At 36.1% G+C, this 72089-nt stretch overlaps 1 protein-coding gene across 3 annotated transcripts; it reads left to right on the top strand.

Annotated features, from left to right (window-relative positions):
* Nucleotides 1–16053: 16053 nt before the first annotated feature.
* Nucleotides 16054–69634, top strand: LOC132561907 (substance-P receptor-like). Of its 3 annotated transcripts, XM_060226619.1 has the most exons (6): nucleotides 16054–16151; nucleotides 39895–39948; nucleotides 50565–51567; nucleotides 52351–52474; nucleotides 64771–64818; nucleotides 66272–69634. In XM_060226619.1, the coding sequence occupies exons 3-6, from the start codon at nucleotides 50620–50622 to the stop codon at nucleotides 67243–67245; spliced, it is 2094 nt and encodes a 697-aa protein (XP_060082602.1). In that variant the 5' UTR covers nucleotides 16054–16151; nucleotides 39895–39948; nucleotides 50565–50619; the 3' UTR covers nucleotides 67246–69634. The 3 variants fall into 3 exon arrangements, with proteins under 3 accessions (XP_060082602.1, XP_060082605.1, XP_060082603.1); XM_060226622.1 differs by lacking the exon at nucleotides 64771–64818; XM_060226620.1 differs by lacking the exons at nucleotides 16054–16151; nucleotides 39895–39948 and adding an exon at nucleotides 42449–42644.
* Nucleotides 69635–72089: the final 2455 nt, after the last annotated feature.

Raw genomic sequence — 72089 nt, 5'->3', positions numbered from 1 at the left:
AACTTCGATGTCAACTAGACAACGTCACGGTATCAAAACTCCGGTGATTTTTAACCTTACACAAAAGAAAGAGGTGGTGTCAGATTGTAGGTATTTTTTTTTTTTTTTTTAATCATCCTTATCAAAAATCTGCATAATATCTGTAACATCAATTGTCTCTTGTCTCTGTGTGAGACAGAGGGAACATAGATCTTTTAATTTGGAAATATCTTCTTCGGTTTAACCAAATTAAACATTGTCACGTCCTTTTTGGACAGCGCAGTCCCCTTGTAATATAGCACTAGTTTGGTCATAACTTTAAGGTTGCGTACACCGTGTAACTGAACTACAACGTACATTAAAGTAGCTTTGGCCGGAAAACATGTTTTTGTAAAAGACATACTACATGTGGTAAGTAGTATGAAAATATTAATATTCTTATCTGACTGTAGTCTACATGAGACTGGCGATTGCCCTACATAACAAACACCAGCTGAATACACAGGTCGGCGTTAAGTTATAACTTAACACAACAAGTAGAGGAGTTGGGGTTAGGTCTTGTGTCAGAAACTTATCTTAATCAAAACACAATCAAGTGTGTGGTAGATTTATCGTTACGTGTCATGTATATCGATATTTGTTTACAGTTTGTAAATCAATACTTCTAAAACATACTTATGTTGTTTTAATGATAAGAATGGCGCTGGATGAAAAGAGGTCGACTGTGAGAATGGTACAAGAAAAAAAATTGTCTAACTTTAGTGGGGGTGCTTTTTATGGCATTTTATACAGTTTCTTAGCATTTGAAACTATTTTTAATATGTACGGGTATGGCATGGTGTAACTAGAAATGTGTTCTGTTGATGATTCATTTTTGTGGTTTTACCAACAGTTCAAAGATGATGATGATGATGATGATGATGATGATGATGATGATGATGATGATGATGATGATGATGATGATGATGATTGCAGTACATACTTGTTAAGGATGATGATGATGATGATGATGATGATGATGATGATGATGATGATGATGATGTTTTAAGGATGATGACATGATGATGATGATGATGATGATGATGATGATGATGATGATGATGATGATGATGATGCAGTACATACTTGTTAAGGATGATGATGATGATGATGATGATGATGATGATGATGATGATGATGATGATGATGATGATGATGATGATTGCAGTACATACTTGATGATGATGATGATGATTGCAGTACATACTTGTTAAGGATGATGATGATGATGATGATGATGATGATGATGATGATGATGATGATGATGATGATGATGATGATGATGATTGCAGTACATACTGATTAATGATGACACATATAATGAATGACCTGAAAATATCTGGATTTTCTACAGAATTCACGAGACGGGCTTCTGTTTTCTTCATTTTTTCTACAGAAGACAACAGATGGACCATTGACTATATATATTACAGTCCATATCTTGCAGTTTTTAAAATATTTTAATTTTCAGCGCTGCGATTTCCCTCGACACATTGTCGTTTGTTTTCTTGAATGATTTTGTATCGATGTTCCGGTATAATGCTACTTCGTAATGTATTAATATTTATATCATTCACAAGGTAGGGTTTATCCTGGCTCAGTCGGTAGTACGTCGGTATGTACTCCGTTCGACGATGGTGGTATCTGCGCTGGAGGGAACTGTACACATGGTCAAGGGGGTTAACCTCATAGGCTGTGAATGGCATGCGACGTGCCTTCCATATGTTGTTCAATGTGATCGCCATTAGCTACATTGAACTTTAAGGCTTAATTACCTGCTTTAAAATAACACTAACTGTTCAAAGGTCGATACCTCTAACAAACAAAAAAAACCCCAAATAAACAATACTTAATGTTAATAGTCTCAGAAATACTGTTTTTACGACAGTCAGAAGTGTTTGTTTTTTTCTGCAGCTTTGTTCAATGCAACAGCGCGTGTAAAATCAAAGTGTTTTTGGCACTGTATTTGATGTCTTGTACCCCTCCCCTGTTTATGATGGGTTATGAAACTGTATTTAATATCTTGTCACACACACCCTTGTTTATGATGGTATTGAAACTGCTTTTGATGTCCTGTCACACCCCCATCCCCCACCCACCCTTGTTTATGATGGGTTATGAAGCTGCATTTGATGTCCTGTCCCCCTCCCTTTCTCGTTCTCTTCAGACGAGCATTCCCATTTCGGGAAAACCAAATGACGTAATCGAGAGGACTTGACATGAGCTGTTTGTGTTAAGATGACATTGTCTGGGTCAAACTATCTGACTTGAGTGTATGGCCATCCTAACTAGCATTGATAACGTTAACTTGTCTCAATTAGCTGCCTGTCAATTGATTGCTCTCATCATAGGCTCTCTTATTGCCGAACGGATTTTTTTTTTCTATTTTAAATTTCTTCTTTCTCTTAGGGCTCTTTCTCCAACAAAAGTTTTAACATTGTTCTTATTCCTTAATCATAACAAACAGTAATTTCGGTCTTGTAAAATCGTCTTTCCGAAACTAAATCAAAGTATTAGATTTTTTAAACATTTAAAGAATTTTTTTAAGAAAATTTGAAATTTATTCGATGTTTTCATTCTTGAGATATAGATTATTTATTATAATATTGGACAGCGTTTTGGGGCCCGAGCCGAGACCAGGTACGAAGTACACCCTTAATCGGCGGTTGTTGTGGAAGAAAGTTAGCATCTTGATGTTAATATGGAATTTTCTACAATGTACAACAAACGACAACAGCAAATGCATTCTGTGTGCCTGTGGATACGGTCTTGATTGCTACATACCGTCAGAAGCGTAGATTTTAGGATTTCGGCATAGTTATTTACTTGTAACCAGACAGCCAATTTTCTACAGATGTTTCCGAATTCGTAAGGTCATAACTTGAATAATACTTGTAGTTTCGTTTTCAAACACTCGTTGGAAAGATGAAATATTTCCCGTAGAGAAAATAAGGCCTTAATTAGATTTGCGGCCCCTAAAAATATCAAAACACATAACTTTAAAAAAGTATGTTCAGTGTTCCATTCTCGGAAGTTAAAACTCATGTCACTATAACACATATATATGGACCGTAGACTGGGAATTCGAGCAAGTCCTTGTTTCATAGATAAATCAAGAAAAAAATGTTCTGACTTCAAATGACGTTAAGAATATTTATGGTCTAAGCATTTAAGAAAAGATATTGTTTAGAAAAGGGTGATAACTCATTTGAAACTTTACCCGCATACTCTGAAGTGAGAGCAATTTCAATCTTCATCTGCAGTTCAGGATTATTGATTCGCCCTCTAAAGCTATCGACCTTGGATTGTTTTCTCTTCTGACGCCTCCATCGTTGATATTTGTTAATGACGTGTACTCCCCACGATATCACCCCCATTGATAGCCTATAAAGGGATTCTACTCACCCAGGCCGTAATGGCCAACAGGAGACAGCTCGTTTGGTATTGACCTCAAGCGTTTGTAAAAAGATACTGCTTACTTCGCCCTTGACTCAAATAATCTATAAATGGAGATAACTCACTTGACCCAAAACAGAGATGAACATATTATGTAATGTATTTCGTCGTCATGAAGGGTGTATACTTTAAAAAACAACAACTAAAAGTTAGCATGTTTAAAACTATTTAGAATTTATGTTTCTGTCCTGATCGACCACAAACTAGACGTGAACTCTTAACCTTATCTAAAATTAAACAAAATATTTCCGCAACAAATGTTTAATGTCGAAACGGTTTTCATATTCTTTGTGACATTAGAATAACATTTTTGCTTCTTTTTTTTTTCTAATTTCACAGTTATCTAAAAATAAATAATAATCTTAAGCTATACAAACGTACACTTAATGCTTAAAGAAAGCTAACAAGGCTTTGTGTACCTATCCAAGACAGGAATGTTTCTTCGGAAACCTCTTATGTGTCGACATTTGCTAAATTACGGACTTAAGTAGGGCTGTAAGCTGCCCTCTTTATCATTAACAGTGCCATGGGTTACGAGAAGTTTTATGTGACAAAGAAAGATGGAATGGATATTTTTGCAAATGAATACTTGTACAATCATATGTGTTAATTAAGTATCCCCCGGAAACACATACGTCATTGGAAGTTATGAAATAAGAATGCAGAAATAACTTTACTTCATTTTCTGAGAGTCGCGGGATAATCTTAGGTCTAGTAATTTACACAGTAGGGATTTTCTTTTGATATTTTGATTGGAACATTTAAAAAAGGGTCAAAAGTGAAATAAAAACATTTTACAGCGGTCCTAACTCGTATTGTGTCACAAAGTTTGTCTGATCGTCTGTACATGTGTCATAAAATTTATGAAATTTAACACGTGAACTGTTGGACAGAAGATCTGAGCTGGAGTTAAACTGGGAACATTTCTTTGAGACAATTCTAGGCTCCACGTGCCCGGATATTAAAAAGTGTCTAAGGTAGGTGGTGCAATCATTTGGATTGATTGACTGGAATATATATCTAATTTCTCTTGAAAAGTAGTCCCATTTATTTATTTTTTTTTTCGAATAGAACTTTTTTTTATTAATTTTTTTCTTAGTGAAAGATTTAAAAATCTTGTGTATCGAAGTTTACGTGGAAGGTTCACTATATCGTGTTATAGTGTAACAAAGCGGCAACAGTCAAATACTTGTTATATTGTACCGATCATGCGCAACAGGTCATGTATTTCAAAGGGTTGATGTATAACTAACTGTATGGTGTATTCTGGTGTTGAGGTAATTAGACACTAAATATCACATTTATCACGACTGAGAAAAGTGAGACAGTTAAGAAATATCACGTTCTTTGAACGATAAATATTTATACTTTATTGTGTGTTACTCGTGGCACTGAAATAATTGATGTCACAAAGACCAGTGCAATTGATGTATATGATGAGCATGTGTTTCCCAAAGGTAATCTGACTACTTAAAGTGTTTCGTTTTATCTTTTAGATATCTCACGTGTTTTGCAAAGAAATACAGTAACCATACACTAGATCTGTATTTTCAGTAGGAAAGTTAATCACTCTCCAATCAGTAACTAAAATGACCATTTAAACCCCCGAGGTTCTTGTCCGCTTCTTACAATAGTAGATTTTATTATGCACGTGCATCGATTTCGGAATTTGACGAGGCTATTTAAGATGCTGCGTGAGGTTTGTCCGTGAATAGCCTCTCATTGATGAAGTGTCCGTCAGAAATGAATTTGTGGTGACCATCGACTTGACCCTTTCGTTACAATGGACATTGGTATTAAGGATCACGCATACAGCCAATTTACCAACGGCAAGGGAAAGCATCTATAGCGATAATATTTAGAACTTTGGCAATCATTTTCGTTACTAGATGGCCATTCATATGCTAAGCCATTCGTCAACAATTTATTGAAATCGATATATCGTACCGTGTCGCATCCGACTATGACTGGCCAATGTGGCCGAAATGATATGTAGCAAGTACCTAAGAATGATTGACCGCGTTTGAAATGGTCGAAATGACTTCGCGAGACTGATAACGATGATAGGTGATTATTTAATATAGTGTTGACGATGCAATTATTGATACGTCAATCACAAGCGGAAGTAGATTATACACCAAACAATAGCCGAAAGTGACCACGGCTACGTTATCATGACTGATTTCAACCTGATGATATCAGCTTCAGTAGCAAAAATTAAAATTAAAAAAAAAAGTTTATGTTCCCGTCATTGAATATATATTAGCAAACTGTTTACAAAAAATAGATATCGATTACTTTTAGTGAAATTATTCTCGCTGTTGCGAGAAAGATTAGCCTCTAACCAAACACGTTGGGTAGCAAAAGGTTGAAACTGATCTTAAAGTTAGGTAGGTATACATATGGTGCAGTTGAATGTCTGTTATCTATCACACAGGAATTCCAACCGGCTTGATTATCTCTTCAATAGAGGGTTTAATATATAGATCTGCACAATATCACCTCACCAGACTGCGTGTTACAACACATATTGCAAATTCACATTGCACTTGATACCATATGGTGTATTGCACGCACCCAGTTTCTATATCCAGCTGTTCTAAAAACTCAAGAAGTTGGATAAATCTTAATTGAATTTCAGTTGTTTCTGGTGCTCATCATTTTGACAATTATATCTAATGGTATATTGGAACGTGAATTTCTGCTGGCAGGTGATTATAAAGTTTGAAGTACACTGCAAATAAATAGTAGCATTTCGTGCAATGTAAATGATGTCTTATCTTGAATTTGAGACAAATTACGGAATACCTAAAAAAAAACACGTAAACTTTGATTTGATATATCTCTATTAATATATCAACTTTCGGTTCACACCCGGAACATCTCATGCAATGATTGAGAGAATTTTTCTCGTATACTGATATCAGAAACAGAGAACAAAAACACGTGATCGCTAACTTTGGAAGTTTAGTATTATTATCTATTACAAATTGTGAAGAATCCCCAAACATATTAAAACAAACTAGGATAATGTCTGTAAGGAACAATATTAATATATTACAACTTACTAGAAATATACACTGATGACTAATATACATTGTTTGTAACATATTCTACCCTGCACTTTTGAGATACAGCTGGTTTTTTTCAGAGAGCAAGAGGTTTTTTCTGTGTTCTCTTTTGATACCACACGCTATAACAGAGTTATAATAGGAATTATTGGGTAGATTTGAGGGACTGCAAATGGACAAACTCTAGTGACTAAAAATTCGTTATCGCATCTTGTAGAGTAATTTTGAGTGCTGCTGTGTTTTGTTTGGTAACCGCCATTAATGTTCAACATGTTCAGATTTGCAGTTCACTTTTTCCTTCTTTTTTTCGCAGGTTATAAAATCAAAAATCTAAGAATATATTAATGATGGATTTCCCTTGCAGGAAGAAACAAATCTTTGTCACGTCTGATAAATGTTCGAAACCATCGACAAGAAAATGTAACATTCCTTCGTTCGGTTTACAGGAATAGATTCTTTTTAATTTCATGCACAAAAGAAGGTCACACAAATGCATGTACAAGTGGCTTTGTAACTGGTGTTATTTTTAACATTGTCTGTTTACATCAGCACTTGAATATATTATATAAGATGGCATCACAGACATATTCCTCTCGAGAAAATCACGTGTGCCATGTAAACGAAAGTTGTAATAATGCCTGTATATTCATACTAAGTGGTTCAAAGATTAGACTAAAATGTTAAGATTTGGATGGTAGCGACCCCAAGTGTTAAGTCGTCTTTCCGAACTGTTGTCTTTTTGTAGCAGAGGCAGTGTTCGTTGTCCGTCGATTCCCGCCCTCTAGTCAGTCAGTCGGTCAGTGAATTAATTGAGTGAGGTAGCCACCAGCCACGACAAGGAGATACCATCATTGGTTGTCCACAGAGCTAAAACCCAATAAACAATCCTTCCTGTCTGATGGAATAGATAATGATAAAGATAAAGATATATAATTACATCATTTGAGCTTACTGTACTCCAGCATGTAGCTTTTGTGAACTCATCATACCATACGGGCTTTCCAATGCCCAGGTTAGTGAACTGATTTCGATTTTTTCGTAAGTTTGCTCCCTTTTTATTATGTCGATGTGCAGTGTTCCGTGGAAGTTTAAATTGGTCGCCAGGGATTCGAAACCTTCCGACAGTAGCATTATGTATCTGAGAATAAAAAGTACATCTTGGAATATGGTAAAAATATCACAATTGGAAGCCGTCACCCAACACGGAAAAACAAATAAACATTTGACTCCTACATAATTGGAAGCAGACTCCCATCAAGATGAAGCGTCCGGAAGCCATAACTCGATCTGAAGAAGTGTTTGGACATTTGCCTCTTTCACAAATGGAAGTAGTCACTCAACATGAAAAAACCTTTGAACATTTGACTCTTTCACAATTGGAAGCCTTCGCTCATCCTGAAAAAAGTATTTGAAAATTTGGTTCCTTCACAATCGTAAACCGACATCTTCCATGAAAAAGGAACTGGAAGCAGTCACTCGACCTGGACAAGCGTTTGAACATTTGCCTCTTTCACAATTGAAAACCGTCACCAACATGATGAAACATTTGAATACTTGACTCCTTCACAATTGGAAGTCGTCAGTCCTCACCTTCTACCTCTTGTCATATGTGCAGCGATAGTTAAGAAAGCGGTTCTGGTTGAACCCAAACAGACTTCATCACCAATAACGAAACAGTCTTCGACTTAATCACAAGAGAAAATCTACATTCATGGAGATGCTATATCTGATGCCACCATGCTTTGTATATGGACTACACCACTAATTATAATGTGTATCACAAATAGAGTTAAGCGTTTGTCATGAAGAAGCCTTTGCCTCCAGCATAAGCAGACGCCGTTGCTCACGAAGCCTCTGACTTCCCCTCAAGTGAATATCATTATGATTAAGTCGCATTTGAATCCAGCACAAATATAAGATGTCTTCAGTAGTGGTTAAATTACTTCTGACTACAAAAGAAGACGTTATCGCTAATGCTAAATTCGCCTTTGCCTTCAACATAAGTGGATTTCATCCTTTGGTGAGAAGGAAGAGAGCTGATTTATAAGTTATGAGCCTTGTTTTGCAGACGTTAAGCAGGGATGTCCTTTTCCAGCTCTACTATTCCTAGACTAATTAAGGCTGTTTACCCGAATACTGGCGTCATTTGGTCAGTTTATGTCAAAATGTAGCACTCTAAAGTAAACGAGACAAATGACTTGCAAAATGGACAAAATCGCTGAAAGAGCAGTGATTCATTATTTGCATAAGAAAGGTTTTGTTGCACCTATGGATAGTCATACTGATATGGTAGCAACACTAGGTAGTAATACCCCTTCAAATGACACAGTGGGTGGAGGAATTTAAGCGTGGCAGACAGTCTTGGGGAAGGTGCCCGTCCTTGAAGGGTTGCTACTTTCGCAACCTCAGAAATGGTAAGTAAAGTCCATGATATTGTTGTGGCTTAAATGCGAGTTACACAGAGATATATAGCCAGTACAGTTTGGGTTTCACAGGAAAGAGTCCAATGCATTCTCACGGAAGATCTTGCAATAAGAAAGCACTCAGCCCGTTGTGTACCAAGAATGTTGACAGCTGATCAGAGACGCACCAGGCGGACTTTGTCGCGTGCTAATCTAATCCTGATAGAGGCAGATGCTGCTAACTTTCTGTATAGGTTGGTGAGTATGGATCATTTCACCCCAGAGACCAAACAACTGTCCAAACAATGGATGTATTCTGCTTCACCAACGCCAAAGAAGGCAAAAACTGTTCAATCAGCTTCATGGGATGCTGATGGTAGATTATCTGCTAAAAAGGCAAACAATCAATGACACATATTATGCATCACTTCTTATGCAGTTAAAGGAAAATCTTCACCTCAAGCACCACGGAAAACTCAGTAAAGGTGTGTTGTTTCACCGGGACGATGCCCCTGTTCACAAGTCTGTCGTTACAATGGCTGCCTTTAACGATGGTGACTTTTCATTGATTGATCATCCGCCTTTTTCGTCTGATCACGCTTCATCAGACTTTCATCTTTTTACAAAATTGAGAAGGCCATTTCCAACCAACTTTCGGTCAGATAATGAAGAATTTAAAACTACTTCTTTAAAAGTGGCATCGAGACCCTTAAACATCGCTGACAAAAGTGTATAGATACAGAAGTGGATTATGCTGAAAAATAATGCAATATGTCCGCCATAATTCAAGCCCTTAAACATGAGGCTCACAACTTATCTCAGTTAGGTGTATCAGGATGTGACGTTTCAAAAACAAAACGCATCACAAAACCATACTTACTGTATGTCAAGGTGTTGCTCACTCCAATACTTACTGCATGTCAAGGTGTTGATCACTCCCATACTTACTGTATGTCAAGGTGTTGATCACTCCCATACTTACTGCATGTCAAGGTGTTGCTCACTCCCATACTTACTGCATGTCAAGGTGTTGATCACTCCCATACTTACTGCATGTCAAGGTGTTGATCACTCCCATACTCACTGCATGTCAAGGTGTTGATCACTCCCATACTCACTGCATGTCAAGGTGTTGATCACTCCCATACTTACTGCATGTCAAGGTGTTGCTCACTCCCATACTTACTGTATGTCAAGGTGTTGCTCACTCCCATACTTACTGTATGTCAAGGTGTTGCTCACTCCCATACTTACTGTATGTCAAGGTGTTGCTCACTCCCATACTTACTGTATGTCAAGGTGTTGATCACTCCCATACTTACTGCATGTCAAGGTGTTGATCACTCCCATACTTACTGCATGTCAAGGTGTTGATCACTCCCATACTTACTGCATGTCAAGGTGTTGCTCACTCCCATACTTACTGCATGTCAAGGTGTTGATCACTCCCATACTTACTGCATGTCAAGGTGTTGCTCACTCCCATACTTACTGTATGTCAAGGTGTTGCTCACTCCCATACTTACTGTATGTCAAGGTGTTGCTCACTCCCATACTTACTGTATGTCAAGGTGTTGATCACTCCCATACTTACTGTATGTCAAGGTGTTGATCACTCCCATACTTACTGTATGTCAAGGTGTTGATCACTCCCATACTCACTGTATGTCTAGGTGTTGATCACTCCCATACTCACTGTATGTCAAGGTGTTGATCACTCCCATACTTACTGCATGTCAAGGTGTTGCTCACTCCCATACTTACTGCATGTCAAGGTGTTGCTCACTCCCATACTCACTGCATGTCAAGGTGTTGATCACTCCCATACTCACTGCATGTCAAGGTGTTGCTCACTCCCATACTCACTGCGTGTCAAGGTGTTGCTCACTCCCATACTCACTGCGTGTCAAGATGTTGCTCACTCCCATACGTACTGCGTGTCAAGGTGTTGCTCACTCCCATACTTACTGCTCACTCCCATACTTACTGCGTGTCAAGGTGTTGCTCACTCCCATACTTACTGCGTGTCAAGGTGTTGCTCACTCCCATACTTACTGCGTGTCAAGGTGTTGCTCACTCCCATACTTACTGTGTGTCAAGGTGTTGCTCACTCCCATACTTACTGTGTGTCAAGGTGTTGCTCACTCCCATACTTACTGTACGTCAAGGTGTTGCTCACTCCCATACTTACTGTATGTCAAGGTGTTGCTCACTCCCATACTTACTGTGTGTCAAGGTGTTGCTCACTCCCATACTTACTGTGTGTCAAGGTGTTGCTCACTCCCATACTTACTGTGTGTCAAGGTGTTGCTCACTCCCATACTTACTGTGTGTCAAGGTGTTGCTCACTCCCATACTTACTGTGTGTCAAGGTGTTGCTCACTCCCATACTTACTGTGTGTCAAGGTGTTGCTCACTCCCATACTTACTGTACGTAAAGGTGTTGCTCACTCCCATACTTACTGTACGTCAAGGTGTTGCTCACTCCCATACTTACTGTACGTCAAGGTGTTGCTCACTCCCATACTTACTGTATGTCAAGGTGTTGCTCACTCCCATACTTACTGTATGTGTTGCTCACTCCCATACTTACTGCGTGTCAAGGTGTTGCTCACTCCCATACTTACTGTATGTCAAGGTGTTGCTCACTCTAGTCCCAGTCACATATTAACTACATAACTTAGATAGTTCAGGTAAAGGTTACGATATCAGTCGGTATAAGAGGTTACAGCAAATTCCACCAAGTGTTATGTTTTGATAAATTACGGTACTAGGAAAACTGTGATAACCCAAGCGTAATATTCCTAACGCTGTTTGCTTAGTTACAACTCTTTAATAGTTTGGTCGCACGAATATCGCCCGCTCGAGATAAAGCAGTATTGGTGTTTATGACTCGTGAAATAAAAAATGATGTTCAGTTATAATGGTATAGTTTATGTTCATTGGAAGAATAAAAATTGAAATGTAAATTCTTGAGATATTGAAACATGTCGCATATTTTCTTTTTTTTTTCTTTCAGTTTTTCTACTGCCCTCCCCCCCCCCCCCCTTCACCCTATGGCACTAAACTTCCACCTGTTAAATTATTGTTTACCGTGGAAGTAAAAGAACAACATATGCTGTGCAGATATAAACATGACAGAACAAAGATAGACAGTTTTGGCTTAGCCCTATTTGTGTTTCACCCAATGTTGTAAACAAACGACATGCATGCTGCAATCATTTCGTTTGTATTACATAAAAGTTTATTGCGGTTCTTGAAAGCGTTCTGTGCATCACATTTACTACATCTGTTTCATTCTGGTTTTTATCATTTGCAGTGGGGTTTTTTTTATTTATTTATGTAAAAGGAGTTTTCTGGCGCACTAAATTAGTGGTTTCGAGAGAACGAACCTACCAGATTGCTATCGTTGTGAACCATGCCCTTTGACTAGAAATAGCATTCAGATATTTAGTTCAGTGTTTATATTAGAAATTATACCATTATTCAAAAATACAGTTTGATTATACTCCTCTTGACCAGAAGTCAATGTCTCTAGGGTCTGTTCTTTTACTGTTCAAGAAATACTAGTTTTCGCTTCAAATAAAGATTTTTCGATGTACACTTTAACTGAACAGAGAGAATACTACAAACTTGAAATGATGAATTCAGCTTTAGGCATAAATGTTTCAGCTGGTCATAGAGGTTGGGGATGTGAAATTGAATGAATATGTATGAGACAATTATTCGCTATTGCGATGCCAATTGGAATTCTTTTGAAATTTCGAAATCATTTTACGCAAATTGCAGATTACAGGGGCTGGAGGATTTCCCCATCTATAATTTGGCATTACTATCGATTAATTTTGATGTGCCCCAGTCCTCTCTTGGGTTGTATGTCCTTTGCCTTGTTGGCGAATCTAGAATGAAGAAATGGTTGCATGATGCAGTTCAGTAACTTATTTGGGTATACCGTATCTAATTGTTGATTTGTTTTGAAAGGTACTACTCGTTTCTAAGTCTTTTGTACATTATTTTCCAAACTGTGTAACTATTAGTCTCATTATTTCCGCGAGTCAACTTTTACTGTCTATTTAGAATACCCCTGTTTACCCATGCCCGACTATCTCTCTGTGAACAAATTATCAACTGTTATGTTCTTGTCTTGAAAATAGACATGGAGATGAATAGACACATTGACCAGTATAGAAGTATGCCTTTTTCCTAGAAAAAAAAGTGTGAAAATTTATCGGTGTCAGTGTCAGTGTCAGATGTATTAAGCTTATTGATTGGTTTTGAGGAGTTCACACAACATTTTAATAGGTTATAACCTTCAGAGATGACTGAGCGATGAATAACTTAAGAAAATGAACTTAAGAAGTGGGGTATTTACAAGTCGTTTACCTAAAAATCATCTCATTTTCTTTATTTATAAACAGGCCCTATATCAAGCATCGTCTTTGTCCGCCATTTTCATTTACGATAGAAATGTCGCTTTTATTACCATAGCAACAATAGAGTTCATAACTCATTTACATATTCATACATCCTTGATGATATCGCTCTCCTGAAATTAGCTCATGATCTTCTTGGATCATCAGTGACGTCACAATATTGATCACCTGACCGGAAATTCCAGAGATACGATTAATTACAGAATTTAACACCTACACTTTTACTTGTAATCAATAACTGTGTGAAACGGATGACATAATTTCATGTCTTCAGGAAAAATCGCGACACGTTAAAATGTAAACATATTAAGCCTTTAAGACAAATATCGTGTAGTAATTGTGGTAGTTTTCACACAGATATCTAATCAATACAGTTTTGAACTACATGGCAATCACGTGATATCTTATGTGATATTTCACTGACGAGTCCGAAGATATATTTTACAAAAGCCATACAAATGAGCAGTTATTTTCAATACAAATTTAGAATAAGGCACATTAGAGACATACAACGGAATAAACTGCACTATACAGCTGTTTTGTCCATCTAGGACTCATCAGTGATGCTATGGACCTATATTTTAAAACCTATGTGTGGTGATTTAGAAAAAAGAAAAGAATACAAAAATAAATAAAAGTCAAAATCTGAATGGGGTTGTGCACAAGCCTTATATTTCAATTATATTTCATTTTTTCCAGATATCCGAAACGTGATGTGTATATATTGAACCATTGCACTATTCCAATTAATTAAAACGTGACAGTTTACGGCAAACCTCAGGGGACTTCGAGACCACCGGCAGTGCCTTCCACCTGTAATCTGGTATACATTAAAAAAAAAAAAAAAACACACACACACACAATTGAAGGACGAAACAGTTGTATGATGCAGTTTAATCATTCATTTCTATTGCATCTTAATCTTAAATATTGAAAGGTGCTATTTACTTCTGGTACTAGTTAGTACTTCGAGGTGTACGATGTAAATGATCGATTCTATTCATGAAGACATGCTTACCGTGGCTGCTTTAACTGGAGATACGAAGACATCTCCGACAATCGATCAGCCTTTTTTCTCTGTTAACATTTACCAGTTTGGAGACCTGTTAGGGAGCTTGATTCAGCGAGCCTGTGTCTAAGTCTGTATCAGTACTGCAATTACCTTATATAGCTAATGTTATTAGGACAAACTTAAAATCACCGCACGTCCTTTACCGATGTCACTTATACGGCGTCAGTCTGACTAAGGTAAGTCAAACACATTATACATATGCAAGCCTCACTGTTAACGCAGACACTTTTAAAAGTGTTCCGAAAAAAGGAGATTGTTTACATAAATATTTGGGTTATATGGAACTACAGCTCGTGTATGTGTGTTCTCACCGTGTGACGAAACAGTTGCATGTGCATTAGGATACCACGCAGTAAGAACACGTGTACTTTGGAACAAAATGGTTGGTTGAATACAGCTCAGTTGACATAATTACATAACTAGCGGTTATTAAGTATTGTATTTCTTTAACTCGTGTCAATGGTTTTTTTTTTTCAAAAGTTACAAAAATAAACAAAACAACCATAAGTTTGTGAGACCTGTTTCTACTACAATATAAAAGCTGTTTCGAGGATAAATTTGTTTATGACATTAGGTAGGGCGTAATGATATGATCTGTAGTGAAATACCGCTAATTAGCGTGCAAAATTGACAATTTCAGAAATACATACGCGTGGAAATATAATCCGTTACAAATTATGCAAAGTAGTGAGTTGGATTTAAGCAATAAATGATAGAATGCTCCAAGTAAAAATCAAATTATTACAAAAAACAATCGTAGACTACTTATTGCGCGTTTATATTTATAAACAACAGCACGTTTACACAATAGCCTGAGAGTGAGTTTACAGAGGGTATTGTGGTAGAAATCGCGTGCTATGTGTGTACTGATAATGTGACGTCATAGCTACATAGGATACAAAGAGTTTTCTGTTTTACATGCAGATTGTGTCATCCAACTTCTTAAGTACACCACACAACGAACAGTTTCCGTTCACATCCAGTCATTGACAGAAAAAAACATCGTGGCTTCATGTAAGTGACGTCACATGTAATGCATAAAACACTATAACAGTCACGTGATGTACATTTAATGTATGACGTCATTTTTAATGGATACCGCACAATGTCTTTGAAATGATTGTCGTACGGTAAGTGTGCTTCAAAATAACACTCTTTATTTGTGACGTTACATATTTGATAGGTGTCACGTTTTGACTCTTACTCGTTTGACGTCATATTGTGTCGTATTGGACACCACTGAGTGATTTTTACCTGCGTACTCGGTTTGTTGAAATTAAACTGACCAGGACAGGATTAAGATATGCTATACTGTGATACTGGAATTTGATACAGCTCTGAATAGAATCCCATGCAGTGATGACTAATGCGTACACTCGTCGTAAAACATTACGCTGCCTACGATACTCCCCAGCCAGTAGGCGTTACTCGCCTCGTGAACCTACAGTGCATGGTGTCCCACTTAGTGGTCTCTGTGGTACTGACTAATCACGATTAAGAACAGACGATATGTCGTTTTACGCTTAAATGTTTTTCAATGTAAAACGGAAGTTGTTCGGAACACATGTACAGGAGCTGCACTGTGGCTGTGTAGATTTGTATACAAGTCGTTAAACACTTGGAATTAATGTTGTTGTGGTGAACTATTCTTTAAAGGATTTTAAACTGAAGTGAAACCGACACATTCCTGACCTGGCCGGTAGGTAAAGCAGACGAGGCGCTGTTCAACATTGAGTATGATCAGTTTATTTATATATGTAAATTAGACGTGTTTATTACCGACATTTTCTGTATATATCAGCTCTGACTGTCATATCTCTAGAGTATTGGGCGTACTCCGTCGTTGTAATAATGTTTTCTTTTGTAATTGTAAGTGTTCCGGTATATGGGTACCCGACAGGCCTACGCTCTCATTTAGACACTTCGGTCCTTTCTCTATTGATCGACGTTGTTTACTAATGCCCCTACTATGTTAGTATCTGTTTCTTGTCTTATAAACAAAATACGTACACGCGTGTAGCTTGCCATACATGTAAATGTTCAGTGCGAGTATATTGTGTACCCGGCGTTTGGCTGTTTACAACCACACATATATAAGCAGATGGCATAAATCTGGGTACGTGTTCGTATTCAACGGATATACCACAGGTGTGTTTTGGATCCCAGAAGGGAACGATTACGTCAGAGCAGAAAGTAATGAGGTTATGTCTCGGTCCTGAAACGCCAGGCCCCGGTGGTAGTGCCCTGTAGTGTTTGCATTGACACAGTAAAATAGGGGCTTATTCTATTTGTCTAGCTTACGCAATGCTTTTAAAGAGCTGACTGATTTTCTTTTGATCACACGACCTTTCCACACCAACACAGCATATATGTTGTCGAGACATTATGTATCGTTATAGTCCGGGGTAATAATTGAATGCTTGGCATATTGTCTGATGATTGATTTACGCTGGCGCCCATCAGTATCTCCAATTGTCTATTTATAATACTGCTTGTGTCTTTGTCACCTATTAAGCTATGAACAGTGTAAAGAGTTGCAGCCTTCTTTCCTAATTTCTGTTATATGCACGGTGAAAAATAGTGAACGGAAATTCTGGCTGATGTGTAGTGTTTTATATCAATAACTTAAAATGAGGGACAGACTAATAGTGTGCTTCCATTAATAATTTATAAGATGTAGGTTACGGCAAATATTGCACGATAAAAATGAATAATGATATTTCAAAATTCATGACAAATTTTAAAATTCTATAATGAAAATAAAAATAAAATCTTACAGACATAAAAAAGGCTGCAAGTTTACATCAATTTTGAGCAAAACATAAAAAAAAATACTGTTTACAATGTATTTAGATATCTGTCCTCGTTATTCGTAACCGAGCGTGTTATCTCGTCATTGGATTGTATATAAAATACTAAAAAATATGTACAAGTGCAACGTTCAAGTAAAATGTGCATATTGAGCCATACACTGTAGTGTTAGGTAGTCACGTTACTGTCGTAAGCCTCAGTTATGACACAAGTGCTTCACATTATCCGCTCAGAGACTGGAGGTAGGATTTGAGTTGTCAGACAGGATACCAATATCTTTTAAAAGTGTTAAATATTTAAAATATGTACCGTGCTCTACCCCAACCTGGAATGCCCGCCGACTGTGGACGAGATTTAATTGTTACAACCACCACAGTAGTGAGTAGTGTTGTGTTTATGACACAGCTGTCGCTACAATCTCGGTCGGGTGTTGAATGCTTACACTAAGCTCAACAGAGGTATACTTAGTGATGTATGCTGTGGAGGATCAGAGGACATGTATTAAAAGGATATCTTTAGGTCAATATGTAGGTCATTCAGAATGAAGACAAAATATGATTATATTTTCATTTTTATGAAAATAAACCTGATACATAAAATTACAGTACATGAATTGAAGATGTTATCAGCTTTTGTTATGCGATTGAATTTCTACTCCCTGCCAAATCTTAGAAGTTGACAGATATGACAATAGTTTATTCATGTGAAAAATTAACAGAATAGACAGAAAAAATAAATGTTCTCTAGATAGAGAGAAGATGGAAGGAAACATGAAATCGATCCCATGTCCTCTATGCCCAGAAAAAATCCCCACCAAGCCACTACCGACTTTGGCCGATGCTCTTCCAACATATCAAATCCTTCATTTAAAATCTCGTAAGTAAACACACCATACTAGAAACGTGAAATGGTGAAATTTATGGTTTAATTTGACTGTGGTAAAACGTCAAGATTTCGATCTATTTATATCCGTATAAAATGTATAGTGAAAGGTTAATGACTATTGTAAGGTATTCAGTTTTAATGGGACTAATTACAGGACTATCCAAGATGTACTATGTATTTAAGTGTCCTCGCAGGTGCTTTCTTTTTAGTACAATTACAATGATTTTAACATGTATTCTTTTCCATTGACATTTGGATCCGATAGGGATCGAACCTAGGACCTCTGGATTTTACTGGGGTTACAGATATACTACCCATACAGGAAAGAATTCGTCTCGAGTCGTTTCATGACAGTTGTTAGCAAAGTTTGAAGAAGCAAGGCAAATAATCATACATGGGGGCTGATGTAACATTTTCTTTTCAACGCCCCCTATCAGGGATCGAACCCGGGACCTCTGAGTTAGAAGTCGACTAATACTCCACCGATTTAGCTAAAAGAAAGTTCTACCTAGTGGGGTCGGTAGAATGTGATACATCAGAAATTCACATTGAAGGCATGACTCTCGGTGATATTACTTAATTTTTATAGCTCAAGCGTAGAGATAATTATTTACAGAAGAGGGGAATGCACATAGCAGATGTCTGTTCATTTCCCCTTCTCCTGTTACATAATTTCAAGATTTCAAATTGTAAGAAGATGTTTCTCTGTTGAAAGTTTCACCAGCATCCCAAGATTTGAACGTCAGAAATTCTTTTGAAAAGATGAAAGAACTCCCCTAAATATCCCAGAATTATCCCTGATATCGTTTATTTACCATTCGTGCTAGACGGCGTAATATTAGCAGCAAAGGAACAGATGTCAAGTACTATAGATGTTTTTTTACGTATGTTGTGTGATCTTGGCGCGAGAGGCTAAATGTGACCTCCAGTCTAAACCCATATCTGCTTATAAATCAGTTTCGACGTGCACAGAGAGGGACTGGGTTTTTTTTTTATACATAATGGCGATCTGATCTTGCTGTTTAAATGGTGATTTGGTGCGTTAAATTAATTGGCCAACAGCTAGCTGTTATATTGCACAAAGAATTTTACTTTAAAAAAAGACATAATATAATTTTTACTAAAACATCTTTTTTTCATTATCATGGACTGGTTATTTCTGAGTGACGACATAACGTCCGTTACCTGACCTTGTGGCCACGGTAACCCTGTGCCATTGAACAAAACATTTATTTTCTTAGTTAAACATCCTTCCAAGTTTAAAAAAGTCATTGTCATGTAGCCTGGATCCTAGAAACTTTTTCATAATAAATGCAAAATGCGATTTTAGATACTACTTAATATCAGTTATGGACCATTTATAATGGACATCACTGGCTCGTGATACAGGAACAAAAGGTTAGATTACCTTTATCATAGTCAGCACAAGTCGATACGTTCCAAGTCTCGTACTAACTCTCGTCTATCGAGATAAGTACACTGAGGAACCACTTTATAGGATCTGCATTGCAGCAACCATATCTCCTGTACTGATTCGTAAGCACCTCGCGTCATCGTTCGTTTTGTAGTATGATTTAACGCTCTAGTGAATCCCTTTTCCAGTTATGCAAGAATGTCGTAACTTCAAGACATTATCGTGTACAAATGATCAATCGATTAGGTCTGAAGAAAAGGTCGCTAAAGAGAAAAAATATGTACGAAAGATATTGGTCATCTCCGTAAATGCTACAGATACAATTAGATGTATCTATGAGTCTACAAAGATACTGACCAATCGATCGCAGTAAACAACTTACGTCTACACAACTTCATACATTACTGAATCGGACCCATGTTCTCGTCCGACCGTCTTCATCTAAAATATGTACAGATCTAAGACTTTTTGTTGGTAATTTAATTGGATAGTAACACCATTCATGTAAAGTTTAGAATGTATAGATAAACAGCCGTAACATTTTTACGTTAAACATAAATAATCATTCAACGATTCATCCATATTACACTTACATACATCAACATTTAGGACGGGACAAGTACCTTAATACGTATAAAGGTCCTTTTCCAGAAGAGGTAGTTGTTATCATGCTATTTTACCTGTTGTGATTATAACTTTTCATTTGTGTTATGAAAGTATGTCTTCAAACTTTTCATTTGTGTTATGAAAGTATGTCTTCAAATGTTTCTAACATGTTTTTGGGATTGATAATTAATTCACGTTGATAGGGGAAAATGACATCTCTACACCGGAAGAGCTAGCTCCATTCCCGGAGAATCATTTTACTCTACTCCAGGAGAGTAAGCCCCACTCCAGGAGAGTAAGCTCTACTCCGTGAGAGTAAGCTTCACTCCGGGAGAGTAAGCTCTACTCTGTGAGATTAAGCTTCACTCCGGGAGAGTAAGCTCTACTCTGTGAGATTAAGCTTCACTCCGGGAGAGTAAGCTCTACTCCGTGAGAGTAAGCTTCACTCCGTGAGAGTAAGCTTCACTCCGGGAGAGTAAGCTCTACTCCGTGAGAGTAAGCTTCACTCCGTGAGAGTAAGCTTCACTCCGGGAGAGTAAGCTCTACTCCGTGAGAGTAAGCTTCACTCCGTGAGAGTAAGCCCCACTCCAGGAGAGTAAGCTCTACTCCGTGAGAGTAAGCTTCACTCCGGGAGAGTTATCTCTACTACGGGAGACTTTACTCTATTCCGGGAGAGTTATCTCTACTACGGGAGACTTTGCTCTACTTCGGGAAAGTTAGCTTCACTCCGGGAGAGTTGGCTTCACTCTGGGATATTTAGCTCCACTCCGGGAGAGGGTGTACTCCGGAAGGGGCTATACTCCGGGAGAGGGTCTACTCCGGGAGAGGGTGTACTCGGAGAGAGGCTTTACTCCGGGAGAGGGTGTACTCCGGGAGGGGCTATACTCCGGGAGAGGGTCTACTCCGGGAGAGCTAACTCCTTCTGATTGGATCGCTGTCAAGAAGTCTAGTGTTAGGAATTAAACATATACCCCTTCGGAAATATTTATCTGTACTGGAACGTCTCTTCAACAAATTCCCTCAATCTGCAGCACACCTAAAACAACCTGTACATGAGATATGCTTGGTTGTACTCGATTTCGGACTTCCTGTCTTGCATAATGCAAACATTTATCCATTAATGCTTAATGCTAGCTTATATGACACACAAACCTCCGTCTTATCAGAACTAGCACCTTCTCGATGGTATTGAGATCACACAGACCTCCTCATGATAATAGGCATCACTAATACGTGTGTACCGAGACCGATAACTCCTGTCAACAGTCAATCACATATTTAAATATCGCCCTGCTAACTCCCCCGCTTAGAAGTGTTAGATTACGATGTCCTTCATGACCCCGCCATGAGGAAGCATGACATCACACTACAGATTGGCGTATATTTCAATATACCGTTGTGAAGGTGATTGGGCCCTCGTGCGCGGGTCACTGACCCGTATGATGGTCGGAGACGGTACATATATAATTTATCACAGATGTACAACACAGAGTGTAAGCACGGACATAAATATATCTTAGTCAGTGGTATAAATATCACTTGTATCAAATGAAACCTTGTTAGATAACATAGCCCCGCGGATGAGTTTAAGCGGAACTGAGGGTTTCCGGACACCCACAGCCGCATCAATAATCTAGCCAATTTAAGAATCGATTCGTCAGTGTGTTTTCACTGCTGAAGCCCATCTCCGCCACACCCATATCCAACTCGTCATTTAATGTAAATTCTGAGGTGATAAAACCTTACATAAGTTACATAAAAGTTCTCTAAAACCACATTTTGTGTAATTCATTGAAATGAAACTGCGATATTACGAGTTTTGGCACTCAGAGCCTTCAAATATCCCATAGCACATTTCGCTAACACACATTACGCAATTAATTCAGGGAGAGAGAATTATTTTGACTCATTTCCCATAAATCAAAACAAATATTGATTAGTCTCCATTTGGAATTTGTACGTTAATTTCATTTTTCATTAGTTTGACTGAACAATGGGAATTTTGCAAGAATAATTTCCTGTGCAAAATGTTAAAACTCAGCCTTACCAGTGTTGTTGGGTAACGTATCGTTAAATATTGCCATATATTTCGAATTAAATGGGCGTTTTTGAAAAACCTACTACACTGCACGGGGCCTATTTATTTGACTTACAACGAAAGGAATGTTTATAAAGGAATTTAGTGATAGAATTTTTCATTATTTAAATGTCTGTGTTGGTGAAAACTCTCTCGTATCAAGCAGATGTACGTACATTACTATATTTTTATAAGTTTTAATGATATTGACTGTTGAGTGAAAACTGCCCCCTGAAATGTTAACTTAAATCATGATTACTTCTGGGCAATACCGAACTTCCGGTTTGCGTACCATAGCCGTCACGATATCTAATCCAGTCTTGTAACCTTGTCCTCAAGTTCTCCATATAACTCCAATTTTGATCCATGTCTCTTTCATGTTGACCAGAAAACCCAATTTTACTTCTCCCACAAAACGAAGAATCATACTGGGAAAGAACAATCCTTACACGTGTATGACAAGTATGCTCCGCACATATTAGTAGTCGTTACATTGAGCTGACGGTGCCGGCCTTCAGTTGTTATGGAAACGGTGGCCAAAATTCAACATTTAAAAACTATCTTTATCACAAGCCTTCGAAGTGTTATCAAGTTACATTAATAATCTTTTTCAGACTGGAGGCACATAAGGAGGTCGTAATCTGACATTAACCGTAGTATATGTAAAAAGCTCACGTTACACCGCCTGTGATATTATCAAGTCCGGTCCTACTCCGACCCTCACGGTCGAAGATGAGTTCGATACAAACTGCGCAATCTAGAATAAGTCGTGCATTGTACATCGCATGGGTGAGATTAATACGCATTAGTGATTTAAAAATTCCCGACAGTTATTCCTGCCTTCTGGACTCCAGTGTTCACAGAACAGAACTAAACCGCTCGATATAGCTAAACGGTATACTGACATGAAAAATTGTCGATTAAACAGATATTTAAGATGATGGTAAACGATTACAGTGATAGATGGTGGCAGTATCCCGCAATATCTTTCTACAAACTATTTCTGGATTAGGGCGATAGAAACACACCTGCCCTTCTCAGTCTCTCTGTATTTTACCTTGATTTTCCTGTGATCTATTTATGGAAATTGCTGTTAATGATCTTACCAATCTCCCTGTTGCATGAATATATTAGAATTAAATAGGCGAGATGACTTTCGTTTCAAGCGTAAGGGCAAATAGCGCACGTGTAACTCGCGTGATGTATTGTAAACGCAATGTGGTAAAGCGTTGCCGATGAATCTCGGCATGGTCTCGTATGTTACTACATAGATAAATGAAATTTATTGAGCTCGCGAAAACAAAAGTCGGTAAAATGTCAATAGCTACAGTATATATATCGCGCTAGGTCTGTGTTGCGAGTCTTTTGTACATTCTTCCGGATTTCAGGTGGTAGACATTGCTGGACGACTTTAAAGTTCCCAAGATTTGCCGTAACCTGCATCCACCGCTATGATTTATTCGATAGAAACACGATTCAGATTATAAACACGTACGCGACATTGTTCTAAAACGATCTGATACATAAATATTAGATTTACGTTTAGATTTTGACTTTTCTTTTGATATTTAAGCCCCTAGCATCACTGACGAGACGTAGACGGGCGGAACAGCCGTATGATGCAGTTTAATTCATTATTTGGCTCTACTGTATCTAACTCTATTAAAAGACGCTATTCACTTATTTGTATGAATCCGATTTTGTTCCTCCCTTCAACCATTGCTGTGAATAACTCAGTACGACCGAACTTCGCCATAGAACTGTTCCGGTTTTTCAGTCTTTTGGAATTATCAGAGACCAATGATTTCGTGACATTGCACTATGATTTACATACCTAGTCACTTGAGGTTTATCATATCATTAATGTTGACAATTTCAACGACTGTTGATGTTTTCCCTTTTCTCAAATTTCTACCAACTTTCTCTTGTAGCAATGTTTTTAACAGAGTCGACAAGACTTATAAAGATAATGAATTATATTGATATATTGTTTTATTATCCCTTTTTTCTGTTTAATATCAAACTTTACCAAAAAAGAAAAGGTTTTATGCTCTGTTCATTTCTGAGGCGCCGAAACATTTCATTTTTTTCAAACAGGCATCTCGCCAAGAACGATACTATTAAGTGGAAGACGCACTGATATCCAAACAGGCGTTGCACATCGTTACAATCCTTTATCAAAATACTGGACCATGTAGGATGCGTTACTGTGATGTCATTATGTGATTATAATGCTTTTGGCTCCATCACTAAATTTACGTATCCGTGATGACACAGGGTACGCCCACTGAGGTTAGCGCGTGTCCCAAAGCAAAAATTGACGCCACACATGACTTGTCTCTTAAAAATGAAATCATGGTAAATTTAATTCGACCTTATTACACCGTCCGCTAGAAAAAATTCCAAATTGATCGTATACATGTGTAGATTGCGGTGTACTTTCTGTGATGTGAAGAGGTATATCTGGAACAGAGCACAAAGCAGCTGTCCCGATAGAGTTTTGCCTCGGTAACTCTCGGAGCAACGACCTTGACACTCTTCGCGTTATAGAAGTCAGGGCGCGTTTGGCGTTTATTGGAGGAACAAGTTGAAATATGAAGAACCATAACAGTTTTGCTAATTTCTGGTAAATAGTTAAATTTCTTTGAATATATTCACTGATATCATGAGGTTTTCCCGATTTATACACATGAAGCGGTTCACAAAGTATTCGCTCCCTCCGTGGCGATAATTCGGATTATAGAATAAAATAAATTTCAAATTAATATGCTATGATAAGGGATAAGCAAATAACCTGCCCTTTTAGCTACTTGATTTGAGATATTATTAATAGTTGTTGTTAACACCAAAAAGCACGTAACACATACGATCGATAACATCTGTCTTTTGATTGGATGTCAATGGTTCCGGAAGTAGATGTAGAACGGATATGTCACGTACAGGACAGATACGGATCCAGTATACTACATACAAATGATTACATCTTTACTTTCATTTTTCAATTTCGCTAATGAAAGTAATTTGCTGGATATTGTCATATTAGGATTTAATTATGATAAGCTTGATGATGCATGTGTTTATCTCAAAAAGCAAGGCGACCTACATGTTATTTACTAGACAGGAAGTCGGTTGTTTTTTTTCTCTCTCCATATTCTAAACTTGGATGAGTATCTGTTTCTAAACAGTACACAGCCATGGAGATGCTTAAAATATCCAGAACAGTTGTATTTGAAGTGTTGAACAGACCCTATGGACATATTATAACGGTGGAATTTTAATTTGGTGAAGATTGTTGATACTTTCCACGGCACTTTAACTTGTAATGCATTTTAAGGCGTTGCACCCTTCAAACGTATTTCAACTTGAACAATGAAGTTCTTTTTAGTTAAAGTGTTAAGTATTAACAGTGGAGCAATAACGAAACACAAATTTATTTGGTCGTCCGAGAGAAGATTGATTGATTGATCGATTGACTGACTGGATCATCGATTGATCAATTATTGATTGATCATGAGGTTGATGGACTGATTGGTTCACTAATTCATTGGCGAATTGATTGATTTATCGGCAAATTATGATTAATGAATAATTTGATTTATTGAATCATAAGTTGGCTAATTGGCAAGTCGATTGATTGGTTGATGGATTGATTGATTGATGTGATTGATTGCTTACTCAGTTAAACGTCAACACTGTAAAACACAGTTACACGTCAACACTGTAATACACAGTTATACGTCAACACTATAATACACAGTTATACGTCAACACTGTTATACACAGATATACATCAACACTGTTATACAGTTATACGTCTACACTGTAATACACAGTTATACGTCGACACTGTTATACACAGTTATACATCAACACTGTTATACACAGTTATACATCAACACTGTTATACAGTTATACGTCTACACTGTAATACACAGTTATACGTTAACATTGTTATACACAGTTATACATCAACACTGTTATACACAGTTATACGTTAACACTGTAATACACAGTTATACATCAACACTGTTATACACAGTTATACGTCTACACTGTAATACACAGTTATACATCAACACTGTTATACACAGTTATACGTCGACACTGTTATACACAGTTATACATCAACACTGTTATACACAGTTATACGTTAACATTGTTATACACAGTTATACATCAACACTGTTATACACAGTTATACGTTAACACTGTAATACACAGTTATACATCAACACTGTTATACACAGTTATACGTCTACACTGTAATACACAGTTATACATCAACACTGTTATACACAGTTATACGTCTACACTGTAATACACAGTTATACGTCGACACTGTTATACACAGTTATACATCAACACTGTTATACACAGTTATACGTTAACATTGTTATACACAGTTATACATCAACACTGTTATACACAGTTATACGTCTACACTGTAATACACAGTTATACGTCGACACTGTTATACACAGTTATACATCAACATTGTTATACACAGTTATACGTCAACATTGTTATACACAGTTATACGTCAAAACTGTTATACACAGTTATACGTCAACATTGTTATACACAGTTATACGTCAACATTGTTATACACAGTTATACGTCAACACTGTTATACACAGTTATACGTCAACACTGTTATACACAGTTATACGTCAACACTGTTATACACAGTTATACGTCAGCACTGTTATACACAGTTATACGTCAACACTGTTATACACAGTTATACGTCAACATTGTTATACACAGTTATACGTCAACACTGTTATACACAGTTATACGTCGATATTGTTATACACAGTTATACGTCAACATTGTTATACACAGTTCTACGTCAACACTGTTATACACAGTTATACGTCCATATTGGTATACACAGTTATACATCGACACTGTTATACACCGTTATAAGTCAACATTGTTATACACAGTTATACGTCAACATTGTTATACACAGTTATACGTCAACACTGTTATACACAGTTATAAGTCAACAATGTTATACACATTATACGTCGATATTGGTATACACAGTTATACGTCAACACTGTAATACACAGTTATACGTCAACACTGTAATACACAGTTATACGTCAACACTGTAATACACAGTTATACGTCAACACTGTTATACACAGTTATACCTCGACACTGTTATACACAGTTATACGTCGACATTGTAATACACAGTTATACGTCGTGACTGTATCCGTGCATTGATACATAAATTTACAATCCTCGACGATCATTTTTTCAATGAACAAATCATATTCATATTTTGTGATCGGGATGTCATGTGGCCATGGCGTCGTTCATTTAAAATTATACTTTGTACGTACCTTTGATCTGTATACAATATACATGTATATATTGTAAATGCACGATAAAACAGTCTCTAATATCACTTGTCAGACAATTAATGTTGATATTAAAATTTCAGTTCTTTGATGTACTTTATGTTGAAATTAATTTCAGTCCTAGATCACCTGAGGTCACATCCATGATATCAAATATTGAATAAATTATTCTTATTCGTAAAACGTTTGACAATATACATACATGTAGCCATGCCCATTCGAAGAATGAACCAGGATTTTCACTAACATTTTTCATAGTTAAGTTTGTCTATAAGTTTTATATTATTTCGACGTTTTTTCAAGAGAATTGGTAATTTTAAGAAATCATTCCTTCAGAAAGATTATGTTTTTAACGGATAATTTTAATAGGGATACCGAATGGTTTTGTACGATAAGACAAGGTCAAAAAAGAGAATTATTTCCGTAAATACTTCCTGATAGAAACGCTATAACTACACAAATCTACATCTGCGTGACGTACATGTACACGCGTAACATACTTCCTTAAGGCGAACGAGTATGCCCCTGCGCTGTGCGTTTGGCACGTGCACAGACAACAGGGATGTTTGGAGTCTGTTAAAGGGCACTTTGGCTTACATATTTGTTATAGAGATGTGCTGTAACCCCGATGTCTTTGATGGAAGGACGAGACAGGGTGTGAACCGTATAGCTGTGTTTATATTTGGCTGGTGGTTAGGAGCACGTCTACTTGAGGGAAATTTATATACAGACTATATAGGCATGAAACCCTTATCCAACATTTGTAGGGTATGACCTTTCTCTCGTGTAACAGGAGTCCATCATTATAGGAAAACCAAAGTAGTGACATTCTTCATGATACAGGATAATGTGTCTCGTACTAGTCTGGGTGTTTGTTTTGTGAATTGTATATTCTCGATGTCATTGGAGCAGGAAAGGGATATTTGAAGCCATCATGAGGAACTGTTTCCGAATTTGAAAGGTACATTGTTTTTTTGCAATGCTTTGTGTCCTGTGTTCATTGATACGTATATTTTTGTTGAAATTATATTCCCTGTTATCTATATGGACGAGTGATATTCTATAGCTGTTGACTGGTTTTACGTGACATGATCAGTTTTGTATTGATGCAAACAGTGTCAGCTTGTGTCCTGTATAAAAAGCATTGTATCGTGTCATTGTAACGAGTCCTATTCACTTGTACATGTACTGTGACACGGTTCGCATTGGCGCTGTCTTCGATATAGGAACTGGCTCTGGTCGCACAGGTATTGTATGTAGAAAAACGGATATTGCAAGGTTTATTACAATTTACCTGTACTTGGGGCATTTTATTACAATATGTGGAATTTTATCGGAACATGTTATATTTTGTCATTATAGAGACCCAATACAGGTCGTAACTTCGAAAAGCTAACCTTCCAGTCGGCATAATTCGTACAATTAACAATGTATTTGTAAAGTGTTAGCAAATTTCCAGAAAGATACAACGTTTTAGAACTTTAGGGAAGCGGTTAATGGGGACCGTTTTGCACAGATTGTCTTGGTGGTCGTTATATACAGGTGGTGCATATCTGTGTATTATAAGTGATACTCATGAGAAGGATATTTTTTATTGACAATTGGTCGTTTATAAAAAAAGGTCGAGATAGATCCACTTTATAAAGATATATATCGACTTGTAAACGGACAATTTTGAGTTTCAAGCACCACACGCTTTCCTCTCATTAAATATATCTTTTACTTTGTGAAAACCGTTATAATGATGTTACTTCTACTGATCAGAAGTGTGGTGCCTGTGTTGTAGATTTAACACTCTCGTGATAAATATCATAGACATAGTACATTGACTTCAAACGTAGTCAGCCTCCCAGAAAAAATGTTACGGAAACATCACAGTATCAAAAATATTCTACAGCAAAATGTTTGTGGCCGAGAATTTTGGCCAAGACAGTATATAAGCAATGCAGTATAGAGAGAGATCTCCTTAATACTTGATCAGATGGTTGGTAATTCAGTTTCGAATTATGAACGATCTTGTCTTTGTGCAGAATAAAATGTAATTAAAGGGATATAAATTTCTTTATGAAGAACAGGAATATTTTGCTGGAGGGTAGAATGCTTTTCCTGAACATTTTAGGTCACAATGATGGACTACACAATTACGATGTATTGACAGCTGAGTGTTGTTGCTCTGTTGCTAACTTTTAAGGGATATACTGGACAATTTGCAGATTTCTGCATTTTGATATCTTTCAGGAACCCTTCCTAATGACTTTTTATACTCCTGTTTAAAGTTACACCACAATTGTAAATTATATACTCCCCAACCCCTAAGGGCCTAAGGGGCGGAGCCAAAAAGGGTCAAATTGATTAAAACTTCAAAAATCTGCTTTTCAAATCCTATGTATGGTAGAATCAAGTACACTTCGTGGATGGAAAGGTCTTCGGATGCTTTACCAAAATTGTGAATTCATGACCCCAGACTCACACATTTCCATTCGGGGATGGGGCAAAATTTTCTTTATCATATATAAAAATTATATTTTGGGCATAATTTGTTTATTTCCTTTCAGAAATAGTTCAAACTTGGTTAGATTTTTTAATTATTATTATAAGCTGACAGTTTGATGAAATGCACATATTGCCCTTGACCGACCCACAGGGGCTGATGGCTAGAGCCAAAAATTGGTCAAATTGACTGAAATTTGATAGATTTTCTACTGTTTCTGGATAGAAGATTTTATATAGGAAAATTTTATTTTGGAGTGTATTTTTCAAAATTCAAACTTGATTAGAGGTCTTAGCACATAACAGCAGTTAATGTATACACAATTTACAATTGTATTATGTTAACAATATAGTTAAAGTCATCTTTTTTAGCAAAACATTTCTATGACATTGTGACTCAGGTGATCGTTAAGGTCCTTTACCTCTTGTTCTGCCAGTGAAACAATTTCACTTATTGAACTTCAAGCAGCTATTTTCATATTGTTTCGATGTTATTTGGTTGCTGTTGTGTATAATAGAAATTCAGTCGTTTAAACACTGTAAGGTAATATATTTCTGTAGAAACTCTTGTTTACAATGTACTAAAAATATATATCCGTGTATGGTCTTTTGTACATGTTGTCATTATGGAGCGATGTCTCCGGAAGGACATTCAAGAATCTTACCACTTAGATCGAGATTTCCTTCCCTTTCCATCAAAACAAGGAAAAATGATACTTTCCTTGTACTGCTATAAATGTAGACCATACAATGACTTTAGGAATAGGATCTTTTGGGATTTTGAAAATGATTCGATGTTCTGCACTTAAAAATCACGGTCATATTGGATACTATTTTGTCTTTGTTGTTGCAATGACTCATAACTATATTTGTTTCTTGCTTGTTTCAAAAAAGTCCACAACTTTTCTACATGAAACAAAGGGTAAATAATTTTTGCAATAAAATGTTATTGGAGTTGTCTACAATAGACCGATATTCTATGCTGTCTATTGTTCTGTTGCCAAGTACACATACACAAATACATATGTTGTCGGTTTCGTTGGTATCCTGTGTCATATCTCGAATGCGTGAATGAAATTCCTTACTCGATGTATTTGAACACTTGCGAGTGTCTGTCACGAGTTTATGAAACCTTCATTTCGTCAAATTTCATGATAAGGTAATTCTGTCAAAAAACGACAAAAAAAAAAAAAAAAAATGCAAGAAAACAGGGTACGTCCATGACACACGTTGGCAGTGTACATCTGTAGCCGTGTTTACTGCACTGGTGAGGTTTTGCCTCATTGAAATTTATAATCGGGAACATAGGCTTCTAAATCTAGGGTCACATGTTCTCCCGTTAAGGGGAATCTGAAGGGGGCAAAAATGATGCATTTTCTATCTCACTACAATCACTCTCTTGCAGACAAGTAACCCCTGCCCGGACTTAACGGAACCAAACCGGAAAAATAGATGTAATCAAACACGATAGTATAATTTAGGCTTGATAAGGGCAAAATGACCTGTTTAGCAATCAGACCCGTTACTAAGCTCACTTAAAGTTGTTACACTGCTGGGTTTCTCGGCGAAGGGCCAAGGCATTTATATATAAAAACATCATACATTGTTGCTATCGAAACTTGTGTTAACCGAGGTATTTTCGTTTTTCTGTTATCTTTTTAGCCATCGTGTTTCGTCCGCCCTGTCTGTAACATGCTGGAATGGAAGGCTACAGCGTTTGTCCAAGTAAATGACCTTGGCCCATTTTTAGGGTCACATAGGGTCAAATGTTTAAACATCTTCAAAACTACCGAAAGGCTTAGGGTACTGATATATGGCCTGTAGTATGCTGGGAATACGGGCTACGAAATTTGTTCAAATGAATGATCATGACCTACTTTAAGGTCACAGGGGTCAAAAGTATTACGACTTCTTAATAACGAAATGGCCTATGATACAGATATTGGGTCTGTATCATGCTGCGATGAAGCACTACCAAGTTTCTTTAAATAAATGGCAACGAACAACTGCTGATATTTTGGTCTGTAGCATTCTGACATAAAGGGCTTCGAAGTTTGTTCAAATGAATGACCATGATCTACTTTTAATGTCAAAGGGATAGAATATATTCAAGTCTTTAAATAACTTTAATAACAACAATAACCTAAAAGTGCAGGTTGATGTTATTAGGTCTGCAGCATTCTTGGATGAAGAGCTATCAAAAACCTGCAAAATTCTTAAAATTACTTTAATTAAGAATTAACAGATCCGACAAGGGTGCTGATATTGGGCATGTAGCATACTTGGATGAAGGGCTTTCAAAATTGCTTAAATAAATGACCTGACATAATTTCAAGGTCACATATTAAAATCTTAACGCCAGTTCTTTTCAAAAAACCTAAAGACCCCGGTTATTGGCATTGTAACATGACTTGATATCAATTCTGTTCAAGTGATTGACATTTGCCTTCTTTCTATGTTACATGGGACAAAAGTATTGAGAACTTAAATGTCTTCTTTGAACAAGTAATAGCCCCTGGGTCAAAGTAGTTGTGTGGTAACATGTCTTGCAAAATAAAAGTCTTGTGTGTAATCTGTAGATCAGGTGTGTGATTCAAGATCATTGGGCCTACTGCCTATCTTTTATGTTAAGATATCTGGAATCTGGCCTGTTTTAATCACTTAGTTGATGTTCCTACTAATATCACTACAGCTGTTTGTACCACAAATAGGTCTTCTAGGTTAAGACCCATGGGCATATTGTCTTTATTAGGTTTCTCGCAATTATCATCTGATTTGTCATACTCCATAGTCCAAAAGTATGATCAGCTGACCACCACATTGTGTTTACGCTTTTTTGTAAATGTCACTGACATTTCAGTAGAGCAACACTTTAAAACTGTTGTGAACCCCCAACACATCTTCGTATTGTCTGTCGTTGATTATCCGTGAAAGTAACAAACATAGAAATAATGTTCTAAAATCCCGGCATGACAACTCTTAGATAAATACTTGTAGAAAAAAACGGCCCATTTGGTTTCACTCGCGATAAAACATGAGTAAGTTTGATAACAGTAACTGGTCATTGGGGAATCTGAGACACTCGTTTATCAAGTGATGGTCAAAAGATAGAGCGTTCCTCTGTTTGGAAAAGAAAACATTTCTACTGAAGATTTTTGTTTTAACACAAGAAAGAAATCTTTAAAACGGTCAAAGATAATTAAATTTTTCATTATCAAAAAACCAAAACTTCAAAATACTATTAGCTTGAAATTGAATTGAAAGAATAGGAAAGAGTTCCATGACGAAAAGATAAACCTTACATTTATTTTGATAAGATCGATGTACGAGTTTGTTACTGAAACATTTTTTTGTATGATTCATTACGCTAATGTTAAACAGTCTGTTAATTGTATCGGTGTAGTTTTAATCCAATTGTACAGGCAATAAAACATACTTTAACCAGACATATAGGAACTCCCACGTGTATTCCACTTGCATTAGAGTATTGTGTCGCGCGGAGATTGTGACGTCAGCTGACATATTTTTTAGTTGTGACTGGTCATAAAACACACGTTAAAATGTAGGGTTTGAAGTGTCGATCACGGGTACCGTGTGAACAGAAGAAAAAACCGTCTGTTCCATGAGAAAGAAAATTCCACCTCCCCAAACCACTGGAATCTGTTAACGGTATGTGTTTAAGTAATTGGCAGAGCTTCCTACGTACATGTATTTGTGCTACAATGTTTACATCCAGTAAACGTGGGGAATCACATACTAGATATGCTTTTTAGCCTGCTTGAAAGAAATCACAAGACCCAGACAAATTTAAGTAATTGTCAAATTACTTAAGAGAAAAATGTTTCCAACTAAATGAAATTCAAACCAGCGGCACTTCCGGTTAAAACTTTCGGCTGCTCAAATCGAAGCATTTTGTTATTGAAATTTTAACACTGTAAATGTTGGAACATTTTTCAAGTCTTTAATCAAGTTATTGTCGCCGTGTATTTTTATGTCTGCATGTGACAAATGCTTTAATATGTAGATCATAGCATTGTATTCTGATGTTTTTCCAGGAAGATTTTTACCGATGTGTGAAGAAATATATGATGAAAAAGATATGAACTTTTTCAGATAGAATATGTCTTCTATTAAATTCGTTCATAGTCTTTTTTAAAAATGTTTTTTACATAAAAACTGTAAAACGTTTCTTGATGAAAATTGGATAACGTGTAATGTCCTGCCACTCGCAAGAAATAACTATATGAAAAGATGAAATGATAAGATGTTATCATATCAATATTGAAACGCCGATGCCTTGTCTATCAATAGGATCCGAAGCATTCCGATATAAACACCACAAATAAGACGTTCTGTACTCCCTCTGTTATGTACATTATATGTATGCAAACTGATATACCAGTGTACTAAATGGTTTACTAAAATTCTTCTCATAAACTGTTTCCTCGTATGAAATCATCCTTTAATACAAACAGTTTGTACAGTCAGTCGATCAGCTTTGATATATGCACATGCATCACACAAAATATTTTAGAATATGTTTTTGCAAAAATAAATTAGCTGTGGTAGAAATGTCTAATAAAACATTTGTTTAACCTTCAGCAGAGGTGATAAAAAAGACCAAATGTGACATTTCACAGGAATCATGCAAGGGTCATGAGTATGTCCTTTCGTGTTTTCGCGTGTAAGGTAACCACAATTTATCAGGTAGCCATATTCTGTACGTCACAATTGAAACCGGCTTAACAAGGAAGGACACAGAAAGAGGATCATGGATGCTTATCTAACTCAGATTGAATTTCTTATTTAGTAAGCGAGATTTACATAATTTGAAAAGGACACGAGACATTAGGGGAGTGCCATATAAAATTACAAGCGTATAATATATGTATTTTAAATTTTAGATTCTGTTTGCCCATACATGTAACTATATTATGAAACATACATTATAATTTCTAAATTAAAATTTATTTTCCAGAAACACCCTACTGTTTATATCTTATATCCATTAGGTAGTAAGCTTAACCCCTCAAAGATCCCCAATATCCCGTTAAAGATAGGAAATTTTCGACTTAATGGAGGGAACGTTTTTTACCATCAGCTTGGCATCGAGACATTACTGTGATTATGACGTCGTAATTTGTCGTAATTAAAAAAGGGATACAGTGTGTAGCAAAGCGACGTTTCCAATACTTTCACACAAGGGAGGTAACTATCGGTCATTCAAGAGACTGTTAAGCGGGATTTTCCCCTATGGAGTGCTGTTTCCGGTTTAAGGACCACACGGTTATCATAAGTAACACATGTGGGAAAGGACACAAACCTGGTTTTTTTATACATTTTAATGTGTATTTTGAACTCTTTTAACAGCTACGCTCGGGCTGTTCTATTGTAATCATTCTGATATCGTATTGGTCAAATTGTATTGGTCAAACTGACCTTCCATAATGTTGTCGACTGTCTCGATGAACCTGCAATGTTGCTTGTCACGAGAATTTCGATTGATATCTGTATTCGCTATGTGTATGATGCGTCTGTGTCATGCCAATGATCCCGGAGTTTCATCAACGAAGCTCTCGGGATTATCATTTTTAATTGGATATTTTTCTTGCCTGGTTCTGTGTAGACGGATGACTTACGAGCGTCGGAGATGGCGCCTGACAAGAGATACTCTAATGAGGTTTGGAGTATAGAATGTGTTTGTATATTATCTATAAACGTATATAAAGATCCTCTTTAGAAAGGTATAGGTAGAGTTAACTGTAAAATGGCCTTATTTTATCACACTTCAGGTATATAGCTACCGTTGTGTCTATGAAAAGCTATAAACACATATTACTTGATGCATGGACGGGAGGTGAGGAGACCACAGCGTCTGGAGAAAACTACAAGGTCGGCAAAGAGATTAAATACTTTTATTGGTTTTCATGGCCGGTTGGGGAATCAGATCCTCAGAAAAGACCAAAAGTATTTTCACTTTATTGCCTGAACTCCAGGGCTGATGACGTTCAATTACGTTTATGTCATCGCTGTCGTTTATTCTGAATTGTGAATGGTGTCGAAAATGTTCGGTATCAGACAATGATCGGTGTCGCCTCTTGTCGGCTGCGTTCGGTATCAGTCGTAGGGTAGTTATTTGTTTGGAATTTGGTAGTGTTCGACGGATGTCGGCTGATGTCGTCTTATGTCGGCTGATTTCGATATAGATAATAGAGTCAGTGTTATTGTTTGGCGTCGGCTATTATCGGAAACGTTCGCCAATGTTCGATGTCGGCTGTTGTCGGCAATGTTAGGTATAAGTAATTGTTTGATATCGGAAAAAAATGAATATGTCGACTATTTTCAGTAACATTAATTGAATGATTCGTTCAATGTTAACATTTGTAAGAAAGTTTTAAATAGTACATGTTGTGGCGTTGTAAATGATTGATGTCGGCTGATGCAATGGCATAGATATAATGTATGCTGGCTTAAGCATACACTCGAATCCCATTGAGATATTTTGTCCTACTTTTTTTTTAACTTTACTTCGCCACCAGACCCAACCCGCAACCCCTCACCGGGACTTCACCCCTAGATCCTCTCTTGAAAGCATACATTTTAAAGAAAACATTTGCTTACCACTGAAACGTGTGATATAAATAACTTAACAGTGGGTCAGTGTCGGCATTTCTTGAAAGTGATTGCTTACGTTTCGGAAGTTTCCGGTTATATACGTAAACGATTTAAATTATGTTTTGACCTCGGCCGATATATCAGGAAGTAAAAAAAAACTTATCTTCCCCGGGTAGTAACATCAGTATCTAGTCGTCTTTTCATCACGCGCCACCGTGTCATAAAAAGGAAATCACGTGTCATCACAGTTTCGGTTTAATGTCGGAAGCTGCTTGGCGGACCTAGTCTTTTGGCAAGTAATATTTTAAATAACTAAACATTAAACACGGCTAGAACTGACGGTATAATATATTGTTGTTTCCCCTTGGTGGTACTTGTATGGGTTCGGAATCTGTCCGCTTATCAGTGCCAGGAAGCAAACAGCGAGAAATATCGGGAAACCTGACCGCGGCATAACAATAGAAAACAATTACTGAAAATTGAAAAAAAGCACGCCAAGCCAGTTATCAGTATCATGCCACGATGATGAGATTTAAGCATCATTTCGAAGAATTATCATACACTACTTGTTGATCTTTTGAGTACAGCTTGAAGGATTAGGGAACATCGTTTTCCTGTTACGAGACTCCCGGTAGATGGCGCGGGAGATTGTTACAACAGAACTGGATACATGGTGACTCCAGGCCTACCACAGATATATCTTGTGTACGCATGATTTATGAGTTAGATCCAGAAAACCATGTCAATAGCTGTGTTGATGCTGTGATTAAATATTAGGAGACGAGTTGGCTACTATCTGACTTCCTAAGATATCAAATCTACACATTTTTTTATACATATGATAAACCTATATACCATGCCGTGATTTGTATGTATCATTAAAATGTTTTAGTGTCTGGTTTAATTTCGATAAAACGTGAAATCGTTTATTTGTTTTACGTTTAGAAGGTAATCCATTCTGTGTGCGATGATTCTTTAGACAAAACTGCACGGAACGTCATCAATACTGTTTTTAAACAAACATGTCAGTCCTGCGATAAAGATATAACCTCGGTCAAAAGCATGTGTCTGTTAAAGCCTTCGCCGTAATAAGAATTTTGCATGCCCTGGAAATGTACGCGCCTTACTACGCCCTCGTTATAATGAGGATGTGCCATGATATGACGAGTTCATTTTAAGTGGAATTCTGTAGAATCTATTTTGTAATCTCTATGTGACGACGCACGGAAATGAATTGATAGCTGAGGCGACACTTGCTAATTCATGCATGGTTTTGTGTACTTAATGGTTACAATTATATCAATATTACTGTTGATAGAAGTTCGGGATGAAGTCAGAAGGGTATACTGTAAAAACTACAAACCTGAACGAATAAGAGCGCCTTGTAATGGACCAACGCGAAAGTTTACATGGCTTGAAGTGTGATTAACGGAACAGGGAAGGCTTGTTCTCAATCCAAACACAGAAACGGTACACGATTTCCCACGTGTTCCTCCGTCTCGCCTTAAGTTGTCAAAACAACAATCAAGTTGATACAGTATCACTATGGATTCTGTCTGTGGACCTGCTGGGTGTTTATAAATAGCTTCGTCCGACCGTTCTCCAGTGGGAACAGGTGAATTTCTTCATAGGGATGCATACTGGTGATTTTCGTATACAAAACAAAAAATCGTGGTATGTATTAATGAATTAAACACGACGAACATGTAACACGTAACACGATCCAACATTGGGAAAATGTAGTCAAGCTGGTGAGCGAAATTATACTAACCTGCCGGAATTTATTGACATAATCAGAGTGTTACCTTGCGTTGTTAGGTGTGCATCTCCACTTCAAAAGAGTTCCTCACGGGTTAACTGTTACAACATATTGTAGATTTTATCTTTTCATTTCGGAAATCAAACATGCAGTGAATTTAAACACCGCAGAACATGTAGCTCATAAAGCTAACATATGATTTATCACAAAGCCTACGTTAATCTTAGTTTATATTTTGTCCTAGTTTATTGACTTTGAGTTAGGATTAGGATTTTGTAGACATGTTGGTATTTTCTCGCTTGTTTTTAGCAGTGCGCTGATCAGGATTATAAAACGACGTCTGAAACAAATCGATCGATTCTGGTGACGTGAACGAAATGTTTCACTCTCCGTTTCATTTCCGTACCTTCGTTTTGTAAATTCAGGAAAAGTTGTTCACCCTCATCAATAACACTGAGTTTCCGTGCTTTAAATGTTACTGATGACTTTAAGGAAAGTATTCCCTCTCCCTCTTCAGTTCCGTACCCTTATGTTTTGTTAATTTTTGAAGAGCTCGCCGCCTTCATCAGTATCACTGCCTTTATTTTAAATGTTACCTTATGACTTTAAGGAAATGATTCCCTTTTTCCGTTTCTGTTCTGTTCCGTTCCACTTACGAAGAGTTGAGTTTGGAGTTTGTAACGCATTGTGTTGGCTGTTTTCTGTTTAAATTCGGGATTGTGTTGGTGACCTTTGTTACTTTCTTGAGACAACTGAGTCATCAATAGTATCGATCATCCTTTATTGAAGGGGGAAGAGGATTCATTTTTCTTATATGTCCGCCCGTCGGGCCTCTTCCGTCCCGTCCGTTCCAGTCCCGTCGGGCCTGTCCCGTCCCGTCCGTTCCAGACTCGTCCCGTGCTGTCCCATTCAGAATCGGAATCATTTCTCGAGAACGTATCGACATGTTTTGTTTATAATTACTCCCATCTTATCATATTATTAAGCCCTACGCCTTATGTATAGTTGGTCATCGGTCAAGGCCAAAGGGTCAAAGGTTATATTTGACAACTTCTAAAAATATCAAACAATGATACTAAATACATAGGAAGGCATACATTTATGTCTTACATACATTTTCTGGGATTTTCTTCCCGATTGGACACATTGTATATCAGAATTGGTTTTCATTTAAATTGAAGTGTGACTCATTCTAAGTAAATTCCAAGACTCATTAAAGTATGACCTACATATATTTTAAAACTTTTGAGTACTTCCGTGTTAAGATTATTCTTAGTTAAAATTTCACGAAGTGAAGATGCTTTCTTTTCATGGAAACTTTAATACGACAAAACTAAATTTCAGTTAGTAATTTTAGCGTTTGATTTTTTTCTGTGACATGACTTGAAATAATTTCCTTTTATTCCACAGAGCCTGCCATATGAATCAGCTGTTGTACTTAGGAAAACCCCGGTCATGGAACAGGTAAGCATACAATGCAGTGTCATATACACATTATTATATCTTTGATCCAAAATGCATTCTGCAAAACTGACTCCAGGTTTTGAGAGTTAAATATGTCTGAAACCAGTTGAAAAAATCATGTTCTACAATCGCTGATACTATCGCTTCCTATTGGAGTCAATCAATATATTCATCAATCAACCGGAAGTGGTACGTCACACCCGGGAGACTCTCGGGACACCGGAACTTGTCATATCTCTAATGTTATGTTGTTTCAGTAGCGCTTTTTGATAATTGCCCAGGGGAGCGTTATAAAATCAGGATTGGCGATATAATGTGATGACAAGTTAGCAACACCGGAGATAGATACCGTCTTCCCTCCTTACACTGACTTCAATGTTCTAGTGAAGTGCTTATTTCAGCAATATATTGGATGTTGTTTAGAAGTGACGTGTGAGAGATTAGAACACAGAGTAGTTAATATCACATCGAAATTGTCTTCCTGCTTAACGTTGAAAACAAACCACAAATACTCAATCATAAAAAGGATAGACATTGGAGTACACCAAGTAAATGAATTATGTATGTGGTATGGAGGGAAGCTGGCACGTGCGTTGACCTGTGCCTCTCACGTGATCCTAGGTCATACTGTACTAGGACGATAATGTTAACATGGATTAAATAGTGAAATAGTTATATATAGCCCCGAGAATAATGTGCACTTTCTTCCAACGCCGACATGTTTCTGGTTTAGAAACCGCAAGTGGTATAATGATTGTATATAGCCAGCCGGGATCTCTGGCTCCTAACGAAACGTGTAGTGTGTAAGTCAGTGACTTCGGTATGACGAGCTAGACCGCAATAGAAAATAGCCGAAATATTTTCCCCAAAAAAGTATGCTGAAAAAAATGACGCTGTATAAAAAGGATGAACTGAAATGAATGAAAAATGAACCACAATAATTTGTACTTAGAACACAGTGCTCGAGAGGATTGAGCAAGAAAGTTGGATGTATTTCAATGGAGGTGTTGTATACATGCTGAAGTCGACAGACACTGATTCTAAGGCGCGATATCTTGACCTGACTTTTGATCGACAGCTTTTGGAACAAGCCATTCTGGCCGACACATTTGAGGCGGGCATGACATTTTGACAGAACGATTTCTGAAAACTTTCACTTTACCCGAAACGTTTTAAAGGAGCATGGCATTTTGAGCGACACATTTTAGGAGGACATGACATTGTACCCGGCATATCTTAAGGGATCATGACGTTTTGACCGACACATTTTAGGAGGACATGACATGGTGACCGGCATATTTTATGAGAACATAACATGATTTACCGACACAATTTAGGGAGACTAACATTGTACCCCGCATATCTTACGGGATCGTGACGTTTTGACCGACACATTTTAGGAGGACATGACATGGTGACCTGCATACTTTATGAGAACATGACATGTTTTACCGACACAATTTAGGGAGACTAACATTGTACCCGGCATATCTTAAGGGATCATGACGTTTTGACCGACACATATTAGGAGGACATGACATGGTGACCTGCATATCTTATGAGAACATGACATGCTTCACCGACACAATTTAGGAAGACTAACATTGTACCCGGCATATCTTAAGGGATCGTGACGTTTTGACCGACACATTTTAGGAGGACATGACATTGTGACCGGCATACTTTATGAGAACATGACATGCTTCACCGACACAATTTAGGAAGACTAACATTGTACCCGGCATATCTTACGGGATCATGACGTTTTGACCGACACATTTTAGGAGGACATGACATGGTGACCTGCATATTTTATGAGAACGTGACATGTTTTACCGACACAATTTAGGGAGACTAACATTGTACCCGGCATATCTTACGGGATCGTGACGTTGTAACCGACACATTTTAGGAGGACAAGACATTGTGACCGGCATATTTTATGAGAACGTGACATGTTTTACCGACACAATTTAGGAAGACTAACATTGTACCCGGCATATCTTAAGGGATCATGACGTTTTGACCGACACATTATAGTAGGCCATGATCCTCCGACTGACACGTTTTTAGGTCGGTAAACCATGGAATCTTGACGACAGCTGTTGATATTAAGATAAATCGACTACAAATTCATGCACTGCTATAATATCGAAACTTTTTTTCTGTTTTCTTCTTAGATTTGGTCGTTTTGAAAACCTGAAAAGGCTATGCAAATCTGTTTCGGATCACAATCCTCGTTTCCCTTTGGTTTTTTTTAAGCATTGATATCGAACGACTACAGGTTTTAATGAATTTCATTGAATGCGAGTGGATCATAACACTATTTATTTATCTATTCATCTGACGGGTTTTACATCCGCTATTAAAGCTCGGGCGAGGGATAACACAGCACAGTATCGTACATGTATACATGACTCGGTCTGCTATACGTGTTTTACTATAAGGTTAAGATGCTTGTGTTTGGGACCTTATCAAATCGTTCCCGTAATTATACTTCATTAGCGCTGAACGTCAACAAAAGGTCATTGATTTGCACCTATGCTATTACTAGGACAAACAAGGGGATTGCTTTAACCGGGATTAACATGGACTAGAAGTAACCTAACAGACACTTAGGTAGGGCTGTGAGATCGATATGTAGTATCGTCATATACTCACCACGAGGACAAAACTAGGGAGATTGGAGGCTACAGGTGAGTGATTGCGTACCTGTGATCTCATTTACTTTGTCGGAGATTGATCTGTGCACAACAGCAATGTAAATACCGCTGTAATATACTGCATGTATCACAGTGGAGATAACAGGAACGGTTGTTCAGTCCGTGATGCCAATATCAGATCGGAACGAATCTCTCTCTCTTTTGATGTATAGAAAACAATTCTGACCAGTTATGTAAATAATGTATGCCGGGACCAGTTTGGATTTTGCATTTGATCCGTCTGGCAATTTCGACGACATGTGAATTCTCGTTATTGCCAATAATGGCTGATTTATATTTCATTTTCATCACGTGCTCCTTCTGTTTGCTGGATGTAAGATATCAACAGAGTCCCGGTATGAGTGTTGTAATGGTTTCTGGACTCGGTCTGAAGTATAGAATTATTTAATTCGTTGTTTTTTTTTATATCTCGACGACACGGACACGTGACTTGGGGGACACTCCTTATACAAGGTAGGACCGTTAATTATGAAATCTTGATATATCAGTCTTCAAGACTCAGAATCATTTGATGTACAGTTATACAGTATACCATATCCGTGATGTGTTTACCTTGACTTTGGCGAGCTCAGGTTTCGCAGTGTTCGGCGAAAAAAAATTGTAATTTATTTTTAAGCTACAAATGTATATAGAGTATGTAGTAATAGGACTGCCAATGGCACAAATAATAATTATATCGCGCTACTTAAAAAGGATAGAGGATTGTATGGATAACATCGGATACTCCTGTACTTATCTATTGGTAAACAACTGTCTATAAATACATTCATGTTCGGGTTTAAAACGTTGCAGAAGTAGTTGACATGCTATCTTTATGACAGTTTCCTTGTCCATGATCACAGTGATCATAACCCATGATAACCCATGATTACCCATCATAACCCATGATAACCCATGATAACCCATGATTACCCATCATAACACATGATTACCCATCATAACCCATCATAACCCATCATAACACATGATTACCCATCATAACCCATCATAACACATGATTACCCATCATAACCCATCATAACCCATTATAACCCATGATAACACATCATAACCCATCATAACCCATCATAACTCATTATAACCCATCATAACACATGATTACCCATCATAACCCATCATAACCCATTATAACACATGAGTACCCATCATAACCCATCATAACCCATTATAACCCATGATAACACATGATTACCCATGATAACCCATCATAACCCATTATAACCCATGATAACACATGATTACCCATGATAACCCATGATAACCCATGATAACCCATCATAACACATCATAACCCATGATTACCCATCATAACCCATAATAACACATGATTACCCATGATTACCCATCATAACACATGATAACCTATCATAACCCATGATTACCCATCATAACCCATCTGCTCGCGTATTTTGTTTCTTGTCACTGCAGAGGAACAAATCTTCGCATGGTTGTTTACCGCTGTGAGGTGTATAAGTGACATACTGGATTTATATTTGCAATCAAAGGTCAAAGTCTCAAACTAAAAAAATTCAGAAAATTGAGACCGTCCCTTATGGATGGCGTCCATCTCCATATTATATAGTGTTAACCTTTATTGGGTAGGATGTTACCAGATATGTACTGTAACAAGCCGATTTAATTAATAACGGGCGCAGAATTAGTTTTCGTTTGGAGTTGGACGTCCTTACAACAGTTCGGGTCCTTTGAGGATGACACCAAAGCACAGAGTAAAAAGGTCGACACGAAAGAAGTTAAAGTTTCAGTGCTTCAATAGGGACAAGTGAAGTTTTTGGTCTCTTCAAAGTTCCCTTGGTAGAAGCCACAGACGAAAATTCTCAGGGGAGCCTCTTCAGTCGCTTACCGTCTTCTGCTGAAAGGCCGAAGGGCCGTAATAGTTGTCGTTAAGCCTGTTAAATAAATCAGACATGCAAAAACGACATTTTTTTCATAAATGTCTGTAACACTCGCCATAGCTTGTAACTTGGAATCCCTACTTCAGATGTCATCACCCGGAAACTTAACCACGTGATGCGAGGCACCTACTGCTCACCGATATTAATCTTATTTGAAAAATGGCAATTAATGTGAATGATAGTATAATAGTATCTCTTTTTAGGGAAATTTGTCACCGATTAAAAAAAAACCCTGGAAGTAATTTACAGAATTTCATGGTTTACTTCACTGAGAAGTAAAAAAGTGCATTAATGATTTGCCTTTTTTGGTGATGATTTTTGGAAAGGTTTGATTTTAGAAACTAGATGAAAAGCAAAAAATCAGTATGTTGCCGCACGTCTTTTACAGATACAGGCGTCAGAATATGTGTTTAATTATTTATTTTCACAGGCTATTTTTATTGTCCTCTGAATAATAAGCCCATCTCAATTATTTTTTTGAAAAAATATAAATTTTCTTCTTTCGTTGCAAGGTGAGGATTAGATGCTTGGATACTAAAGAAAAAATAATGATGTGAAAATGGGAAGTTTTCATTTGATTTAACCGCTCAGCAACCGAAAAAAAGTATTCCTAATCCTTAAGTTAACCATCTGCTAGTAATAACCTTTTTATGACTTTTAGGTCGGATAGAGAAATTTTCTAGGATGCATTTTATGAAACAAAGAGAAGGTCTCCAAGGTAAGGAGACAAACTGATAGATTTGTTTTCGGATCCCAAAAATTCTGGAAAGTGGTTCTCGAAAGCGGAATTCACGAATTTGAAATAAATGATTTAGTTGAATGAGTTGAAAGATTTCTAGAAGTATACTTAACCTCAGCAAACAGAACATGGTTGACGCTAATTACCTAATAACGCCTTCAACTATTCCGCCAAACAAATAGTCCACAGACGAAAGAAGTAAGTTTAAATACTTAGTTACAGATAACAAAATGTATAAGAACGGAAACGTCCAAGATATTATATTGGAGTTAATTTTTTATTGAACTAGGTTCTGCTTCCTGTCAAACGTCAAAAGAGTGCATCCTGAAATTATATTTAACGGTTTGATACACACAGATCCAATGATTGGCCTGCACATAAACCGGGGCTGTGTTGTTGACCTACAAGTCTGAACTCAGTTTTCGTTCCCACCAGATCTTTCGAAAAAAAAACTTTTTCTTGTTCCTTGTGAATTTGGATTCTTCTGTTCTCTTATTCCTTCTGTGAAACTCCGTAAGGTGACTCCCTCTAGTAATCATACAGTGGAATATAGCATACCTTATTCCTTCTGTGAAACTCCGTAAGGTGACTCCCTCTAGTAATCATACAGTGGAATATAGCATACCTTATTCTTGGCTCTCCGTTGACTCCTGAACAGAAGGCTGTTTGGAAAAACCAAATCGAATCAGCAAAGGTTGTCCCACAATTAGATTTCCCCCGACTTCTCTACAGGTTCATTTGCCTTACAGGCTAGTAAAGAGTTTTATGGTATCAATCCTGAAACAGTTAACTGCAGTGAACGTAGACCCACACTACAAAAAGTGACATATCAGTGTAAAAATACTACATTATCTCTCACCAACGGAAAGTCATGTACTGAATCACCTGTAATGGCGGTGTTTTCTTCTAGCGTTTCCCAGGATCTACTCATGTTAAAAGACAGACGCGTTTATCGATTAACCTAAAGAGCACGTAGTCATGATAGATATAGGTACACTTAACCAAGGTGTAAACGACGTGTGTTAGGTAGAGATCCAAATTGACTTCCGGTCTGCTCCTCAGATTAGTGTCAAGAATACTGATTTTTTGTTTTTTGTTTTTTTGTTTGTTTGTTTGTGGTTTAGACGTCTTAACTCTGGAATATAAATGATGGGTTGAAATCATGAACTACTGTTGCAATGTAGTGGATTGTTTCTCTAAAGCAAAAAAAAAAAAAAACCAAAATAAATGTGACTGAAATACAGATAGCGTACTGTGGGTTGTGAAATGTAAATATATATACAACAGTACATTGTAACTATCTTTATAAATACAGTGTATCTCAATTATTCAAGAAGTAAATATCAAGCAGATGAAACAATTCGCATACTACATGACATACATGTGTGTGTTTGTACTGTACATACCGGAAGCCAGGTTCACCGACCTCATGACTGTACATTGCATCTGGCTCTTACTGGTTTCATGGCAAGGACTCGGATAATTTATGTATTCATACGTTTATTATGTAAACAAGATTGTCAAGTCAGATCCGGGATATGTCAGGAGATGAAACATATAATATGGTAATTGCTTTGTGATAATATATTGGTGTGGGAATGCGACATGCATATCGAAGCATATTGTCAATATGGATTAGACTTATCTAACGTCATGCACCAGCAAAGAAACTTAAGCTGTTCAATACACTGTATCGCACTCCCATACGCGAGACACAGATACTATTTACAGTCTATCATTTCTGTAAAGTGATGCTAGCTTGAGATAGTATTTCCTTTCAAAAATGAGGAAGTATTTTCATCTTAATTTGATAATTTTATTGTGACCGTTCATTTTCGACTGCATGGAACAAGTCACGTTCGTCTTGTTTAAGAAAAGTTGATAAAGGCCTTCCGGCTATGTACCGTCCCATTTCCATACACAGGTAAACATATTTTTTTGTAATGGAATAATATTTTTTTCACAACATGTCTACAGTTTTATCAGAGATGCATTTTTTTTTCAAATTAAAATCCAGATGACGACCTTTGCATATTATTGCTCTGGCAGTTGACATTTCACGTGTGCCGTGTTTTGAAACATTTCGAAGATGATAATGTAAACACGGATCCACCAGTATGACATTTAATCCCAGAAAAGATTCGTCAGTAATGCGTTATAGATAGAAATTTGCGGGTGTTCCTCAATAATTTTGCTCTTGTTCCACTTTTGTTTGTTTGTTTATTTTTTTTTTAATTTCAAACTTTTCAACTAGGTTGGTGTGATCAACGGCTTCTGAAGATCAGTCTTACGAAACTTTAATTTTTTTTATTCTCCGGACATCTGGGTGTGATAAATTCAACCCTCACCTGTAAAATTGACCAAACACTTTCATCAACATCCATGTCATTCCTGCTATGTTTCTCAGGTGCAACTGTAAATGGTAAGACCTCGTTCATCACGTAATCAAGATGTCAAATGCAAAACAGCGGTTTTAAAACAATTAAGATATAAAGCACGTGAAGGAAATCAAAAGACCATTTGTTCGTTGGTTGAAAAGAAGTTCTCATATCCCATATCTTATAGAAAATTATATGCGGCGTTTCGACTTCACCGTCGCCTTCATCAGACAAATGACTGGTAGTGCGGAGTTTATTTGCACTGCGGTATACAATCAGTCGGTTATAATCAGCAATTAGACCAGATGTACCTTTATTAGACAAAATATATACATCTTGTGTCTGGTGTTATGACTATGATGAAGTGATGTACATCCTGACTTGTGTCTCGACTGTCTCCTGTTGCCCCTTGTGTACGGTTGAAATAGTTCTGATGAACTGTCAAATATGCCTGTGGATGTGTTCAGATAAAAGCTGCTTTTGGCTTATTATTGCTTCTTTTGAGGCTTCACACATTGGAACAGGTGGAATGCCTTTAAGTTCTAGAAAGTAACTTCAAAATATTTACTTTCTATAGGGTTCAGTCCAGGTCCATTGTCCTCTCCGTTTGAATAGTGACTGTTTATCGTGAATGATATAACCTTGCTGATTACCAAAGGTCTCGATGTAGAAAGACGTAGTTGAAACGTTTGCCAAGCCTGTATAATTGACCATACAATTATTTAAGAATATTAATTAATTTTAACACATATTTTCTTCATTATTAAGTGTAATAACACCCATTGCATATTTTTTGTCATGACTCACGTGTAATATGACCTAGCGGACCTGTGATTGGCTGATGATTCCTATTGTTTCCATTGCGACCTCATAGTTTCATATGAACTGTGACGTCATCGAAGAAGGAGCCATAGATTGAGAGTATCGTTAGTTTAGATATTGTATCAGTCTGATAAAATATTTATGTCCTATGATAAACAGAATATTGCATTCGTTCCTATTCCATTCGAGATTTTTGAAACTGTCATAACTTCTGCTTTCTCCACAGTCTCAATGATATATACAATCCTAAGAACAGTTTAACAGATTTCATTTGAATGGAAAATCGTGTAAAATAATGTAAAATTGTAGTGATCTTGGAAGTAATTTATTTAGTGTAAGTGAATCGTCTACCTTCTATTTAATGATGATATAGAAAATAAATTCCATTTCCCAAATTTTCTTTTGAATTAAATAAGTGTTCTTTAACAACGGATTTACGTCAGTCTGCTTTTTGCCGACATTTTTGTGTGGAGTAATCCTGATCTTTCCATGAAAACGTGTTACTTATATATTTTTTGAACAGTGATGTATAAAAAAACATGTAAAAAAAATCAGCACGTTGAAATTAATGTAAAAATAAAAAAATGTAATAATTAAACAAAGGAGGAAGATGAGTTCGATCAGTGAAATTGACTATTAAGGAAACTAAGCATAGCATGAATACATACAACGGTGGTAGAGAAGTCCTGGATAATGTTGGAAGCGAGAGGGATATAACCATAGACAGGCATCTTACATTGAGAAGCATATACAAACTCAAGTAAATAAGGCAAACCAGACTGTTGGACTAATGAGACGTAGCTTTATATATTTGGACAACAGAACGTTCTGCTTATTATTCAAAGCTCTGTTAGGCCTTATATGGAATATGCAAGCTCTGTCTGGTCACCTTATCAGAAAAAGGATATGGAGGCAGTAGGAAATGTCCAAAGGCGAGCTACAAGGATGCTACCAATTATGAAAGACATGAGCTATGAACAACGTCTAAAACGGCTGAAGTTACCAACCCTCAGATTCAGACGAAAGACATGATCGAAGTCTTTAAAATTTTGAAAGGAAATTTATGATAAGAAAGTTACTTCTGATTTGTTGAAATTAAACATGTCCAGCAGCACAAGTGGAAACTGGTTAAAATTAGTGAAACAACATTGTACCAGAGACATCAGGGAATACAACTTTGCACAAAGAATAGTAGATACATGGAACAGTCTTCCTGAACAAGTAGTCACAGCCAGGACAATAAACCTTTTTCAAGAACAGAATTGACAAGCTCCGGGAAAACCACCCTCCACGGTTTGACTTCACAGCAAGCTATGGACCAGGTACCGGAAGGACGGCAATTCATTACGTGGTGTTTACGAACATTTCTGAGCTGCCTATAGAGGACCAGTAGGTCCTGCAGGCGGGAACAACATAAGTGAACATAAGTGAAAAAAGTGCAACGACGCAGACTTCTAATCACAATACACGATTTTGAACATGATGACGTAACACGTGTCTGTAAATAGCTACATTGGTGTGTTGGTTGGGTCATTCACGCACAATGCTATAATTAGTATCATGATAGCATTAAGCAGTGTTCATATGACGGCCAACGTTGATAAAAGCGCTCATTACATACATGTATTTAATAATAGTTTGGAAATTGTGGAATGTTAATCGAGTTTTCCATATTAGGTATTGGTTGGACTGTAAACAAATATAAATTAGATATTATCATCAACCTGATCTAATAGTTTTACATAAATTACATATTCACACCAGCCTGATGAAACAGTTTAGTTTATTGCTGGTTTACGTCCCATTAACAGCCCGGGACATTTAAGGCCGTGTCAGGTTTGGTTGGTTGAGAAAACCCGGAACCTGCGGTCGCTACCGGGTGACTGTCCCTCGTAGGCCTCAAACCCGCGACCCAGAGATGGAAGTCAGACGTCTTGACTTTCCGAGCACCGCGGCCCCTCCTGAAATGATACACAGTCAATGAGATGATGAATTTTACTTAATGGGTCGTTGATTGATATATTTTTGTGTTGTGTTTCAGATGGTCATCGTCGCAGGGTGAAGCGGACATCATGGTTTCTTGACCAGAGATAACTATGGCTAACAGATCGAGTCGGATTGTGGGCGGGGCAGGAGACGCTGGCGGAGGTGTCACTATGCTGCCATTTCCCGCCTTTTCTGACGTAATCTACACCACTATGGAAGGATTGAATATTACAAATGTCACCGATTCAGGAAATGCCACTAGAACGCGGAAAATGTTCTCCTTAGTGGAGCAGATTTTTTTTGGCACGTGGTTGTCAATATCTATGATTTTAGCTATATTTGGAAACTTGATGGTTATAGCAGTGGTTGTGAGGCATCGAGGCATGCGCACTAGGACCAATATGTTCCTTGTCAGTTTAGCAGTTGCAGATTTTCTCATTGGAATACTGCTTGCGCCGTTTTCATTAGCTACACTGATAGCTCAAGACTGGATACTAGGTCCAAGTTTATGTACTATCAACAGTTTTTTAAACGCCACTTGTTTTATAACATCTATACACACTCTCATGCATATAAGTATTCATAAGTATATGTCAATCACACGTCCTTTGACCCGGATCACCAAGTGTAAAATTCTCGTAATGATATTTGCGGCCTGGGGATGGGGCGTGGTGTGCGCTGCACTGACTACGGTTATACTCTCTCACGCCGAGTTTAAAGAAGGCACCATGCAATGTGGTCCTGCCTACCCTGTGTTAACCACAAAATCTCTTTTGTTCCATATTATAATTCAGACGTCGAATATATTTCTGCCACTATTTATCATGATATATGCATATTCTCGTATGTTCGGTGAAATACGAGAACACATGCAGAGAATGGACGAAAATACCGCTATGGATCGAGCCCAGATCTACAGCCAGCAACGCCGTGTCACAATAACATTGTTTATCGTCCTGGCCTGTTTTGTGCTGTGTTGGATACCCTACTGTGTTTATGCTAATTATGTAACCTTTGAACCTGACAAAACAAAGTTCCCGCCATACTTGAACGCTATTGTAAGTATAACTTTTGATACATTTTTCGCTTTCAAATCACCACATAATAAACCCGGATAAAACGACATAAAAACGAACACGACTTTACTCAAAAAGGTCTTTCTGTCGTCAAAATGCTACCACCGGAAACATTTCATTTTCCAACCAGGTGTTAAATTGGGCCTATTTGATATTCATTAGTTAGCCTGGTAGTTCAACTTAACATTGTTCCTAATATGTGAACGTGACCTTACCGATTTTTGGTTTGAGCAAGGTTTACATGGAGGGCGTCGTCGATAAAGCAGAAGACGTTTTCCTTTCCGGAGCACCTGTCTTACTCTGTCTATACATTTTTTTCTGGAATCTCAGTGTAATTATTTCACGTATGTTCATATTTTACACTAGTTAAATCGAATTCTAGTTTGAATGTGGATTCTGCTGACAATATTTTCCTTTTTGTTCATGACTTTTGTATAGAAAGTCATAGTTATGAAGATATTACTCTAACGATACCGCCCAGAACAGTGACAAATTGAATATGTTAAATGAAAAAAGAAATAGATATATGTCATTGATATTCTTTAATTAATTTTTATGATATCCGATTGACATTTACAAACATCTCAAACTACTCCTGGTTTAAGTTTGTTTATAACCTGGTTTGTTTTCGTAGTAGTGTTTCGGAATCTATGACCTAGTAAGTTTTTGTTACAGGCTTACTGTTTCTCGGGCTTATGACCTTATATAATTTTACTACGGGCCTGTTGTTTTGAATGTTTATGTCTCTGATTTGTTTTGCTATAGGCCTATTGTTTCGGGTACATGAACAGCGCGTGTAACCCGATCATTTATGCCTGGAGGAGTCCTTCATTCCGGGAGGGATACAAGGAAATTCTCTGTCAGGAACCGTCTTATGTAGTCAGCGATGGTAAGTGTACATTTTGTGAAAGTCCATATTCGGCTTGTTCAGCATATTCTTAAAAGGAGGTTGAAATAATACTGCTTTGTTTTTTAGCACAGGCTTCAGCAGAGACAGTAAAAGCACTGTTACTGTCATGAAGTTTAGAAACATGGCGAGGAATATTGTATATTATTGAATACTTGTTTTTGATTGGATAATACAATCTGGTAGAATTAATAAACGGTATTTCTTCACAGTTACGATATCCAGGAGGACACGGACGTGTTAAAATGGGATTGTCAGTATGGTTTGATATAGAATAGTTTCCCTTATCTTAATGATTGTATCAGTAACTCTATATTCCTTGATGATCACATTTCTGATATGTATATATATTGTTATCAAGATCTCTGTGATATACGGACAGAGGATAGTTATTTCCGTCCAGTTTGTCTTGTGCAAGTTTTAGTCAGTTTCGAGATGTGATACGTTTTCTGAAATGTCTGTTAGAAAAAAAATGTATTAAGTGTAAATATTCGGTGGTTTTTCACCCCAAGAATATTTATCTGTATTTTTCTCTATGCATTTGTACCATGCAATACATTTATTTAACATTTAATCTGAACTATATTTCTTGTGTCATAATACGTTCTTCCTGAAAACGAAATTCTCGCCGAAAGTGAATATTAAATATCTGTTTTGATACAGCAAGGTGCATTTTGCTGATCTGGCTTATTATTCCTTTGACATATCACACAGCGTTTAACAAATACGCATGTGCTTTACCCAAAGACCACCACTTGGCAGAACTGGCATTTTCCCAATGTTGATATACTGTAACTGCTTATGTTTCTTATAAAGCAACTGCCATATTCTTCAATCTGTCACGAAATAGGTTTATGGTCTTTCTCCGGTGTTAGACAATCAAACAATTTTGGGAAAAGATACCTCAATGTCAAGCGTCAACAGTACTCATATTTAATGTCAAACGTCAGCTGTACTCATATTTAATGTCAAACGTCAACAGTACTCAGATATAATGTCAAACGTCAACAGTACTTAGATTTCGTGTCAAACGTCAACGGTACTCAGATATAATGTCAAACGTCAGCAGTACTCATATGTAATGTCAAACTTAAACAGTACTTATATTTCGTGTCAAACGTCAACATTAATCTTATTTAATGTCAAACGTCAACAGGTTTATAATCAATGTCAAACGTCAATAGTACTCATAATCAATGTCAAGCGTGAAGAGTACTCAGATTTAATGTCAAACGTCAACGATACTCGGATCTAATGTCAACCGTCAACAGTACTCATTGTTAATGTTTCATATCTTTTTGAAAATCAGGAAAAATAAAATCATGGTGGTTTGAGAAGTAAACGATTTTTCTTCAGTGTATTAACATTAAGTTTTGAAAGGTTGTTTACTGACGTCATCGACGACATCATGCATAGAGACTACTTTTCTAATTGTCAAAGCTATTAGATTATTTCCCTGAATAAAAAAGTGATTTTCATTTTATGTTAAACTTCCATCTCACAACATTTCCTTGCGAATTGAATGAGGTTTAGTTTTGAATTCTGTTTTTTTTTTTTTTTTTTGGTTTTTGGTTTGCAAGTAACATGTCTATTTGTCGCTATATTAACCCGGATGTTATGATGTCTTTTGATTTTCCAGACAAGACGCGTCATGTTTGAAGGTCCAAAATAGGGTATCAATACTTCTGACGTTACCAAATTTGCTTTTACATGTCGTTCATATCATCATTACGTTTTGTTAATAGTCTGCGCCAGAAATTCAAGACAAAATATTCTAAATTTCAAGGCGATTTTTTTCACATGTCAAATTTTGATACAACTCTATTTCAATATCCCTTAGTTTGTTTTTTGCGTTTCGTGGTTATTGAAACCGCCAATGTGTAAAAAAAAAACCAAACAAAAAAAAAAACAAAAAAAAAAAAAAAAAAAAAAAAAGAAAACAAAAAAATGAATATCTTGGTCATCATAACTTCTGGCATATTCCTTAAGCTTCAAATTTAAGGAGTAAACGGTTTTAAATAAGCACAAAATTAACCCAAGAAACAAGAGACCTGCTTAGTAAACAGGTATTTGAGTAGTGTCTTTTAACGAAAGCTGTTTTCTTGTTTTCGTTGAACAGAACATTTTTTTTTAAACTCAAGTTTCCACTGTAAGTTTGCGGTTGATCCAGGCATATTTCTGGTGCAGACTGTCATGCACCTTCGTTAAAAGCTTAACGTTTTGGTGTGCATTTTTTTTTTATTTTCGATGTGTCCCCAGGAAGGATCTCCCGATCGGAGATGTCAACCATGACACTGTTGCGAGTTCTGAGGGACTGTTGACCCTCAGCTTTCATTGATGTATGTTATTTTGAGCACCCTGCACTGCGCACTTTCAACTTCCGCTTCAATAATACATTTATCAATTTACAAATTGCTTTTAATATCCTGTATTATAGTTATACCGTAGTTCCACCAGACTTCGACACTACCCTCCATAATCACAGTTCTGATATGGAGGGTAATGAGTATAATTATTTTAATCATTGTATTTTATCTTTATCAGTGCAAAACTATATTTTCAATTTTTATCTGCCTTATTTGACCTTGGTGTTATAATTGAAATTATCTGTATTCATGAATTTATTCATTTCAAACTTTTGGAAGCAAAACCGTTTGTCGCTTTGTAAATCGTTGTATTGGTAGATAAGCTTGTTTGTTCTCTTGAACATGCTGCATTGAACCGATATTACGGAGTAAGATTTCACACTAAATCTTATTTTGTGTTTCGGTTGTTTTATTGAATTAATGCATTGCACTTGGAAACGAAAATTCCTGTAATGTTAATCAAAGCCACAATAAATTGTATATAAATCGTAATAATCCACTTACGATGGGTCTACATGATATGACTTATCGTGTAATAGTCGGTAGGTGACATATTATGTTCTTTATAGTTTCTGGTAATTGATAAATAAAAACATATCCAAAAATTCGAATTAAAAACTAAAAACATACAATTTCATATTATGGCTATAATCTTATTTTTGCGCTTTTCGCACTGAAGGTGTTTCACTTTATAATGAAGACGATGATTATATCTATTACCCATTTGTTAAGTTTGTGTTTGTAAATTTTGTGGATTTGTTATTTGTCATTTATCGGAAAAAAAAGCACTCAAAATCTAAGAATTTCGCAGCATCACTATTATTGTAACCCTTATTGTGATAAATTATTATTGTAATAATTGTTTCTTTAAGGTTAAGTTTATTGTAACATTTATTGTATGTCCAGTAGGCGTTCGTACTGTGATTATTGTCAGCGTATTACAATAAGCACAGCCTTAATGTTTTAAATTATCACCATAAGCAACTCATTAGAATCAGGAATGCACCATACACAAATGGACCTTTTGGCCTCTGAGTTATTATTTCCCAGTGTTTCAATGCTATAGAAATAATACTATCACTGCTAGACATAGTAACGACTAATTCTGTTGATACTTTTGGGTGTCTTGATTTATTGAAGCACGCGAATCAACACAATACAGTAATGACAAATGGCTTTCTAAAAGAAACTACAGGAACTTTTAGCGAGAAGTTTGCTTTATGAAGTAGATATTAAAACTAGTTATCATTACAAACGGCACGCGCATTAAACTCGAGAATACAAAACAAATATAGCGTCAAAAGAAAATCGATTAATGTAATTGACAATCATCAGTATTTAGTCTTTGTTTTAATATTTAGGTTTCATATTTACGTGTAAATACGTGTTGTTTACTTACGAATTGTCTTTGTTCTTGCAGTCTTTATGGTTGTTAGTTGCTAATGACAGTTTTGTTATCATCACTTTACAACAACGTCGGTCCCTTGTTTTCTCATCTTACCTCGTCTGATTCACAAATTAGATTTTCTCAGGTTGAGTCACGAAAACTTTTCCCCAGACAACAACCTAAATTGAAACCAGTGCCAGACTCTAGGTGATATTGATGTCACAAAAAATGCGATCTTTTCTCCCTCCGGAACCGGGAAATAAAAAAATCTAAATAGCCTGTCGAACCATTTACTCATCAATCGCCATAGTCGGAACTATTTGTTGGTCTGTACGTGTGAATACCAATGACAGGGTTTCGTTCAGGCCTCTTTAAATTGACTTTAAGATTATTGCAATGAAGTTTGGATAATTGAATAAAGAGATTTTTGACCTACTGTCGTTTCTACGGGCCCCATAGAGATTTTGTTCTAATTTCAAGTCTATGAGGAACCAAAACGTGTTTTGATTTGTTTTTTCTGTCTGTTGGTTTTGAAAAGATAATTTGGTGTCACGGAGAAACATCACCTAATATTAAAATCACAAGTATCTTTTTCCTGTACAAATAGTGCGCTTTTTAGATTGAGTTAGCATTTCGATAGAATTTTATCAATTTGAGTTTTATAAGTAAATAGATAATGAAATATAAAAATCGAGCGAAATTGCAGACATATACTTTAATTTTAAATGTAAACAAGATGTTTTGACATGTTATCTCGTCACAATAGGTCCAATGGGTGCTGTCATTATAACTACTCGGAAGTACTCGGCAGTTTCTAATAGCGTCTATGAAACAAACAGAACGGATGGCTTACGGTAACTTAGCGACCAAATATCCCGTATATAGTTACGAGGAAAAGGTTGGACGTCAACTGATTATAGTAGCAATACTAAAACATCTATTTTTACGGTTTTTCTTGTTCGCATCTTAAAAAAACATCTTTTTGAAGAAATCGGAAAGACAGATTTTCAAATGGTTCGTTACCAGAGGTTTAATAATTGTAATGAGGCAAATTGTTTTAGAACATATATCTAGTATTCATTTCGTATGATCTGTCATTTGGTTTTTGCTTTTCAATTTACGCTTCCTTTATTTTTGCTTTTACCTCATCATTACATATGGTTTTTGTTTTACCGATGAATTCCAATTTGCTGTGGTGTTCAGACGTATGATGATCTGCCATCATTAATTCTGGGAAATGTTAAACTGTAGATATTAGCCAGTATTCCACACTTGAATTTACGAACCCATTGGTGATAGATGCCAAGTGTCATTGAGAAACTAAAGACTGTCTCTACCATGACACTTGTTACAGGACATTACATTACCAGTATTTAATCGAAGATCACTCCGTTCTTGTATGTTTTCAATGTTTCATCTTTTGTATTTTCATAATTTGCCAACGATTGATCGATTTTGAGTTGAAATTATCGTTTCTCTTACACTATGTTGTGCTGAGATTGGTTTACTCACCCTTTGAGAAAGGCCTGGAAGAATTAACAAAAATGGTATTGAACTAGTTTGCGTATTTGTAGTTGACGTCCCTCATTTTCTACAGAGCATTCAAAGAATGAAGCACTTGGTGATATTGGTTTTAGTGCCGTTTTTGCATTAGTTAGAATATCTCAGCAGTTTGATATGTCCTAAACATACTCATATCTATTATTATGATGTATCATGCTATCTATTGGTTGCGTTTGTCATTTTGATATCTTGCATCGAGTATCATATATAACCCCATATTTACTCCGTTTTGAAGGTACGCTTTACTTTTGTTGTGTGATCATGTATTTCCCCAGTCTGTTTGAAGTAGCTCTTTATTGAAATGTTTTTATTTTGTTTGTCTGCAGGTCGCGAAATATGTTATTGAATATGTATCGCTATGCTGTGATATGTTGTCAATTGTGTTTATAGGATATGAACGAGTTCACCCTATTTTCTGTTCATAGTATGCTTAGTGGATAATCGCTCGATCTAGAGGAAAATATAAGATATGTACTTTGGGTAGAATATTAACAGGCGCCAAGAACATATCATACAGGAAATTGATTACATATGTAAATTGCTCTATTAATCTCACATCTTGTGACCCTGTCCACGCCATTCATATCTAATAAATATTTAAATACCACTATCACATTAGATGTTTAGTTTTTACCCTCATTGCCGTATTGTGTTCGACGAGTTATATACATGTATTAATTGATTGTTAATTAAAGAGTTAGGTAATTGTATTTACTTGTAATTGACAATTTGTATCATTATATCATCAGAGTTGATATTTTGTGTCTGGCAACTGGTACAGTTTCTGGTTGATTACTCTATTAACATTATACTGTGTTAAGACATAGCGATATTTAGATTTTTTTGGTTTGTTAGAACCAAATTTTGAAAACTTGATCAGGAGTATATACAAATGTAAATGCTATATCTTTAGTGATACTTGCATACAGGTACTTGCGTAATGCATGTGTTAAATTTATTTTCTTGTGCGTTTTTACTTGATGACAATCATATACTTTTCCCTCGTTATTTATCGTTTATTTGGCATTTTACAATATATGTATTTCCGTATTGATTTGAAACATAGGCGAGTCTAAGAGCATTGTACATACTGTGCTTATCTTTAACTGTATTGCTACTTCATCATCAGCATTTTAATCTATAACTATCCTGACCATGTTGCCTTTCATTTTGTTTCGTCTCCTTATTTTCTTGTCTCCCTTGACCACGATGTTACATGTTGTGAGTCTTTTTTCTCCTGGTGTATGTTATATATACATGATGTTGACATGTGTGAGTGTTTATTTGTCCTCCCTCAGGGCCGATGGGGACGATTCAAGTGAGGGTTCGCAACGGCGCCTCGACACAAAAGAGACAGCAATGCGTCGCTTATAATAGAACTTTGTCAAACAGTCCTTGGTACGAACGCTTGTATGCGATGCACATTTCAGATTGCAGTAGGCGTTTTGTGCATGAGCACCCATTGATGAAATCTCCATAGTTTCCACGTTTAATAAAATGTCTCACTTTGCACTATTCCATGGTCGATTAAAAGCCCTCTGTCACTATTTGCCATTGGATTTACTTTGATACCAAAAAATTATTCAACTCCTGCCGCGTTTCGAACCAAGTGAATGGGATGACGGTATGTTATGTAATAACAAGTTTTCAGTATTGTTTGTTCATTACCTTAACATTTTATGAACAGAAAAGAAATTTGATTCAGACATATCTCAAAATGCGAAAATAACCCCCCCCTCCCCCCCCCCTCCCAAATAAAAAGATCTGGTTAACATGAAAAGCTACATTAACAATGTTGCGATTGGATTGATCAAGTGGCACATGGTAGATAATGAAACCGGCGTTCCCTTGACGATTCTGATATCTCTTTGGTATTTGACCGAATCCGATCATGGTTTAGTATCGCATTGTGACGTGTAACAATTGTTTGCTGTGAAGATCACTATAATGTAAAATCTGGCACTTCTTCACTCCCATTTCCCTGGGGAGAGACTGGAATTCCCTTAAACCATGATATTCTGTTATCAAAATGATGTAACATGGGCTATTTAATCACTTTTCAGATCCCCAATGGTAAGTTATAAGTGTTTCCAGAATCTGCTTCCATAATTAGGTCTAGTTGCCTCTCGAAAGCTTCATCAAAACGTTTTCTTGAAGTTGTTATCTCAAATATAATTGCACTGAACACCACGATTGATTTATTAGATATTTTCCCCTTAAGTGAGACAGAAAGCTCCATTCGTTCTCTTCTGCGTTCCAGAGGCAACCGTTAGACTTAAATGATATATCGAAATTAAAAACAGAACGAAACGAAACTGGTCTTTATTGACCTCAAAAATATGTTAATAAGCACTAGATGGAATTTCATTCTTACTCCCCGTTCAGTTTGAGAAACAAATGATACTTGTTTGTAGTGTAGCGAAACAATCCTCACCTCAATCGTGTTTGCCATGAATGTCACCTGGACAATGAGTAGATAAGAATAAGAAACTGATTTCTGATTTCTTGATTAACAGCGTAATGATTGGAAAGAGAAGTGCAAAAAATTACTTACTGGACATTTTGTCATGTATAGTGTTTACTTGAGACATGATTAGTCTAGCTTAGCGGCGAATGTTAGTGGCAGACGAAATTGCGTTGAATGTTAGAACTAAATACGTATATTATATGTTGACGCTACATCACAATGAACCCGAGTCACACACAATATGTAAGTGATTTGATGTATGTGCTTGTTAGTAGTTACGGCAGAGCACTGTGTTGGTAGTTCAGGGTTACAAAATTAACTATCGGTATGCACAATAAATCAATGGTTGTCGAGAAGAGTACACCATGACAACATCTCTTCAGTTACCAATACCTGTGATGTTGATGTTGTGTTGTATCCCCGTTTTGTAATTGCTTCCCTTTATTATTATTATTAAGTAATGTTTGAGTGATGTGTGTTGATGTTTGCATGGTCTTCTTTGTAATGGTATTTCACTGTTACAACTAAAGATAACTTATAACTCAATTTATTTGATGTTAAAGCATTTTCACTTATTTGAAATCGAAATTTGAATTTTATTATCTTTAAACAAATTTTGAATTTGTTGCTGTTATTTCATGATCTGCCATCTATCAGAAAAACTTTCTAGTTTTAGATCTGTTTTGCTGTTTTTTTTTTCTATCTTGCAGCAAATGCATGTCGTAAAATGAAAATTTATGAGAAATAAGAACTAAGCTATTACGAAGATCCTACCTACGTTCATTTATCTAAATGATGCACATGTTCTTAATTGCAATTCTATTCACTTCCTGGCACTCCCCTAGTACACTTAAATAACTGGTTCAGGTAATTATACCGTCGATATTGGAAAATAAAAATTTCTAGATTTTCCTTTGCTATATTTTTTTTAATGTTACGCAATAAGGCATTTAAGAGAGACAATAAACACCCGCGGCTGTCGGAGCTCGAGCAGCTGACCAAAAAGAAAAGGTCATAAATAATACTGTTCTTACTGAGATGCAACGCCTCTCTTCCGCTTAAAGTGGGAGTTTTCAGTAAAGTACCGTCATCGGGCTTTCCCAAAATGTCTGCCAAAATTCGTTTTGTTTTGGACGATAGTGACGAAAGATATCTTCCAGTAAAGCAAGGGTTGTTCGGTATAAGATAGATATCTGGAAAACAAGTTATCGATTATTCTTTACTTGCACTCCCTGACTGAATGAATCATCTTCGGTAAATTCGGAAAACTGATCACTTTAAAGAAATACCGTGAAAAATCCTTCAGACAGGTACTGTGCAGTTGTTTACCAACAATTATGTTGTTGGAGGCACGTACTTATGACAAAACTTGTTTACATAACCTCTGGTGGAACATTATCAGGACACAAGAATGCACCTATCGACGTCCTTATCTTTGGTGTTTTGGATTCAATGTTCGTATCTTTATTATAGTTATAAACATAAATCTTAAGTGATTGGGGATTTTAGGGTTATTTTTTTCGGTCCAATCGGTTAGGAGTCGTTGATAAAAACATTAAAAAATACCAACTCCTTGTAATAAGTGCAAAATTGTAAACAGATATTTACATTGAATAGTTCATGTAAGTACATGATATTTGTGCAAGGTGCCAAATAATTACGATACACTGAGAAGTCATATGAGTATTATAACCCAAATGAAATACGCTACAAGTATGTATTTGACTAAGATTTATTTGTATTCACCTTGTATTTTTTGTATAGACTGTAGTAGATGATTCAGTAGTTTTTTTCCTAACATGTAAAATCATTTAATTATGTCTAAAATAAGTTCATTTTTCAGTTTATTTGTTTAAATACGGTGTATTATAGGACTGGATAGCCAAAAATCGACAAGATATATCGAAATATTTCAATGTTAAGTGACTGAATTTTATTTTAAGCCATGTTATTTTTTTTATATTTCCATATTATTTTGTTTCCCTATGACTTTATACAGCAACACAGTTTGCTCTAGAAGACATGTACAAGAAAACAACCTGAATGAAACTAATTTAATGATCAAGTCGTTTAAACGTTTGTTATGGATACTGATTATCGTGGTGATCTATTTGAAGGTAACGGTGTGGAAATCCCCGCCATGCTCTACTGTAGGTATACACGTGGAGGAGTGTGATTATTTCTGGGAGTGATGTCCCCTTCCGTAGTAATGACCAACCTCATCCTCCCTTCCCACAACCCTAACGCTTAATAACGAATTAATCGCTTGGTTACACACTAAACTGTCTAGAAATGTTTCTCCTTTGCTAGTAAAATGTATATAATACATTACTATATAAGATATTTGTATATCTCTTTATTCTGTAAAAAAATGTTTTCAATGCATTTTATTTATTGAAAACGAATTTGTAACAGTCATTACAACCCACAAAGTACTTTTTAATGTGTCCTTTATATGTAAACTATGAAATTAAAGGAAGGCTATACAGAAATACCTTTATGTAAAATCATTCATTTTCGTGGGTGATTTATTTCCATTTAATTCATGGATACTCGAAAATTCACCCACAAAGTGATAAACATGGATTTTAGTACAAGTGGATTTTGTGAGCAAGATTTATCCACGAAATCAAACGACAACGGAAATGTTTATTATTTTATTTTGGAAAACCAGGAAATTTTAACTCCTCGAAAATGAATGATTATGCAGCATTGTTTGTCACGCAGTATGATTATACAGCATTGTTTGTCGCGCAGTATGGATTTAAATTCTTGTGGTTGTGGTTCTGATGTAAAACGTCAGCCATGTCAGATACACTTTGGCCTTTAATGCTCTTTTGCCGAATCTAATTTTTTATAACATGTATTTCATAATAATATCGACAGAGATTGAGAATGAGTTGAATAATCCGAGACATTGAGGTTGTAAGTAATGCTTTGAAATGGTCTATACGGTGTGGACTTCGTTTTTTTCCCGATCCAATAACTCTGTTCGCCAAAGCATACTAACTGTTACTCTGGGCTCCCTGCGACATATATTATGGCTGCAATAAGTTTCCAAGTTCCCATTGTGATTCTTGCGGGTCATCACTAGAAGCATTGCGAAAATGTTTGACGTTCCAAAACACCTTCCGTCTCAAAAGATGCTGTAAATCAATATCGCGGACATCTCAATATTATACTCTGATAAATGCCCTGGATATCACATGTTAAGAAGATTACTATTACTACCCGCCTGAAAATCCAAATTCGTTCTTGTTGTCAGCAGAAAATAATACATAAAATAATAATAAGATAAGTGACCATGCAATCGTATGAAACAAAATACCACACATATCATGGTAATTCATCAAATTTCAATGCCAGACTCTTTGCTTATTGTATGATTTACTGAATTATCACATTTTAAAAATGCCATACACAGGAAAAAATATCAATTGAAGGGTTCATCGTCTGTATTGTTAACATACCAATCTACGATTGTCATGTAATTCAGAATATTCGTTAGCATACTTTCCACCCTAAATATATACTTCAAAATGCATTATACTCACGTGATGAATAGTTTATACAACTGTAACCCACCGCATACCACAACACCATTCTGTCTTCTCCTTCTACAGGCGGAATATTTGTCATTTTGGTATTTAGTGTGATCTATGCCATCGCAAAGAATTATTTTTCATTCTATCTACCATAAATGTAGTATATTTGAAATACTTAGCTCGCGAACTTGTCTATAATTTTATAAGTTATAAGAGGAGACAAAAATCACCACGATTCATAGGTGTGGTGGATTTCTTTAGACTCAATATACTCCCTTCTAGCACTTCTACAAATGCCCTTATTTAAGAATAAAGTACTCTGTTAAAAAGAACTCAAAGAAAAATATCACGTGTGAGCATACCTTATTAACTTGGTTAGAGTATTTGTTTTGTATGCTTTGACGAACAGAGGTTTTTTTCTCTTAAAGTGAGCATGCCGTTGTATGGATGAGTGGTGAAGGGCAACGTGACCGACATATAGTTCTATGTCGTTCATGTTATATGATTTAGTGCTATATTTCTATCTTTAATAACTTCCTATAACATATCGCGACTAGTTCTAACATTCGTTTCGATAAGTCTGTCGTGGTTATTTTCAGATGTTTTAAAATTTCATATATTTTTTTTTTAAATTGTGATAATCAATGTATTGACTTGATTTATTTTAAGGGAAAGATAATGTTTGGTAAATGATAGTTTTGAAATTTTATTTTATGTTGGAATTTTATCGTTGCGTCGTTATCACAAACAATATGGCTTTAAATTAGGTGCAGGTTGGGGATGTCATAATGATAAGGTACATAAATAAGACCAAAAATCACACATTATCAGAGGAAGTTCCAACATCTTTTTTGATTTATGTTTAGGAACAGACTGCATTTATATTGGAATATAACTAATTTGATTAATACAGTGATCACGTGATCTTGGAACTGTTTGTTTGTCCACAGAACATGAGATGCTTGACCAAAAGTCTATAAGACTTTGGCGGCTTCAAGGTATTTCATTGGCTAGTTATTTTTGCTCGTCGACAATCGTGTCAGCAACACCACTGATCATTGTTTCTTTTTTTCTCAACTTACATAACTTCTTCAATTTTTATTTCACTGCATGATTTCATGAAATACATTCACTGATATCAGATAACCAATCAGTTATTTTCGAATGATATGAATTGAAATTCATTTCTCATTTCCTTATTGAGTTGCAGTTGTTTTCTCTAAAGCATGACTAGATCAAACAAAAAAAACAGTTCACTCTCTTCTTTATAACGGATTCACGTGCACGTACATTTTATAGGGAAATGGTGTTATATTTGAATACATTTACCGAACGCATGCGGTCTCAAATTACATTTTATGCATGAACTTTATAGACTTAGAATAGTAACAATATATTTACAAAAAAATTATATATATACACTTCTCAGCCAGAGTAGTAATAATTATACATATATGTCATAATGAATAGATCAATATTTTGTCTAATACTTACTGTTAAAGCAGTGACTATTTATCAGCCCTCCATAAGCTAATGTACGTGTTTGTTATTTACTTTCGTTCGCCCCAATTTACTTATAATTACTATGTGTTCCTTCTCTTGAATTTAAAGGATGGCTCAAAGGTTTATGGTATATCATCCCAACGTGAAATCATAGATATTATTTACTATTATCTCCTCTACTGTATATGTAACCGTAAGTTTTAAACCTAACGACTGATTTCAAATCAAATGTACCACTGACATTCTGAATTATCACACGCATGAACTCTTGTTCCAAGGTCTACATGAAAATATTTACTGATACGTGTTAAATACATTTTACCTCTCAGCACACAGAATTCTATTTTCTGAATATTTTAATGTTCTTGGCACGTATTTATGAAATAATGTACGAAACTACGACTTTTCAAAGAAAATCGGTTGTTTCTAGGTCATTTATTATTGCTAGTTTCAGTCGATGCTGTAAAAGATATCATTATCAATCTTATCTTATCTAATATTTTGTTGTCACTGAAAATGACCCAAATGTGAAATTGTATTATTTGCACAAAATTAAGAATTTTTTCATTTATATATTTATATATTTTAAATATTATTGAAGCATCGATTTCCGTCATTTACTTGCAAACTTAATGATGTCCTAAAAAAGAAAAGAAACGAAAATGAAATTATTCCCAGGTTAAGTTTTTTAACAATTTTAAAGTATCTGATGGCGGTATTGATTTAACTAATACTATGAATAATTTGAATTATTTTATAACTTAAGTTTGATTAGGAAATCAATGCTGTTGCAAATCTTGGAAGATCTTTTTTATGATGTTTAGATGGCTTCTTTGGTGATTGTTGATGTAAACCTCATTGATTATTGTTATTGTACTGTGTACTTCTGTAATGACTGATATTTACATGTGTGACATATCTCTGAAATTTCTATTATTTCATTTACAGATACAGTGTATGAAAGCTCACCAAACCCTCTGCGGCGAATTTCCACTTTCATAAGCTCCGTTCGTGGCTCAAGATCCGAAGAGATGGGACCTAATACGACAAGAGGAAATCACATTGTTCGACAAACATCGACAGATTCTTCTTACAAACTTCTACATAAGCTAACGGGGAAAACCAAAGCGAAGTCTGGCAGCTCGGTGATACGCAGAGATGGTTCGGTGATACTAGTTAAAAACGGTAAAATTATCTCTATGAAACTCGATACCAAGCTACGAAAGTCGGACAACGAGGAGGTTTTCTTATCGAGTCCGTCAACTGCTGGTTCTAACGGTTCTAGGCTGATGTGTAGTAGTCCGCAAAGTGCTTTAGAAGTTTTATACGAACGAGATTCGGATGGAAATCTTACCGAAGATAGACCTTTGTTTCCGAATGGACAATCGAACAATAAAAACGTACAGTTTTTGTATCCGAATGGAGGTTCAAACACATGTAATTCTTTATCAGATAACAGTGACTGTGAGTCTATTCCGGGAAAAGAAATCTCCCCTGGTTTGAAGTGTCGCGTGAGCGATATTTCTCAAGATGTTGATATCGAAATGAATAAAATACCAGAGAAAACAATAGACGAAAATAACTCGCTAAACAATAATACGGAGACCAAGTCTCCGGCAGAAAAGAAGAAACTATCTCTTCTTCCGTGGACAAAGGGGCATGTTAAACGCAAAAGTGATACAACGCCGTATGTAAAAGCCACACCGAAAGTAAAATATAGTAGAGAGTACTCCAGAAGTTCAGACGCCATATTCTCAGTGCCACTTCTAAAAACTCCGTCAGCTGAAGAAGTGACTGCTAGTCCTCTATTGTTTCGCCGAAGTTCTAGTTATTCAAACGTCTCAACTGTTCTGTCCCCTTCAAGTTGTCGCCCTTTGTCAGCTCTCTCCCCCGATCCAAATAAACCTGATTGTTTTTCCTGACATTGGTTGGAAGTTTTACGATGATGGAAATATCTTTTCCTTTATAAACTTGTGGTGTAGTAGTAATGACAACTATCCTGTACAAATTTTGTTTGTTTGTTTGTTTCTTTTTAGAAAATTAAACTTCTTTGAAATCGGCAAAATTTAGATCAAAACATCTCATGATGAATTACTGAAAATAGAGATATATCTTTTTTGGTGAAAGAAACAGATCAAAGGAATGGGGATCATAGCCTAGACCATTCAACGATTCAAATAAATCTGTAAAATTAACATATTTGGTTTTGCCAAATTTCATATTTATATTTAAACTAGAAAATAACTCCTCGATTGTTGATATTGCTGTATTGGTATTGTATTTTACTGTTACTACCGTCGAGTTTAGCTTTGTAATTTTGCATTTGAATTAATTTTCTCTTCAATAATTTGGCTTACTACAGATAAAATATGAAAACTGCATGTTTGTGCCGTAAAGATATGTATTTTGTACTATGCATTAAACCGCATTTCAAGGCCACACTTCCGGTATCGGCCCATTCAGTTTACAAGGGTAACGTACACGGGAAGGAAGATAACTCCCTTTTGTGAACATATTTACGTACGGATTTCCTGTCATGTACGAGCTTCCCTCAATATGCCCTATAGCTACGCTGTTAGGAATTAGGATCAACAGTCCACTCCATGACTAATGGAAATGGGTATTTGTGTTAAAACTCTTTGTGCATATCTCAAAAATAAACATCACTTCCATGTCATCTTCTCAAAGCAAAATTCAAATGATCGATATGGAACGGTTCTCACAATTAAAATGAAAAGGAGCATTTTTTGTCCTTTTTTGGTCGTTTTCTAGATAACATGCATTTCCAGACAGTTGTTTATGTTATAATTAATGACAATCAAATCTAATAATTAATGTTTTACACTTTTAATGGCGATATATAATATTCTGACCAATAAATCACAGTTTTACGACACGAATCAATTTATCAAATATGTATATTTATTCAGAAAAGGTTGCATTTTCTGTTTGTTTTAATTATTTGTCCCATTGTAATGACTTTTTAATGGCAGCCACACCCTTCATGTCAACAAACAGATGCTCACATTGTTTTTATTTTACATAACACTTTTATCCCATATTCTGTGATTCTTGACTGAGTTGTCTCCCTGAAATCGCTTCTTACATTAGAGTGTACGATGACCTCAATGATATTGTGTTTGTTCAAAGTTAATAAGTCATTTCATTTTAACGATTAGTTTGGTTTCGTTGGTATATTGTTTGTTAATTGTTAAATTTTTATATAATTAAGATTGTTTCGCTTTCGTTTCCAGCGTAAAACATTTTCTGCTTGTAAACCCAAAGAAAAATTTAAAGAACTTTGTAAAACATTTGAAATATAAAGAGAATATATTTTCGGTAAACGGAGAAAAACTTACTTATAAAGAATGAGTGCCTTTCGTTGAATGTATAAAGGTCTCGTGCTTTTGCTTTTTATTTTAACTCGTTCTTAAATGGGGCAAGATAATAATATATTTACCACAAAACAATACCACAGTAATACATGATCTCCCGTGTAGTTGCCAGATCCCTCGTGTGCACTTCTTTCATTTCTTCACATCTTTTAACAAGATTCGTCCATAAATTGCTCGAAATTTATGGGAAGCGTGGGGATCGGATTGAAGAAAGGGTGAATAATTGACTTTTCCTTTCAAGAATGGTCATTCCTTCTGTAGTTCAATAATTATACGTATTTTACTTGTAGAATACTGAAGTCTCTTATTTGATCTTAAGATAGAATTAAAATCAATTTGTATTTCAAAAGATAAATATAAAGATATGAAAAAGACAATTTGTAAAGTGTATTAAGTATACAAGGTGATAGTCAGATTAATGTAATGTCAATTTTAGAAAGCGAAATGTTGACTTCAATCTGATTGCTATTGAAACAAGGATTTGAAATGTGACATGTTTTAAACCAAGGATCCTATTTGCGTGATGATTTGTAATGTACGAAAACTGTTATATACTTCAAAACATTTTCCATGCTTTTTTTTAAAATGCCATACAGCTATGCGTTACCTTTTACACTTGATATCATACAATATGCGTATTTTCCTAATTTCTTTGTGAACAAAAGTTGAGTCCTTGTTGATGTTTGATCTGTCTTTCTGGATGTTGTTCTAGAGAATTATTGTATCAGGAAGTAAACGTTATATCTTGCCACCTAGATGTAATTAATGGCGTGTATTTAGTGCTGATATCCTCAGACAACAGCAGTAAATCAAATACCTGTCTATGTGTGAACGTTTTTTTGTCTTGTGAACAGTCTGTTAGCCCCCGTCATATGTTAAAATAAAATTATAAACTAATTCCACTTGTTTACCTATGTATGTTTTCTTGTATGTTTCTTTCTTGAAGATGATTATAGTGGAAAAACCCTTACTTTTATCAATAATTATATACTCCATAATCATAATTTTCAATTAGCACTATCGCTAAACTACCAAACAAACACCGTACCAACATAGCAACTGAGATTGCTGAAACAGAATGAAACTTAGAGCCAAACAAATTGATGTTTACTGCACCATACAGATGATTCTCACATTTTGAACCCATCCTTCATACAGAAATTAATATGAATATACATTAATGTTCCAAATGTTATCTTTCTTATGGAAATACACTAAAGTAGGAGTGCTGTCCCTGGTGATTGAATGCGTCAGAAATATTTAGACACTTATCTACTTATGTATATTTGTAATTTTAAAGCAATATGAAAATGTAATTTCGAAAATATTTTTTCATATAAATTAATTCATTTTTTGAAAAAAATGTGTATACTGTTTCTCTTGTATCATTTAGTGGTCGACATCCACGTGTATTGGAATTGATGTACTCGTGATTAATATGAGTAGGCAGGTTTTAACACTATCACGCGTTCATATATATATTCATATACATACGCTAATGATTTTTACATGAAACACCAACTGAGGTTTGGCAGTACACATCTGTATCTCATTATACCAAGATTGATACAACTAAGTAATCAACATCATCTTTCATGTGCAGAGATTCGTTCTGACAAACACAGTTGTATATAATTTGCATCTACAGTAGTTGCCGTAAAGTTAAAGTAAAAAAATAATTTACCACATTCTTAATGAACAAAACAGAAATATTCCGCACATAAAATATTACGGCTTCCACACGTGGTTAAGGTTTTCCAACAGTTCATAACAAACCTGGACGCACTACACTTCAGCACAAAACTCATACCTTCTTACATTATACAAAGTTAAAGAAGATTATACAAAAGAAACACATTTAAATATGAATTTATAGTTACTCACAGAAGAGTCAAATAATGATTTACATGTAAACTGCATCATACAGCTGTTTCGTCCTTCTAGGACTCGTCAGTGATGCTAAGGGCCTAAATATTTAAACTTTGTAAGCAACTGATGAAGATCCACAGAAATTGAATGAAGCTAAACCCTAGATTGGAGGTTTAATAGCCCTATATATCATGTACAGGAACAAATTACAAATTGAGAAGCATTAATGTGGGAGGAATTCGGCCTACCTGTTGTAAAGTCACTTGATTGGTCAGATGGCACACACATTTTTTTTAATTGCCGGTACATGACGCAAACACCGACCATAAAGGTGATAGTACGTTGCCACTGTGCCAGCCAACCAACTAGGCGAGAATTAGCTCCCACACAATGAAAAAATTTTCAGACACCAGGGCTCAACATACAACATGGATGTATAGAGATACCACAAATTCCAGAGCATTAATACAAGCATAATGTAACAACTTGTACATATGACCAATACTACATCTGTTAACTCGAGACCAACTTCACTTTGAAATGATTATTTAATCTACATGTAGTTAACATAACACACACATTTTGTCTTTTGTGACGCACACTTCTTATTCGAAATCACTAAACAACTTTTATAGCCAATCAGAAGCTAGAATCGTTACAAGAAATTATATCCAATACACAGCTCCATGACGAAATATAAGATCTCATTGATTTTAAATATTGCTAACTATCATAAAAATTAGAATATGTGACACAAAAAAGACGATAAATGCTTTCGATCACATCGTAATCGAGAGAAAAACAGACATTGGCTATTCAACAATTATAATTCTTATAATAATTAACTTTTGATAAATATATGCTCTTTAGAGGGAACACATTTTTCCAATATTTATTTCTTTTACCGCGCAATGATTTTTGTATATATATAATCCGTATCTTCACCACTCTGACATATAGAAATATATGATAAATACAGCATAGTTTGGGATATTAGGAAACATTCATTGATCAGAAGTCGAATATCTTGTTATATATAGTATGTTGCCATTTCAATAATGTACAAAAGACACACAAATGAATGATACCTCTCACGACAAATTTGTAATGAGATACACAAGAGCCACATAATAGATTAAACTACATGATACATCTGTTTTGTCCTCCTAGGACTCCTACCATTCAAACGGCCTGGATTTTTGAAATCCTAAAAAACAAAAAGAATTGAGAAAAACCCAAAATGTTCGAAATAAACGTCCAAAAACCAAGAACAGGAGATATTCCATTATATCTTTCAAACACAATTCTTATGAACACAAAAATTTCTTTGATTCAGACAAATACGATAAAGACTTAACACCAGGCAGTCAATGAATCTGTTACTATGGACTACAAATTGTATCTAGATCACACCTTATTTGTAAACATATATTGTTTGTTATATCAATTGCATAAAGCACGAATACATATCATTTATATAACTAATTTTTTATAGAACATTA

This window comes from Ylistrum balloti, unplaced genomic scaffold, assembly GCF_031769215.1.
Source record: "Ylistrum balloti isolate Yb309-2 unplaced genomic scaffold, AGI_CSIRO_Ybal_v1 Utg371306, whole genome shotgun sequence".
NCBI lineage: Eukaryota > Metazoa > Mollusca > Bivalvia > Pectinida > Pectinidae > Ylistrum > Ylistrum balloti.
This window is presented reverse-complemented; position numbering and strand designations above follow the sequence as displayed.

Bases quoted from the DNA above. Each gene is read 5' to 3' on its own strand.
- LOC132561907 (XM_060226619.1), top strand. From the start codon at position 50,620: ATGGCTAACAGATCGAGTCGGATTGTGGGCGGGGCAGGAGACGCTGGC. The intron at 51,568-52,350 runs GTAAGTATAACT...GTTTTGCTATAG, and splicing joins CGCCATACTTGAACGCTATT to GCCTATTGTTTCGGGTACAT. The intron at 64,819-66,271 runs GTATTTCATTGG...TTTCATTTACAG, and splicing joins AAGACTTTGGCGGCTTCAAG to ATACAGTGTATGAAAGCTCA.